At 45.3% G+C, this 72,089-nt stretch overlaps 1 protein-coding gene and 1 long non-coding RNA gene across 2 annotated transcripts; both read right to left on the bottom strand.

Annotated features, from left to right (window-relative positions):
* Positions 1 to 13,393: 13,393 nt before the first annotated feature.
* LOC146872016 (uncharacterized) lies at positions 13,394 to 54,269 on the bottom strand. Its single transcript, XR_014981320.1, has 2 exons — positions 53,657 to 54,269; positions 13,394 to 13,737 (listed from the first exon to the last, which is right to left on the bottom strand). It is a non-coding gene; the product is annotated as an uncharacterized LOC146872016 (long non-coding RNA).
* On the bottom strand, positions 19,448 to 22,727 carry LOC146872017 (RNA-binding protein 15-like). The gene has a single exon (XM_085653218.1). The coding sequence runs from the start codon at positions 22,620 to 22,622 to the stop codon at positions 20,178 to 20,180; it is 2,445 nt and encodes an 814-aa protein (XP_085509344.1). The 5' UTR covers positions 22,623 to 22,727; the 3' UTR covers positions 19,448 to 20,177.
* Positions 54,270 to 72,089: the final 17,820 nt, after the last annotated feature.

The raw sequence follows: 72,089 nt of genomic DNA, 5'->3' as shown, positions 1-72,089 counted from the left end.
GTGTGATGGGGTGGGGTGGTGTGTGTGTGATGGGGTGGTGTGTGTGTGTGGTGGGGTGGTGTGTGTGTGGTGGGGTGGTGTGTGTGTGGTGGGGTGGTGTGTGTGTGGTGGGGTGGTGTGTGTGTGGTGGGGTGGTGTGTGTGTGGTGGGGTGGTGTGTGTGTGGTGGGGTGTTGTGTGTGTGTGGTGGGGTGTTGTGTGTGTGTGGTGGGGTGTTGTGTGTGTGTGGTGGGGTGTTGTGTGTGTGTGGTGGGATGTTGTGTGTGTGTGGTGGGATGTTGTGTGTGTGTGGTGGGATGTTGTGTGTGTGTGGTGGGGGAGTGTGTGTGGTGGGGGAGTGTGTGTGGTGGGGGAGTGTGTGTGGTGGGGGAGTGTGTGTGGTGGGGGAGTGTGTGTGGTGGGGGAGTGTGTGTGGTGGGGGAGTGTGTGTGGTGGGGGAGTGTGTGTGGTGGGGGAGTGTGTGTGGTGGGGGAGTGTGTGTGGTGGGGGAGTGTGTGTGGTGGGGGAGTGTGTGTGGTGGGGGAGTGTGTGTGGTGGGGGAGTGTGTGTGGTGGGGGAGTGTGTGTGGTGGGGGAGTGTGTGTGGTGGGGGTGTGTGTGTGGTGGGGGTGTGTGTGTGGTGGGGGAGTGTGTGTGGTGGGGGAGTGTGTGTGGTGGGGGAGTGTGTGTGGTGGGGGAGTGTGTGTGGTGGGGGAGTGTGTGTGGTGGGGGAGTGTGTGTGGTGGGGGAGTGTGTGTGGTGGGGGTGTGTGTGTGGTGGGGGAGTGTGTGTGGTGGGGGAGTGTGTGTGGTGGGGGAGTGTGTGTGGTGGGGGAGTGTGTGTGGTGGGGGAGTGTGTGTGGTGGGGGAGTGTGTGTGGTGGGGGAGTGTGTGTGGTGTGTGGTGCGTGGTGGGGTGGGGGGCGTGTGTGGTGTGTGGTGCGTGGTGGGGTGGTGTGTGTGTGTGTGTGCACGCGCGCGTGGTGAGGTGTGTGGCGGGGTGAATGTGTGTGACAGTAATAATAAAAGCATCTCAAAATAAAGGAACACAAACATCGAGTTTGTGGAAAGAGAAAGCACATTGTAAGTCAAACGGGCGCAGCAAAGCATTAACACATGTTTGATGTTCTTTGAAGGAGAATATCAAAGGGGCGAGGCGAAACTGATCGCGGGCGCATGACCAGGTTTGCCAGCCTCTGCTTCTAAGCGCGCACCTGCACTGTAGCTCTAGGCTGGCCATGGTAGCATTTTTTGAGCCCTCACAAAGTCCCGCCAGACCAGCGCATGCGCTGATCAGGTGAGACCTTAAAAGCAATTGCTAGGAAATGATTAGCTACTCTAACACCTACAATGGTACTAGCTTGTGACAAACAGTAGTGAGTCTAGCATAACTTGTGACACTGTCAATCCTGAGTTTTGAAGCATACATATCGACAGGAGGCTACTTTAAAGCTGGAGTGACCAAGCACTGGCAAAGCCCGAGCTATTGGTGTTCTCAATGTGACCATCTTTTAACCGTGTTGTATAGCAGCACATCTGTTCAGCAAGGCTGAAAGTCCAGGAAAAAAGCGCTATGAAGCGGCAAGCACCAGCCACGACAGAACGCTTTTTTGGGCGTTAGGAGGGGGCGGGACAATAAACTCAGGGACCAAAAAGAAACTGCATGCGAGGTCTAGCAAAAACCTTAACTGAAGGCGTACTAGTGTAATGTATTTTTTTTGCAGTTTAATAAAGCACCAACTTAACCCCGAAGGTACTGGAGAGCTTTACATGAGCACCAGTTGCATTGAACAAGGACATTCATTTTTTAAGAATGGTGAACACATGGGCTTATTCTACTTAGGGTCTCAATTTTGCAGCACACCATTGGACCGCAGGTCATGGAGAAAAACAAGCATTTACAATGCAATGGTCTCGGCAATATTACAGGTAGAGCTCTTGGTATTGCTCATTATTTTTTTATCATTTTTGTATCCCTAAATAAATGGCATTGTCATTTCTATTGGCAGTTTTTTTTGTTGCATAGGTGATACCTATTGCATTAGCACAGAGAGTGAGGTATTGAAAGAGTGAGTGAGGTATTTTCTGACGTAGTGAGATAGAAACAGTGAGTGATGTGAGATAGCGAAAGATTGAGGTAGTGAAAGAGAGAGTGAGGTAGTGAGGGATGTTGTGAGGTATTAAGATAGAAACAGAGAGTGATGTAGTGAAGTAGTGAGATAGAGTGAGGTAGTGAAAGAGTGAGTGTAAGTGACTTAGTGTATTTGAGAGAGAGAGTGAGGTTGTGAGATAGAGTGAATTAGTGAGTTAGAAAGAGAGAGTGAATTTGCAAGGTAGTGAGAGAGTGATGTAGTGAAGTTTTAAGAGAGTGTGTTGTGATATAGTGAGGTAGTGAGAGTGAGATAGAAATAGATAGTGATGTAGTGATAGAGAGTGAGGTAGTGAGATAGAGAGAGAGTGAAGTTTTAAGTAGTGTGTTAGAGTGAGAGATAGTTACTGTGGTAAGGATATTGTGTTGCTGTGAGAAAGAGAGTTGAGTAGTGAGTTAGAGAGTGAGGTAGAGAGTTAGTGAGAGAGAGTGTAGTATAGTGAGAGATAGTGAGGTAGTGAGAGATAGCGAGGTAGTGAGAGAGAGTGTTAGGGAGAGAGAGTGACGTAGTGAGAGAGCCAACCCCACACACATACAGAACCACCCACACAGAGCCACACACATACAAAGTGTATCCCCCAGACATACATACAGAGCCACACCTACAGTCAGCCAGACACAGATAGAGAGCTATCCGCACAAATATTCAGAGCTACAGACATCCACATACAGAGCCACTGACTTACACATACAGAGCTAGCTAGAGACAGTCACCGAACACATACCGAGCTAGCCACATAAAGATACTGAGCCATCTATACACACACAGAGGCACCTATGCACTTATTGAGCTACACATACACTGAGCCACACACACACGCACAGCTACACACATAGAACCACACAGACATACACAGACTTACACATACTGAGCCACACATACAGAGCCACACACACACACACACACACACACACACACAGAGTGCCACAAACACAGTTCCACACACATATATCCAGCCTAAACTTAGGTACACACAGACAGAGCTACTTCTAAATAGCGACACTTATCCATAAAGCAATCTACACAGACATGTGTACACACAGATGTATATACATTCACATAGTGCAATATAGAGTGACAAATATAAAGCTACACACACAGAGCTATAGACTCACATACAGAGCATTTACAATGCAATGGTCTCGGCATTGTTAAAGTTAGAGCTATTGGCATTGCTCAAGACATTTTTGTTTTTAAAACATTTAAAGAAACGGCATTGTTATTTACAACGTCAATATCTTAATCTCTCTCAAATGCGAGACCTATTGCATTTGCACCCACACACAGAGCCACACACAAAGCCACCCACACACACAGCCACCCACACAGAGCTATTCACATAGAGCAACCAACACACGAATAGAGCCACCCACACAGAGCCACCTACACACACAGAGTTACCCACACACAGAGAGCCACTCACGCATAGAGCCACCTACAAAAAAAGCCACCCACACAGAGGCACACACATACACACCCACACACACAGAGACCTCTGCAGCAAACACATTAATCCACTGATCCGACGAACCAGGATTTGATTCTGTACCCTGTAAAATACACAGGGAACAACGCAGCAGGCTCACTATACTGTTTTAGAAGGAAAGGAAGCTGTGTATACACATTCGACTCTGCAGCAAATGCATGAACCTGCTGAGATACAGCTGTGTGAGTGTGACCAGGGTGCAATTATGTGACCCTGACACTCATCCCTGCCTGGGTGAGTTATTTTGCCCGCTTATCTTGTTAACAAGGACATTCCACACTGGCCTGTGTGAGGCAAAGGGAAAAGGTGACTAGGGCCAGTCCGGGAGCGTACACAGGTCACCCTTTCCAAATAATAACTCACACCGCGTGGCCTTGTTTGTCCCAGTCATATGACCGCAAAGAAGGAATAATGCGACAATCAGGGTGAGTCATAAGAAGCCGAGCACAGGCTGCCGAGTGACCAAAGGGCGGAAGTGAGGCTGCCGGAAGATTCTGGAACATCTTTAATACAGACTAAACGTATGGCTCGCCATGACCTGACCCCCACTGAACACCCGTCTGCTGAACACCACACCAATTTCGTTGTGGCAGAGTTTTACAACAAAAAGATGTATAAGTGTCTGCCAGGCTGGTTTTCATGACTCTCTTGCGACTTCTTAACGTTTTTGCAACACCTTGTGAACATGGGCTCTCGGAGTAAAGCTTTCCCTACATGGTGACGCTCATCCATCCTGTAGGACTCCTTGCTCCCTTGCCTCCTATTCCTCAGTGTAATGTATACATTACAGTAACAGAGCAGCATAGCGTATCAGATCCGAGCAGTACCATATGGCATCTAGTTATACGTCTCGGCCTATCATGGCATTATAACAAATCGTAGCCTAGTATCACCAACCAGCGCTGGCGTTGCCCAGGATCACACTGCGCGATCGAGCAAAACATCACGTGCCGTAAAACACTACTAGCACAACACAATTTGAAGTGGATTATGTCTCCGAGCCCTCTTCCCCCACACCCCAGAGTGAAGGGGGTGCATCCCCCCCTCTGTGTCCAAACCTTCCCAGTACATACCTTCTCTGTGGGGGTGGGGAATGCGGGGGAGAGCCGACACCGCTGGAAGTTAAAAGAGTGGGTCCCGAGAGAGAAAGAGGAGCGGTAGTGGAGGGGGCAGAGGGTGGTAATACGAGATAAGAGCAGGGAGAGAACGACACGCAGAAAGGGAGACTGAGGCGGAGTGCGAGGAAAGGGTATGAGAAGAGAGAAGATAAGAGAAAGTAAGATGAAGAGAGATTGGTGAGGGAAGTGTAACTGCTGGGGGCGGAAGGAGGGGGCAGGCACGAAAGAAGAGGAAGCGCACGTGAAAGATAGGAGGGAGTTTGAGGGAAAGAGTGACCCAAAGGAAGAGAGGAGATAGCTGGGTGGTGGAAGAGAAACGTGTGAGGTGAAGGGCAGCAGGAGGAAGTGAGGGGTCACAAGGAAGGAGGGAGGGAGTGACACAGAGGGAGGGAGTGACACAGCAGGACTGGAGGGGCAGAGATGAACTGATAAGGAGAGTGCAGAGCAAAGGAGATGAGAAAAGAAGAAATGTGGCACCAAGGAGGGAGCTCGAGAGATGAACAGAGAGGGCACGTGGCCGCGATGGGAGGGAAGTAAAGGGGGGTGGGGGGTGAGCACGTGAGGGAAGGGGAACAGAGTGGAGGGAGAGAGGAGCTCAGAGCGCGGATGCTACCAGTTTCAGCCGCCCCCCTCTCCTGCTCTGACCGTACAAATAACACACCCTGAAGAGCTAATAACCTTTTAACCCACGGAGCTGGACACAGGGCACCTCCGAGAAAGTGAGTAGTTGGCGGGGTGATCTTGACAACTCTGGGTCGCCGTACAAGCAGGAGAGCGTATGGGCAGGAACGGCTTAGCCCCGACCCCACCCAGGAGGATGAAGAGAGCAGCAGCACGGCACAGGTGAGAGGCGCTGCGCAAGTTCGGCTCTCAGAGCCTGCTGGGGGCTCTCAGCTCTCAACAACAAAGTAGGCAGCAGGGGGAGGGAGTTGCCATGAAAACCACCGCCTTTCTCCGAGGCAAAGCAGAAATGCCTCGGAGAAACGCAGTGGCGTTTTCGGATTCGGGGGAGTGTTTCATTTTCTCTCCTCTTGCCATTGGCTGGAGGAGAGAAAAACAAACCTAAAAAAGGGCGTGGCTAAAAAGTGGAAAGAAGAGCACGGAACACGCCCCCGAATCTGAAAAAGACAGAGCCTATTTGGAGGGACGGCTCTCTCCTCCAATGGCTGGCCTCCGTTTAGGAAGCCAGCCAATGGAGGAGAGGCAAAAAGAGAGGCGGGCTAAATAGCCACTCTAAGAAACATAAGATCTCCGGACTTCCGGTTCTGCCTTCAGCAGACCGGACGGTCCCTCAACCTAAAAAAATGAATGGCACGTAGGTGCTAGATAAAACGTCTTCATATGTTGAAACTGTACAAGGATCCCTTCGACAAATCTCTGGTCTGGTGAAAAGGCTTAGCATTCCTCCGATCTGAAGCATCGTACCACAACTCACTCACAAGCAAGTTAAGAAATAAAGAGCCTTGGTCACATACTACATGTTCAAAAGAAAACAGAAGAATGGTACACGCCAATGTGAAACAACTGGCAAAAGATGTGTTCAGATAATTATGCAGAGGGACTGTGGAAATCTGAATACCAGGGGGCAAAGTGGGAAGCGGCGTTTATGCATGTGTTAACCATGAACGCTACTATGTTTTTATTTAACCCATTTACTGCTAGGGCAAAAATAAATATTAAACTGCGCTATAGCCCGCCAACCAGTTTATAGCACAAGACCCCTTAAAACGTTTGCTCATCATTCCATTTGACGTGTGTGGGCCTCCAAGGAAGCTACAACCAACAATTCTGAACACTGCCACCAAAGAAGGCTTACACTTTACAGTAAAAAATACATATATATCCACATTTGACTGGGTGCATCACTTATGTCATTCCGGACCAATATTATTCGACGAGGTGGCAGTAGGACGCCCAAGAACGAATGCAATTTTGGAAACATCAGAATGCACTACCGGTCCAGATGCAATAAGACTACAATTCAGCATGTGTGGCTATGCATGCCTTAACGTTTGTGTTGCTACTGTAAAAATGCGCCCATAGCAGAGGATGCTCATACCCATATTAATAAAGAAAAGTAGAACCGATTGATGAACAGAGGGCGCAATAACGCTCTGAAGGAGAGCAACCTTTTTCCTAAATCAGAAATCCATTTACATTCCAAAAGAAATCCAGTTGATCTAACTCCCAAATATTTAAGGCTAACAAAGAAAAGTAGAGTAAAGGTGGAGATGCCAATCACAAAATGTTGGCCTAAACCAGACCAATAAATGCAAAACATTTAAAGCAACTAGGAAGTCGACTACAATTTCAATAGTGGAACCATACGAGCCAGAATAAAGCATGATAAAAAGCCATAAGCTTTCAAAACAATGCAACACTCCCTAGACCACCTCCGTGTGTGTACATCCTGTGTTCGATACAACGGTCGTCCCCTAAAGTACCCTACTGGCAATCAAAAGTGCGCAATATTTTAAGTATCATGAAAAGATACAGAAGTCCTGTCTGTATTTATCCCCCCCACACACACTTTTTTTTTTTAACCGCTGACAAAATAAAGGGATCACTGAGCCTTTGGGTCTCTAGCTCCGGAACTAGAACTTTAAAAGAATGATCGAGTGGGAGAAATGCAACCTTATTTACAAAACGTTTTAAAATACTAGGTTCCATATGTATTTATCTGGAAGAGATTAAACTTAATTTTGGATCAAGGTACATGAAAGTAACAATGTAGATTGTTTGCTAAATGTAAAATTTGGTTTCGGATGTACTCATGTATTTGAATGAAGGTAAGTGAAAGAGCCGAACACACCATTCACTCAAAAGATACAATTGAAATTATGGTTAAACTCATGAAAAAAGACTTTCAAAATAAGGTACAAAATACATACTCCATAAGTAGTAAAAAGTGATGGGTACAACCCTCACGATTTTTTTCATTTTATACTTGACCCTACGAATGGACTATGGAGATGTACTGTGTTAAAAACAGGACCGGCAAAAGGGTGATTACTGTATATAATTCTCATTTCAGAAAAAATATTGATGTTTCCATATGCGCATCGACGCTACTGGAAAGAAACAAAAAATATCAAGCGTAAAGTAGTCGATGGTGTCACTACAATCTCCTACCATTTGCAGCCAAAATTTCACAAACCGAAAAGCACAAACTGTAGTGTAGGACTACCTTGAGCGTTTGACACAATCTTTCTCCCCAAGTAAAGGGTTCACTTAGAAAGGGACAAAAAGTACTAAATGAAAAACAAAAGCCTCCGAGAATCATTATAACGTTATTCCAAGAAAAAACAAAATGACTAGTTAGACTGCACAGCATAAACCACGAAAGGTATCAAAAACAAAAACTGAAGAGGTAAGTCCTAGTGCGCTGTGAGAAAAGAGAGGAAAAAAATTACTAAATAGTAAGTATGAAACGCCTTAGAGCCCATGAATAACACGATTAAAAGCAAGGATGACCACTGATAATTAAGAAGTACAAATGTTTCAAGCCATTATGGAAATCGGGCACAAGATTAAATAATTATATATAATGGGTGCCTTTTCAATAAGGATGCATCTTCCAGTCACATCACCATTGATGTTTTCCGCTCGCATGCTTGATAATTTTCTGCCCCTTTTCACTTATATACCCCCCTAATACACTTGTTTTTCTCGGTCCTGCACCAGCCTGCATTTGCGGTTTTACGTGTGCTCAGCTTGTTCTTTTAACCGTTTCCACTTTACCTTTAATACAACCACCAGCCCAACCGACTTATTCTTTGCTTCCACATTTCCCACCCCATGTGCAGAATCGACCCTTCACACCATATGCAGATCACACGCTTCACTAATTCCTGTCATCACTTCGTCCTTTTCGGTCTAGCTCAGCGGTTCTTAGCCTGTGCTCTAAGGACCCCCGAGGGTCCGCAACACCTACTCAGGGATTCCGCGAGTTCATTAACATGTTAATAAGGTGCATATAAATGAAGCAAAATACCAAACTGAAATGTTTTAAATATTCTGTAAATGAGAAGGAATTTGAAAAGAGACTAAAAATTACGTTGGTATACTCAGATGAGAGCAGCCGAACAGAATATAATATAGACGACTGATGTCCTGAAATGTATTCAAAAAAAGGTCCAACCTGCCCATTTATTTTGTTTAACATTTATGAATCAATCGTTTTCTTCATTCGTGTATTTATTTGATGAATGATTGTTTCAGTATTTGTGCGCACTGTTTTGTGGTTCGAATCAATGACATTGCTTAGGCCTTGGTCTCCGGACTCCAATAACTCAGAATGACTATGGGGGTCCGTGGAGACTAGCAATGATCAATCGGGGGTGTCCAAAGAAGCCATCACCCCGCTCCACTTTAAGCCTGCAATGCTCTGCTCCAGTGAAGCAGTTGTTACAATACTGAAACTTAAGGGATCGTGGCAGGCCAGGAAAAGTGTTTAAGCCAGAACGGCAATTAAAGAGGACCACGAAATAGGTGTCACACCACCTAGGTTGACAATTTGAAAAACATAAAATTAAAGCACTACTTTGAAAGACATTCTGAGGATATCAATTTCATAACCATTTCAGGGAAAGTGAAAACTGAACTGATTAAGAGAGAGGGTCATCTTTGCAAAAGACTTCCAAACGTGTGTGCGGATTTAAAAGCAATCAAAAATATCTTACCAGAATATGTTGCTCATTGAGATACTGTGAATGCTTCTGCACTTTGCTCCATAAAGATAGAATTAAAAGTAGACCGTCGAGATGTCGGGAAGTAAGCTTTAAAATCTGAACTCCCAACATTTTTCTATTTGGGACATTACCGTGCAACAGCGAGTTCAGACTAGTAGACTAGTCATCATAAAGGTGTCTTGTATGGGGGGGGGGGGGGGGAGCGCGCGAGTGTAAGGGGCTGGAATAATCGGGGATATTCTTCAATACTCTGGCAAAGCTGAAAATAAAAAGTTAGCGACTGCAAATTACAAATTAAGTACATAATTACAATGTATGGATCCGGGTAGGATTGTGCGTGCGATCTGTGCACGCCTTGCATGAAGTACAATTCCAAATACAAGCCCTCCACATAATGTTCACACTGTTGAAGCGTTAGAAACAAAACAAGCATTGGCATAACCAATAGGTCTCGCTTTTGGGACCTTATAAGTATTTATTTATGCAACTGTTGCATGGCTAAACACTTATAAGGTCCCAAAGGCGAGACCTATTGGCTATGCCAATGCTTGTTAAAGGGTTAGTGTCAAGGGTTGAGCCAGCTGAGGCGGTGCGGGTTGCAGCACACCAGCTCGGCTCAGCGTTGCCGTGGCTCTAGCAGCCCAACTGAAATAATTTGATGCCCCTCTTTAATGATCACTGCATGCGAAGAAATCAGTTCCATATCACCTCTAGGCAGTGGAGTAGTAAAATGCCTCGGCACCAGCCATTCACACGGGCACAAAGTGAAAACTAGTGCACAAAAAAAAGTAGGCTCCGTGGGTCCTGCTTAAATAAGCCACTGACATCGTAATGGTCAAAACAGCTGTGCCTAATAAAGGCAGAAGTTGTGGTATAAACAAAGATGGAGAGTTAAACTGCGATGAAAATTATTGCTCCGCAACGCGAAGATTGCAACATTACACAACTCGCCGCTGGCAGCGGTACCTCAATGAATTAAATATCCATGCCCCTAGGAGGCAGGAGCTGTGGCTGAAATTAACTCCAGTTAAGGTGACTGGTGCTACAAAAGATATCGCAAACTGTAAAAATGTGCAGTTGCGGTGCGAGTGAAAGTCATTACCTTGTGAGTAAACACACCGCCTTCACAAACCCTCCAAACCACCAGAGGCTTGTGGGGTGAATTTGCGGGTCTCCTAACAGCGATGGGGCTTTCTTAAAGTCAAGAGCGATCTGTGCGGTCTCGGACGGCACAACCTGGAGGTGAAAGCAGCCTCTGTGGTCTCGGGGGCGCCTCCCGCACATGGGAGCTGCCCTGGATTGTGGTGAGCCTCGAACCCTCCCGCCTACGGGAGCTCTCGACTTAAGCTACCGCTATGAAGGCGCCTAGTATGGAGAGCAGGATATCGGCAGGGGGAGTAAGCCTGGGTGGTGGTAAAAATATAGATTGGCTGCATGGCGCTGGAAGGATAATCAAGGCCAGCCCCGGAAGCAGGCTTTTCCATCGACAGCTCGTGTTAAGCGAGGGATAAAAACAATATGAAAGTTGCAGCCAAACGCACCGAGGTCTAGCAGGAGAGAGACTGGAGTAACCTCCGGAGCTGCCGACTTTGAACGTTGGGAACGGGATTCGAGTCTCTGCATCGTTAACAGTTTTACTCTAGATGTCTGTGACAGTGACATGCATATTTTCATGTAAGAGAAGCTTTGACTGTTACCCTTTCTAAGTTTGTTCTGAGTTGGGAGAGGATTTTGCATCAGCTGGGCTGAAACTGTTCCGTTTGACTCTTGGCACAGCTGGGTGTATTGTACCTGTTCTGCCTCCAAACAAAGCGTGCACAACTCCTGCATGTGGTGTGCCTCATGTATGTGTGAAGAAAGCATGGGCTGCTGTTCCATACACTGTACCTGTGATGATGCTGCTGAGTGTCAGTTAGTGATCACAGACAATATGTTGTATTCAGTTTATATTCAGTCCAGGTGGTTAGTTTATTGCGACTGTTACTAAGACTAGATTATTGGTAAGTAGCAGTTTATAAACATATTTACCCTTCCACACAGCAGCAGTGGCCGCAGAAGGGATGGGTTGGGGGTACTTAGAGGGACAGAGCAGAGAAAAATATGCACGGGTACTAGAACAAGCCCGGGAGTTGTGGAAGACGCGCGGCCGCGAGTCGCACTCTGTGGTGCAGGAGGAACGTTGAAGCGCGTGCCAGGGATAGACAGCTCCTCGCGCTATAAGGAAGTGGGATAAGGGAGGGGGTAGGGGAGAGAGGCACGCAGGCTGGCAAATGGTGAGCACTTTCACGGCCGCTTTGATGTTCACAGTGGCCGCGCGGCTCACTGAGAACATCAAAGCGGCAGCGAAAGTGCTCACGCAGGCTGCCAAATGGTGCGCGCGCCTGGCGCACATGCACTGTATTTGGAGGCCTGAAATCACTAGTTTGCACTTCCAAATCCCCCCCCCCCCGTTTACTAAAGCGCTGGCTCAGGCGAGACCTAAAAATGAAGGGGAGGACTACAACTTTGACAACCGAGGATGTATGGCTTCTGTTAATTGTATGGAGTGAAATTGAAACCCAGCACATTTTGGATTTACCTGTAAATTAAAAGATTCTGAACCATCAGTTCATGGCACAAAGGTGGTGTGACGCTAGGGGTGAGAACGTCTGCGGCATTGTACCAGACTGAGATGCACAACGTGGATATGAGACGTGCCACTCCAACTGCATTCTGCAAGACCATAGGGCAATAGAGGATACAGATAAAGTTGTTCAGAAATGACTAACTATATAAAACAAGGCTGAAAAAGACCCACTTATCCCTCAATTGTCCTGTTAAGCACCGTCTTACCTGTTTCTAAAGAGTCTACCATGGGTGAGACCTGGCAGAACTGCATTGCATCCTTTGCTTGTAGTCTAACAGCCACCAGGCTGCAATGATCTGGGGGCAACTTGTCTTCGTCCGCAATAAGGCAAGCAGGAAGGAACTCAGCTCAGAGGAAAATCGCCGCGGCAAAGATGGTCGGGAAAACGGCTATGCGAGCCGGTTTCACATGGCAAACTGCACAGTAAGCTCCACTTAGTCTTCAGCTTGAGTGGTGTTTTGGTCCCAAGACGAGTCATGCTGCAAATACTCCTGTAACGAGGACGCTCTCATCCAAAACCCAAGAGTACAAAACTTGGTGCAGAATATGCAGCAACAGCAGCACAACCACACTTTTCAAAGGAGGATTCCAGATTTTTTAATTTATGTAAACAGAAGTACCTCGTGCTTTGTGGACCTAAGTAAAAAAAAAAATCACAGGGCGCATGCACTTCTGCAGTGTGGAACGGATCCCCTTCACATCTGGTCAAATAAGTAGAGCACAAAGACCAATGCAAAGGGTTACATTACAGCTGGTGCCCCTCTGGAACACTTCTTCCACTCAGAAACACCCAGAACTGGTCTCAGCTCCAGAGGTAGAGGGGCTTTCCGCTTTCGAGGTTTTATTACAATTTGTTTCCTAAGATCTGCAGCTGCTCTTTCATGAGGCAATTTCCTGCAACGGTTTTTAAGTGCAAGACCAAAGGAATTTCAAACTTTTTCTTCAAATTAAAATCAAATTATGGCCAAGGAAGACGGGCGAGTGAAATAAACCAAACTTAAAACGCAGCATGTTGGGCTGTTGAAAGCAGCGATGCCTTGGATAGGAGCTGGAGACTTTCTGCTTCCCCAGTCTACTGCATGCCAGTGACCAGACTCCAACTAAAGAGGAGGGCAGCAACAAATGGCACCTTTTCTGCAAACACAGGAGGGGCTGGAGCAGTACACTATGTATTCTTCACGTCTGGCATTTATGGGAAGTATTGGATGGCTTCCCTGCTTCTTGCACAAAGGATCACACCTCGTCTGCGCTACTGATAGCGCATTCAGCAGCAGTAGTAGTGCCCCTTGGATGCAACCAAAGGAGGGGATGAAAGGCTTGCTGTCAATTCACTTCCAGGCATAAAAACATGTTCCTCAAAGTACATTTATTTAGAATGAAACAAGATCAGCTCAAGTGTGTGCACGATTTCAGTGACAGCTACTTTAAGCTGCGTGGGCCAATAAATGGGAACTCCTTACTTTCCAGGCATCTCGAGTACACATCACAACGCAAGGGATCATCACGTTTCCACTTAAACACGGGAATCGGCAAAATAGCAGATACACAACTTATGCTGCCATGTCAGTAAAATGCAGAAAAACTAAACAGACACTGTCTTCCATGAAAAGGGCTTGTGCAAACTCCACACTAGCCTTTGATCCGCTGAAGAACTGTCCTTTACTTTAGAAACCGGTGTCTTCTTTTCCCCGCTTCACGTGCAAGAGGAAAAAACAGAAAAGCATTAAGTACAAGCATTTATATCATACTGTTGTGTGTGTGTATATATATATATATATATATATATATATATATATATATATATATATATATACACACATACACACACATATACGGAGTGTCAGTCTTTTACAGGGTTCATACAATCGGGCAGAATATCTGTAGCTATGGACGACCTAAACATTCTCCAGAGTTCACCATGGACTGTAGTGGGGATTGCTCTTCCCAGTCATGAATGTTTCTGTACATGCAAAAAGGGTGGTGCCCGAAACATCTACTCTCAGTATTAGCCAGTGACCCACGAAAATATATGGCTGTGTGCGACCCCCCCCCCCCCATCACCAGCTAGAGATGGGCATTGTCCAGCAAAGCAGCCTTTGGACGGCTTGTACTTTTGTCACCCCACTAAAGCATAATAAATAAGTGTGTGTGTATATATCCAATCACCAGCTAGAGATGGGCATTGTCCAGCAAAGCAGCCTTTGGACGGCTTGTACTTTTGTCACCCCACTAAAGCATAATAAATAAGTGTGTGTGTGTGTGTATATATCCAATCACCAGCTAGAGATGGGCATTGTCCAGCAAAGCAGCCTTTGGACAGCTTGTACTTTTGTCACCCCACTAAAGCATAATAAATAAGTGTGTGTGTGTGTATACATACATACATACATACATACACACACACACACTTTTTTAAAGAATGTCTCCCTAACCTGGAGGTAATGTACTGTTGATTGTAACTAACAGTGGGGAGTGAAACTGAATATTTTTAAATGTATTGCACCATGGTGGTCTCACAGTTAACAAATGAAAGTAACAAATGGGGCATTAACTGTGTGGCAACAATTGCAGTTCACCTATTCTAACTGGCTATGGCTGTCTGGAGTAAGATTACCATGCGGGACTCACAGAACGCCATGAACGATTAACAGAAGTGCATTGAGGCAATCTTGCCAATGGAGAATCCCTGGCAGCAAAGGGGAAAACACTCTAGACCTATTCTAGGACTGAACACACTGCTTCCCAACAAGTCATATTCAACCACTCCGAGCCCCTCATCTAACCTTCCTGCCCTTGCCCCCAAAACACCCAATCCTGTAACTTGGGGATCATGGCAAATCCTCCAGCGTCAAAGCCTGGTCTTGAATGACAACCCATCCTGGAAAGAAGAAAGTAGGCGAGGAGTTCAGGTGTACACTGCTTAATACCAGCTGCTACTCCTTAATGATGCTCCAATTATCACAGGAAACTTCCACAATTTACTAAGAGGACCAAAGCCAGTTCTCTACAACCCATCTTGGGTCCAATACAAACAATGTTCACGTTGTCATACTGTTATTTGAGGGAGGTGAACGGCCAAGACAAGAAGTTTCCCTGTCTTACTTTGACACATTGCTGAACTAGAGACAGGAGACAATACTACCACACTCCGAGGAAGTGGTAATGGGCGTGGTAGGACAAAGTCACAGTAGACCTTATCCTAGACCTGTGGGGCTCAATTCCCACTGCTATGTCATCCTTCCCTGTTCTAAAAATAAAAAAAAGTTGTCATGTTACAATTTAGCAAATTGTGGGAATTTGTTCCTTCGACCTACCGAGGGATCAAAGGTCCTTTTCCCGGCTCCCAATCATAAATCTGGAGGAGAATACTGCTTCCGTTAACCACCTCGTAGCAGTTAACACTGCTCGGATCTCCCATCTCTAAACTAGGAGTCCTTAAACTGTTCTCAGACACGAGCTACCAGAAGTTTAGTGCACACTGCGTCCAAGAAATCTACTCCTACAAACGTAATGAAAAGTAGAGCTAATGCCAAGTAGTACCTTCAGCCCTCTAAATCCCAACATTGTACCCCTTATTCAGAAATGTGTGGTGCCTAATTTTAACGAGGTACGACTGGTTTAAAATGAAGCTATGGTAACATTTCTACCCACAGCTGACAAGCTACCCTACACTGCATAAAAACAAATCTCTTTAGCTGTTACAAGAAAGTAATGTTCACTCCATTAGTCTAACAGGGTGGTGCTTAATGAGCGCATTGGAGGTGTAGTGCACTTTATTTCAAAGCGACAGACAGACTCCTAGCTTTATAAAGACAGGACACCTATTTTATTAACTATTTATCTTTTTTTTTTTTTTTTTTAAAGGTTATGTGCATTGGCTTAAACTTGGAAGCCCAAAACCCACATAAAGTTGGACCGTTACCCAAGACCTACCCACTAAACAAGTAGTATTAACATATTTTTTAAAAAAGGGGGGCGTGGGTAACGTGGTCTGTCGATTAACTCAGCCTTCGAAATAACAAACAAGTCATCGTAGACTGAAACCGCAGTGGGGTCAGCCTCGTGCTTTCTTCAAAGAGACATGGGCCACAAGATACTTTCAGTATCCTTCCAACACACAGACATTAAATATGGTAGATTCTCACCCCATCAGTGATGTTCTATAAACGTTTGCGCAGGAGTGGAGCAAGGCTTAATCTAACGCACCTCTTATTAAGGGCGATTGTGATAAGATGCTCTTTGATCATCCAAGGTCCACAGTGCAATGTGTTATACAGTATTTGAAATGTGCAAAATGTGTCTAAGATAAAGAACAGAAATGTTAACGTCCACTCCCTCTACTCAACGCAAAAAATGTTTGGTCCCTAAGGTTTCAAACAGTCTTATATGAAAATAAAGCATATAAACAAGCTTATGTCTTTATGTAATTTACTTTAGAATATTTTTTCATAATGAACTCAAATATTAGTGAGAAAAAAACAACGTTCAAACAGAAATTTGATCCATATACACATTTACATTATGTGCTGTATCAGCTGCATCACCAATGTTATCAGAATAATTATAATAAACCAATCGCAAATAGAAAAGACAGAAAATTAAGTTCGAAAAATGCCCAATGCATTTCGGGATGAATTCCTTCTTCAGGGGCTTTAGAATTCACAACATGTTCTGTTCTTCCGGTTTATGTGCATAACCAATTGCATGGTCATTCAACCCTTTGGGAATGATGGTATTCAAATATTTAATCCAAAATGTCTCTCTCTGAGCTAACTTCGTGGAGATACCTACATTTCCTGTTTGCATGATGTGTTCTAATATAGTAAATTTGAGTTGTGGAATACTATGCCTGGCTTCTACCCAATGTGTCGCTAGACAAAAGTGTTGATTAAGATCGCGTATTCTGCTCTTATGCTCAATGATTCGTGTTTTGATTTTGCGTGTTCTGCCTACGTAAACTAGTCCGCAGGGACATTGAATTGCGTATATTACACATTCCGTATTGCAATCCCCGTTGTGTTGTAATTTAATAGGCTTGCCTGTGTGCGGATGATGAAAAATATTACCCACTATGACATTGCCACACTGCCCACAATTAAAGCATTTTTTCATGTCTTTCATTGTTTGGGGCAATTGCTTTTTTCTGGGTTTCAGAATTACCCTGAGATTTTGCGATCGTGTCTGAGCAAACAGCGGTTGTCCCAAGAATACATTCTGGAAATCCGGTTCATGTGTGATAATTTCCCATCTTTTCCATATAAAACTTTTGAATTTAGCTGCTTGTGTTGAATGTTTTAAAACGAACACTTGTTTGCTGTCCTTGGTGAGTTATTCAATAAATCTCCCCGGCTTTTGTGATGTACTGTTTTTGCGTCGTCAAGAATTTGCAATGGATAACCTCGTTGATGGTATTTTTCCAACTGATCACAAATCAGCTCTTCAGATTCTTCCGCATTCAAAGCAATTCTTTTGATGCGAATCAATTGAGAGACGGGTAGATGTTTTTTCAATGTTAACGGGTGAAAGCTGAAGAAATGTAAAGCATTATTTTTGTCTGTGGGTTTACGATATACTGAAATTTCTAGTCCTTTGGTTGTATTCCTAATCTCTATATCTAGAAAATGAATTTTGTTGGCATCAATGTTAAGTGTGAATTGTATGCGTGGATTGCATAAGTTGAGCTCTGCAATGTTATTTTCCAATAGTGATTGATTGCCATTCCAAATAATCAAAATGTCATCAATGTATCTCATATACATGATGAGATGCTGTTTCCAAAGATGATTATGTAGAATATGTTTATCTTCAAATCTGCCATGAAGGTATTTGCATACGAGGGGGCCCGGGAAAGCACATGTATTGTATATAATGCTACTATACGGTTTGTATATTACCCACAGTGATCTTCATTGTTTACTATTCCAGCAATTGGTTATGCACATAAACCGGAAGAACAGACCATGTTGTGAATTCTAAAGCCCCTGAAGAATTCATCCCAAAATGCATTGGGCATTTTTTCGAACTTAATTTTCTGTCTTTTCTATTTGCGATTGGTTTATAATTATTCTGATAACATTGGTGATGCAACTGATACAGCACATAATGTAAATGTGTTTATGGATCGAATTTCTGTTTGAACGTTATGTTTTTTCTCACTAATATTTGAGTTCATCATGAAAAAATATGCTAAAATAAATGACAAAGACATAAGCTTGTTTATATGCTTTATTTTCATATAAGACTGTTTGAAACCATAGAGACCAAACATCTTTTGCGTTGAGTAGAGGGAATGGACGTTAACACGTCTGTTCTTTATCATAGTCTACACAAGTCTAGAGGCTGGACCGCAAGTACGACGGCACACACAGACTTCATATTTTCACAAAGTATAGGAGTGCGGTTGGCTCCATCATTTGTGGTTCTCAAAATGTGTCTAAGTCAGGTGTGGGCAAACTGACTAGCTCCGTTTCACCACATGGGGTCACATCTGTTTGCACATGCGTAATGTGCCAACATTTAGATAAATCAAAAATCAGTTTGTACAAATTTTAAATGACCAAAACCTAACAGGCATTTAATTAACACTGAAAGATCACCCACAAATTGCTAATGTTGTGTTTAAAGAGACACTGGTAACAAGATTTCAACCCAAGCCAGTTTCTTTTTTTTAAAAAATATCTAAGTTGAATAATTTAGCTGGGAGAATATCAGCTATGAACCTGCAACTAACTTGGTATTTCAGGGGGCTTCTCCTCTGGTGAATCGCCAAGTGCCTTATTGGCCCTCATGTGCATTTCGACACAAACTTTTTAAAGGATCAGTGTTCCAGATCATATTGTTCGTATTAACAGGTTCAGTTGATAACAATCTGACCATGCGAACCAGATGAACCCTCTCTATACCCCCTAACAGCCACCAATCGACCACTATGGCTCTGCAGAGCCGTTACTGGATTCCAGTGGAAGCAGCGCTTCTTTGGCTTAGCTTCACTTATTTTGTGCACGAGTTTCAGGATAAAGCACAGAATGCGCTCCCTCTAACAGGGAAGTAAAGTCGTTAGCTGCAGCCTTTTCCATAGCTCCCTCATCTGGGTAGAGTATGCGCTGTCCACTGCGGAGGTTTGTTACAGGATGGTCACTTTTTTAAAAAAATAATGGAAGGGCGGGTGGGGAAGGAGAGTTGGGGTTGTGTTCTCTGAACTTCATATAGCAAGATTTGGGTTAAAGAACCATGCGATGTCACTGCGCACAAAGTTGAGGATTGGGTGTGCGCACCTATAACCAGCGTCTCTTTAAATGGACACTTCCATCCAACATACCAACAAATGCTGCGCCTAACAAGCCCAGAAATTCAAGTAAGCCAACCCTTCATTTTCACACTAATAAATCCAGGTCACTGGAGTAAGTTTGTATACGTTTTAGTGTGACAGTACATTATGTTAACAGATTGGAGCTTTTCACTAGACCATCTCGAGCAGACTCTAAACATTCAGAGTTCAACTTGTCCGTAACTAGGTTTACCACCAAGGGTCATAGCTACAAGTCCCAAGTGCATTATGGGATACAGAGAAACGCCTCTGGCACAGATGTGTATTTCCTAAAACAGAAGCATTGAAATTTACGGTATGGGTTAACCTCCTTAAACGTACAAGTGAAATTCAGATTAGAATTGCCAACCATTTAGAAATCTCTCACCAAGAGTAATCGCTTCCAAGACAGCAAGTCTAGTCAATTTCAGGTGCCAAGAATTCAAATGTCTGCCGATTAATTTACAGATCACTGTGCTTCTTGCTGCAAGTTAGCAAGCTTTTAGTCAGGCCGCTCCGAACAGCACTGCTAGGCTGAAATATCTTGAATATAAAAAACAAAAGTGTAACCTTAGGAAAAGCCAAGAAAATGTATAAAAAGAAAAAGATGCTCAGTCATTGTGCAGGTCTAGCTTTCTGCTCCTGGCACAGATGCATACAAATAATGTATGATACCCACCTAGATGTGAATGCGTGGTGCGCTACTCAACACAATAAAGACTTCGAGTACAAAATAAACGGAGTACCTAAAAAACATATGTAAAATGAGAACGCTGTATCCCATAATACATAATGTTGTGAACCATCCAATAGAAACGAAGTGAATTAGGAGGCTCCACGTACAATAACCATAACAAGGTAGTCGTCTTCACACTTTGCCAAAGTCTTCGCTGACGAGTCGAGGAACTGCTTGGAGAAATCGCAGGGTGGGAAGGCATGAAGGACTCCGCTGTTCTTCTCCTTGTGACCCCCCACAGGCAGACTGATGACCCCAGCGGCCTGCTTTTGCTTGAGGTAGGATACCAAATTTCGAAGGGGGCGCTGGGTGGAGGCTGCCTGCTCTCCCGCTGAAATACTATCTGAAGTGTTTGGAACTGCCAACAGGATGGCGTAACCACTGGGTCCCGCCACCTTGATACGTCGGGACACTTCATCCAGCTTTGGCTGATCCAGACGAAGTCGTTGGGTGATCTTTAGTTGAGCCACTTTGCCCCCTGACGGGGCTTCCACGAGTAGGCTGCTGGCTACATTCATGTCTCCCTGTAGAAGATGCATGCTGGAAGGAAAATTGCTGTTCTTCAGTAGAAGCATCCCCTGCCAGGCAAGGCCGAGCTTTGGAGGGGGCTCTGCTTTTTGGGGGGATTTTACTTTACTCTCACGTTCTTCCTTAATTACGGGGCTCTTGCGTTCAAGTACATGATGCTTTCGCTCCCTTTCCACAGAGCTCGAGGTCTTTCGTTCTTTATCGCCTTGCCCTCTCTCCTGGCTACCCCGGCGAGTCCTGCTTGCAGACGACGCCCTTTCAACTCGGGGGGCCAGGCGCCCATATTCGTTGTAACGTGCACCATCGCGCCCCCCGCTAACCTCCGGGCTTCGGTCAGGGGTAACGCATGGCCGCTTCCGGGAACGTTCAGCCTCCGGGGATCTGTCCAAGTGACGCCCTTCATCAAGCAGTCTACGTTTTCTGGGCTGCTCTCTGTTAAGTAAGTCTCTCTCGCGGTCACGCTCCAGTGACCAGCCGTCTCTCCTACGCTCAATAGAGTCCAGAGGTTCGTATGGAGGCCGGTTTCTCTCCCTGACATGAGGGGGTGCCCAGTCAGTCTCTGGATACAGATTGCGCTCTCGATCTCTGTATAAAAGTGGGGGCGAGCGGTCTCTTGGTTTTAGGGGTTCAGGAGCCCTGTGTCCAAATGTCTCTCCGACCATATCGTAGTGAGGGAGCGGCAGGGGCTGCAGAAAGGGTGTCTGGAAGTGGTGTTCTGTGCTGTCTGCAAAGTCCACCCGGAGCCGGCGGTCGGGCCCGCCCAGGGGGAAGCCCCGCATGTGGGTGCAAGCAGCCGAGGCTGCATCCAAGCTCTCGTACTGGATGTAGGCCCAGCTGTCACCCTTGCGATAGTCTATTGTGCGAATAGTCCCAAAGCGGTCGAACTCACGGGCTAGTGCGGCCAGCGGAACCCAGTGGCCCAATCCCCCAACCCACAAGCGACTGCTGGGCGTAGCCTTTCCGTATCCGATCTTGATGGAGTTACCCATGATGAGCTTGCCAGCCATTGCAATCTTAGCGCGGTGCGCCATGTCTAGGTTTTCAAACTTGAGGAAGCCGTATGTGCTGTGCTGGCCAGGCGTGGGTCGCTTGATATCCACCTCAGTGATAGTACCAAAGCGCTGAAAGTGCCGTCTCAGTTCGGCCTCAGTTACCGACACGTCCAAGTTGCCTAGAAAGAGGGTGCGGTTGGCACGCTGGTCGTCCTCCGGTGACACGTCCTCGGGCTCGCGGAAACCCAGCCGTGGCTCTAGGGCAGTTGTGGCCACATAGGCTGGGCCCCGCACGCGTCCACTCTCGTAAAAGCCATAGTCTCGTTCAGGCTCTAGGTCGCTAGGCAATGGGGGAGGTGGCGGTAGGCGACCCAGTGCCAGCTGCTGCAGCCGATAGTCACGATAGCCGAGTCCAGCGGGGGAGAGTGCACGATGCCGGGGCAATGGTGGCGGGGCCGGCTCAGGCGGAGGAGTGCGGGAGCGGCGGGGCGGTGGGACAGGGGCTGCCTGAGGTGGGGCGGAAGGCGGGACGTACACCGCTTCGATCTTCAGCGGCCGATCATAGAGCACAAGGCGGCCTCTCGCATGTTTGGCCGCGCGCGCGTCTTCCGGACGTCGGAAGTTCACAAAAGCCACGCGCTCATCACCTGCATGGGACATTTTTACACTGACATCTCCAAAGCGCTTGAATTCGTGGAAGAGACCATCTTCTATGGCGCTTTCACTCAGAGCCAACCCCAACTCAGAGACCCGTAAAGTCTTGTATTCGGCCTCAGGAGCGACAGAAGACGAGCCACCCCGGTTGCCAGAACTCCCCTTTCCAGTGCTACTGTAGCGGCTCTCGTACTCACGGGAGCATGCGCGGGACTTATCCTGGTGCCCCCCGCGTCGTCCGCCATCTGACTTGGCAGACGAGCCGTTGCTGCCGCCGGTTTTATTGCGCCCTCCACGGTCCCTGTCCTCTCCGCCGCGGGACCGCTTTGCTTTGGCTGGGGAACGCTCCTTCCCCTTCATGTTGAAGTCGAACCTGTAGCTCGTCCGTTGAAGAAAATCTCCTCAATACAACCGTGTGCGAGCGTCTCCTCACACGGCCGCCATCTTACTGCTCAGTGTAGTAACTGCCCGCCCCTTCGCGCATTATTGGATGTCCACACAGATTTAACAATCTTATTGGCTTTTATGCCTGTCACTAAAGACATGTTCTCAAAGTTCAACTCGAATTGTTCTATTGGACGATGAGTTCTGATAACTGTCGTTTCATTGGAAGAAAGGGCATCAACGCGCGTCCTAACCTCACGTATCTACCCTTGTTCTATAGGATTGGCTCTTTAAATTCTTGGCCCAAAAACGATTCGTTAGATTTACTGTCAATGGAATAGTTGCGACAGGCGTCATCACGCCACAGAGCAGGGCCGACATTAACACATTTTTAGGTCTCGCCTGAGCTAGCGCTTTAGCGCTGCTCTGGCGAGAGCTATAGAAAGCTGTAAAGATGAGGCGTCAGAGGATTTACTTGTAAGAAGTTTATTACTTTACAGGACGACACACTCAACCGGAGGCCAAGTGCATAACTGACAAATCACTATCCTACCAACTGTCTAAACTGTCACCCTAGAACGTCCAGCTGTCAACATTCCAGTTGGTGACTTCCACGCGCAGGAGGGAGGGGCGCGCGGTGGGAGCAGGCAAGCCTGATGCAGTACTCCCGAGTAATCAACCTAACACATCTCCTTCTCTTGAGAGAAACAAAACTAATCAGAAGGAAAACATAAATAGCAGGTGTAATACATGTATAACTATTCACAAATAAAATCCTTGTATTTGCTGGGTTTAACCACGCTGCGCCCACATCTACTAGTGGTGGCCTCCTCTTCCAAATTGTTTTTGTCTAGTCCCAGTTCTTGGTTTGGATCCCGACTGTCACTAGCCTCCAAGGAACCACTTGTGGCACTGGTAACAGGATAACACATTTCTCCGCTATGTTCAACAGTCTCCTGTTCCTCCTCAATGCTTGTGTCACTACCATTTCCAATGGATGCCTCAGATGCGCTAGTACTCAGTTCTCTGTTTACTCCTAAAGTTTCGATGATCTCACATCTCTGTCTGTTACCACCATTTTGTTTTAGATGTTGTTGTATTATGTAATCACCATCTTCCTCCGAATCTGATGAATCTAGTTGTATCCAGTCCTGCTTGTCATGTCTACTGCGGACCACATCCGTACTCCTTTGTTCTTTTTCAGATATGTCTCTTTTTCCATTCTCCTTCCTTTTACAAACAGACAACGCGGATGCATGCCATACTCTTCCGTCACTGAGGAGCGCCGAGTTGCAAAACACTTTTTCCACAAGTAATGGATTAGAGAACCTACTTTGTCCTTTCACCACATTTCCGCTCCTTCTTACTCTTACTTTATCGCCTTCCTCCAGGTTGAATTCTTTGCAGTTATTTTTGCTGTCAAATTTTCTTTTACACTGGTCTTTTGCCTCTTGTATTCTCTTCCTCACTGTTTCTACAGACCACTCTGATTTCCTTGCACTTTTGAGCCACCCAATATTGTCTTTAGATACGGCAGTTCTGCCTCTCATAATCTCAAATGGGCTTACCATGGAGTTATCTTGTAACCCCCAAACCATTTTGTCCAATTCTTTCCTCCAGCACTTCCCATTGTTGTTGGCCAACTGTATGATGCCTTTTATTACTCTGTTAAATCTCTCTATGGCTCCATTGCCCGCAGGGTGGTATACGCTTGTAGTTTTGTGTTTAATGCCTTTTCTGTCCACAAACCTTTTGAATATGTCAGAAGTGAACTGACTTCCATTGTCACCGACAATAGTTTTTGGTATACCTTCTCTATTAAAAATTCTGTCCATGAATGTGACGATGTCAGTTGCATCCACCTTCCTACAAAACTTAATTTCTGGCCATTTTGAGAAGTGATCAACTAAGACCAATACATACACCTGTTCCTCTTGCCATCTTACTGGACCCATAATATCAATCCCCACTCTCTCCCACGCCATGTTTGGACACTTTAATGGCTGGAGTGGAGGTCTTAGGGTCGTTTGGCTTTTATCTGAATTCCCACATGGTATGCAGTCTCTTACTGCTCTTTCAATTTGAATGTCGCACCCAGGCCACCAATACCAGCTCTTAATTCTTTGTTTTGTTTTATGTATGCCTAGATGACCCTCGTGGCATAAGTCAATTAGTCTCTCTCTTAAAGTAGTTGGGGGTATTACTTTTCCCTGTCTTAAAACCAGTTCATTTTCCACGGATAGTTCATTCCTTAATTCCCAGAATGCTCGCAACTCCTTTCTCATGATCATCTTTTTGGGCCATCCTTCTACAATGAGTCTTCTAACCTCATCCAGGGTGTCATCCTTTTCGTATTCTTTTTTCCATACATCCATGGGTATGCTTGGGAACTCTTCACTGACGCTTGCAACACATAGTTCTTCTTCCTTAATTTCTTTTCCCACGTTCTGCAAGGGTAACCTGCTTAGGAAATCTGCAACGACATTCTTAGATCCCGGCAAGTATTGTACTTCGTAGTTGTAATCCAACAGTTTTACAGATAATCCTGCCAATCTAGGTGATGCATTAAATAATCCCTTCACAGTGAGGACTTTTGTCAATGGTTTGTGGTCACAACGCAAAATGATACTTTTCCCCCATATATACTGTCTGTAATGTTCCAAACCCCAGACGCATGCTAGAGCCTCACGCTCTATGACGGAGTACTTTCCTTCCGTTTCGGTCAAGGATCTTGAGGCAAAAGCGATAGTGACTTCCTTACCGTCGCATTCCACTTGTGTAAGGACTGCCCCTATACCTTTACCACTAGCATCTGTGGTAACCACACATTGTAGATCGTTGTCAAATCCTTTGAGGGGTGGTGCGTCACAGATCTCTTGTTTTTAGTTGTTTGAAACCGTCTTCACAGTCTTGTGACCATTCAAATTTGTTTTTGTTTTTTAGAAGGGTTCTGATACTGTAGGTTTTCATAGAAAAGTTTTTTTACAAACTTTGAATAGTATTCCACCAAACCTAAGAATGCTCTGAGTTCTTCTTTATTCTGTGGAACAGGTGCATCCTTGATAGCCTTAATTAACTCCTTCTTGGGTTTTATACCATCTTTAGAGATTTCATGCCCTAGGTAGGTGACGGAATCGTTGCTGAATCTGCACTTTTTGTATTCTGCTGTTAACCCATTTTTCTCTAAGATTTTTAGTACCTGTACTAGCCGTTTGTCATGATCCGTCTGTTCTTTTCCCATTATGAGAATGTCATCTTGGAAGATGAGTACGTTTTTTATCCCCTTGAATATTTCATGCATAAGTCTCTGAAACAGTGCAGCTGCAGATGCTAGTCCGAAAGGTACCCTTTTAAACCTGTAAAAACAAAAGGTGTTATAAAGGTGGTAAGGTGTCTGCTTTCAGTGTTTAAAGGTACCTGGTGGTAAGCAGCGGCTAAGTCTATTGTAGAAAAAACTTTCATGTCCTTTGTAAGAGACAACATCTCATTTATTCTTGGTAAGGGGAATTGGTCGATTAGAATGTTTTTATTGAGGTCGCGAAAATCTATGCATAATCTCAACTTTCCGTTGGCCCTCCTTGCGACCACCAGAGGTGCGACCCACTCTGATGATTCCGTTCTTTCAATTATTTCTGCCGCGAGTAACTTATTTATCTCGGATCTCACCTCCTCCCTTAGTGCCAATGGTATTTGTCTCACTTTATGCAAACAAGGTACTGCACCCTCCTTGAGTTTGATTACATGTTGGAACCCTTTAAGTTTACCTATTTTCCCATTAAATACTTTAGGGAACTTGTTTATTAATTCACATTCCTCCTGTTGTGTTATTAGAACGGGTTCAATACTGTTAGGGTTGAGTGTTATCCCAAGTTTGCCTTGGTCCTTCCAACCAAGCACAGATGGGCCTGTGACAGCTACATACAATTTGCTGCTAGTTTCCCTTTCCTTAAATGCAAATTTTAGTTCTTTGAAACCCATAAGTTCAATTGGTTCACCCGTGAATGTCTTAAGGGTGATATCAGGTTTTTCCAATTGTCTCCCTACTTTTCCTCTGAATCTCTCTTTCCAAACCTCTCGGTTAACTATCGTGCATGGTGAACCAGAGTCTGCGACTATATTGATACTCACACCTCCAATTTCCACCAAGCATGTTGGTTTCTTCTTTTTGCTCTTTTCCTCATCCTCCTTAGCCGTCTCCTCATTTACATTTAGCATACATAAGTTGTTCTCCGAGTCATCCGAGGATTCTTGTTCGAATTCCTCATCTTCGACGAATTTCACTTTCTCTTTTATTTTCCTTTTGCATGACCTCTGGAAATGACCAATTATCCCACACTGGGTGCATTTATTGTTCCTGGCTGGGCATTTCCAGTCATTGGCCAAATGTTGTCCGCTACCACATCTGTAACACCTCAACTGTTCATAGGATCCAGCATGTCCTTTGAATTTAGGTGTCTCCTTCCCTTTATTTTTTGAATATGTCTTTCTGCCACTTATTTTTGCCACTACATTAGTTTCCTCATTTTTACTTTTTCCTTCGTTGATAACCACCTTCGCACATCTACCAGTCAACTCCGCTTTCTTTACAATGTCAATAACCTGTTGAAGAGGTTTCTCCCCTTTAGCCCATAAGGCGTCTTGTATGTTTGAATTTGCGGCACACATCACAATCTGATCCCTTATGAAATCATCATGCATATTTTCAAACTTGCATGAAAGTGCCAAGTTCTTTAGTGCCGACACGTAATCATCAATACTTTCCTCTTTTCCTTGTTTCCTTCTGTAGAACGTATACCTGTGCACCGCTACACATACTGTCGGTTTATAGTATCCATCTAAGTCCTCCATTGCCTCATCATATACCTTCCTTTCTCCTTCTGCTCTCACTTTTTTAGTTATATTGTTGTACACCGTTAATCCACCTGCACCCAAACAATGTAACAATATTTTTTTCTTTTCCTCTTGTTTAAGTGGTTCATCCTCTTTGTCAAACGTGGAAATGTAATTGCAAAAATATTCCTTCCACTCTTCCCACTTCACAATAGGTACCCCCGTACCCTTCAAAAATGCTTCTGGTGGCTGTAAGTTATATAAATTGCCTGAAGCCATACTTCAACCTCTCTTATTATTTTTTTCTCAGTGTGTTTTCCTTTTATATGGTTGCTTTTTTTTCCCTAGTTAAATACAAAAAAAAATCCTTAATGTTTCATGTGTTTTACTCCAGAAGCTTTTACATTAAGGAGATAATTTTCTTCCTTTTTCCTACTTTAAATCAAAATATTTTTTTTTGTCTTAGTTACCTCCTTTATTCTCACCTGCCAATGTTTTATCCGACCGTAGAATTATAATTCTGCACGAGTTCCTTTTAAAGTTTATTGTTGTTCCCAATTGCCGTAGTGTTAACGAGCTCCTCCGTAGATACGAAGGTTCCGCTTTGTTTACACTTGCATTTCCTCAAAGATGGTGGGACGCAACTCGCTTACGTCACTACGCTAAATAAACTGGTGCGTATACTTCACTTCCTGGAACTCCAGCAGTTCTGCTCACGTCACGGCGTTCTAACATCAACGCCTTCGTTATGAGGTGAATTTCGCACAACGTCAATTTCCTCTGACTTTAATATTCCTTTCTCCTACCACACAGCGACGTACAATCCTTTGCGGGAGTCCTTTAGCTGCACAACCAGCGGTGAGTAAAAAGTCTTTTTTTCACTTTTCCTCGTTTCTCCTCGCACTTCCGTCGTCTTTGTATAATTTTTCTTCTTTCATGCGTGTCTCTATCCGCTGTAATTATGTTTCTTCCTTCGCTTGTGTGGCTGTGAATACTCCGTTGCCCCTTCGATCGTTCCTTCTTATAGTCACAATTTCCTTTTATTTTCTTGGCTCAATAATTTTCACACTTGCCAGCACTCAACGCGTATCTTGAAACGCTCAGCACAGGGTCCTTACTTACGTTTTTGTAAAGTTCCTTTACTGCTTAGAATAAATTTACTTGTCCTCCTTCAAATTATATTAATATTTGTTCCTTATTTTTTCTGAGTTCATCTTCTTGTGGGTTCACACGTGCGTCGTCCAGCCATAACTCGTCGCCAAATTGTAAAGATGAGGCGTCAGAGGATTTACTTGTAAGAAGTTTATTACTTTACAGGACAACACACTCAACCGGAGGCCAAGTGCATAACTGACAAATCACTATCCTACCGACTGTCTAAACTGTCACCCTAGAACGTCCAGCTGTCAACATTCCAGCTGGTGACTTCCGCGCGCAGGAGGGAGGGGCGCGCAGTGGGAGCAGGCAAGCCGGATGCAGTACTCCTGAGTAATCAACCTAACAAAAGCGGGATTTGGAAGTGCAAACGAGTGCTTTTCAGGCCGCCAACTACAGTGCATGTGCGCGGGGCGCGCGCACCATTTGGCAGCCTGCTGATCACTTTCGCGGCCGCTCTGATGTTCCCAGTGAGCTGCGTGGCCACTAAGAACATCAAAGCGGCTGCGAATGTGCTCACCATATGCCAGCCTTCCCTGTGTTGCTTTAGCACTCACCGACCCCCCCCCCCCCCCCCTTCCATGTTCTTTTGTATCTGCAGTTACTTTTGAAGCTGGAAGCGCTGTTGTGCCTATGCTTGCTAACGGAGCAGTGCTCTTCCACCCTTAGAATCTTCAACTGTGGTGCCTCTATAAACAAGCATTGGCATAGCCAATAGGTCTCGCTTTTGGGACCTTATAAGTATTTAGTTATGCAACTGTTGCATGGCTAAACACTTATAAGGTCCCAAAACCGAGACCTATTGGCTATGCCAATGCTTGTTTAGTGTGCGCCCCGAATGAGGAAAATGTCGAATGCCAGGCTTCTAAAATATCGTTCTGTGTAGAGCTACAATGAAAAATGTGTTAGCATTCCCCCCTAGAATTTTCAGTTCTATTAAGGACATCGAGGTGAGTATTATCCATCTCTTTCTTTTACTTCAAATATACAGTAGCCAATAAAAACATTTTAACAAAAACTACATTTCCCATGTGTGGTGTTGGGCCTCATGCACGCATAATGAGAGTTTTGTAAAGAAGTAAACTTCCAAAGGTAGAAATAAGAAGAGATAAGTGCTTTATTAGGAGCGCAGAGACAGCGTTGACAATCCCACTGAAGTCATCTTACAACTGGCACTTCCAGAGAGTGCAGCTATGTCATGGAACATAGCAACGCTGGAATCATAAAAGAACCTTACATTTAAAGCAGCAGAACACATGTTCTGTAATTTGACACCTTAAGATTACAACAGAGAGAAACTGACGCAGACACAGGTTAGTGAGGTACAGTAACTGGCCACAAGCACGTGCACCCGGGCCCTTTTATTGGCGGGGCCACGTCACTCGTGACACCTGTGATGGATGGGTGTGGGGGTGCAAGTGTGTCCAGCCCTCGAGGGAGTGGCTGGGAGTACAGCTTCCTGCTGAACACTAGAACGCGTCCTGCAGGACACTACATTCCTCCCCAACTTTATTGAAGGTCAACCAAAACGTTAGTCCAATCAGTGGGGACAAAACAAACAGTTAACTAAATACCACAGGGTCCATCAGTCTTCTGAGTCAGGTGGCAGGAAGACGTCAGACATGAGCTGGTGACTTTACTTGCAGCACGACCATCTCGGCAGGCACCCGTAGTTTAACCTGAGGGGTTCAGGACACGACCGCTGGCTTGGAGACGTCCGCTGCACATCGTCTGTTCACTGATGATGACATGTCTTGCATGGCTTCCACTTTGCTGATGTCGGTGATGGTCTGTGGTGAGTTCCAACAGTTCCTTATAGTGGGTTGCGTCATGAACATGGATGGACTCCCAGGTGAGAGTTCACGGAAGTGTTGCCTGATCAGTTGTCTCTGTTTAACCGTTTGGCTGTGACCGATAACCTGTCGGTGGGGCAATGTCTCTTCTCACTCTCCCGCCTGGGGAGGTCCGTTGTCGGGGTTGCTGCGGGACTGCAGGAGGGCTGCGCTGGGGCCTCTTGTGTGCCGACTGGAGGCAGCTGCAGGACCACCTAGGAGCCGTTACTTAGTCGCACACCCAACCCTCGAGGGTGGATGAGTCTTGGCCAAGACTTGCTCTTGCTGCCGCGGTTCAGGTGTAGGCCAGGTTCACAGGTAGCCTCTGGTTTCTTTTGTCGGCTGGTGTGGCAACGGTGTAGGACTCCAGTCCATCGGTACTCTGGGAGTGGTGTTTGACGCATGTGCTGAGAGCTAGTGTGATGGCGGTTGCCAGGCATGTGGTGAGTCGGATTGACAGGTGGTGGCGGTGACTTGCTGGGAGAGACACTCGGTGCTGATCTTCACCCATGGCATCTGCGGTCAGGAGCTGGAATGCTGTTGGACTTAGACTGCCGACGCTCGGGGATGGACGGTCGCCTGGGGAAGCGTTGGGGAGAGACGCGGTTTGCGCTTGCTGCAGCTTCTGTTTGGTTTACCCATGAGGCTGTATCCAGGGGCGCCGGTTGACGGTCACCTGGGGAAGCGTTGGGATGAGACGCGGTTTGCGCTTGCAGCGGCTTCTGTTTGGTTCTTCCGTGAGGCTGTATCCAGGGCCGTCAGTCCGCCTTGGTGGCTGTCTGGTGTGTCAGGGTGTGCTCTTGGCTTGCTGTGCGAGTCCTCGGTCTTCTCCCCTTGTTGGTCTGTTCAGCGCACCTGTGTTCATCCGGTTCTTCGGGGTGACAGGGCTGTCACTCTCTTCGAGGGCGTTGCACTGGGACTTCGAGGCGGCGCCGTCATGGCGCTTGCTTCTTTCTCCTTTCCAGTGTGCTTGTCCGGACTGGTCACTTTGTGTGACGTTCTCCTTGCTTGCTGGGTGACGTGACGTCCGGTCATTTGTCGCCGGTTGTCGGAGCACATGTTGCTGTGGTAGCCTGCCACGTGGAGTGTGCGACTCCTCTCTTGCCTGTCTTGGCTCACCGCCGACTCCATCTGGAGGCAGTGCGAGGGAGGACACTGTGTTGTCTTCGGCCCGCTGCGGGATTCGCTGGTGCACTGGTGCAGTAGAGATGTAGTTGCTCTCTGTGCTGCGTTCAGCAGTGCTTCTGTATGGAGATGTCTCTATCTCCTGGGCGCCTGCCCGTGCTGTCGGATTCGCTGGCGCAGCCTTATGCGCATCTCTCACTTAGTGCGCTCCGTCTTTTCCTTCGGCGTTCTCTTCCGGCAATTTGCGTGCCTGTGGTGTAGCTTGCGGTTGTGTTTGTTCGCCAGCAGGGGTGAGTAAAGCGATCCCCTCTCAGGCGGTGGCGTTGGGCAGCCACTGGTGGTGCACGCTCTGCACCAGTCTTTCTTGTGCTGTTGGTGGGGGCAGCGTCCTTGAGACGTTGCAGTCTGGTTGGTCTTCCACCCTTGTTGGTGGTGGCTGTCCGTGTATAACTCGTGATTTTCTTGCAGCTCCTTGTAGGGTTTGTCAGTCTCTCCCCGTACTTTGCAGAGGTGGCAGGTAGTGCTCTTGCCTATACGATGCTGGTCTGCGCTGGTGCAGCTTAGGGCACCTTGGGGGCTCTTCGGTGTGGCGTGGTAGTTTTCTTCCTTCCGACGGAGAGGCAGCCCATTGGGGGCATGTGGTTCACACAGCAGCATTTCTGGAGAGACTGCTGGAAACTCTTGGTTGCAGCCTAGCTGGACTGTGTCCGTTTAGAGGTTCTTGCTTTTCAGTGACCGTCTGCCAGAGTTGATGCCTGTACTGCAGGGTGTGGACGACTCTCGGCATTCCTCACTTTGGGCTAGGTGTGGATACCTTCTAGAACCTTGCAGTGAGCGCCACGTAGCTCAGCAGACATCCGGTTGCATCAGCTCTTCGTGGTGGCAGCGTGTCCGCGTGGCACCGGGCACTTGCTTCCTGAACTTCCTGCTATGCGATTTAGAGGGCGTGTGTGTGGAATGAGCGATCCCTGGATGGGGTCACTTCCGGCGCCGGCTGGCTACTTGCTGTGTAGGGTGTAGTACTGCTCACCATCCCTAGGAATGTTGTGGCTGCGTTCTGTGATGTGGCAATGTTGCCAAAACTGGATGCAACACTGGGGTGGAGATGCAACTTCAAGGTTGTTTTGTGGTGCTCCACCCTTAAACAGTTTCAAAAACCGTGTCCTCCTAAGTTAGGTATGTTTCCTACAATGGTGGGAAATACAGTGTTTTTAAATACCCCTCACACACCAAATGGACCCTTGGTGTCATGCTTCATAGACAGGTGTATTCGCGGGGAGGCCAGACATGGTGGGGCAGTGTCCCAGGAGCAGTTGCAATTATAGGCACCCCTCCCACCCGTTACAGGCTCATGGGGCACGTTTTCCTTTGAATCCAAATAATGGATTCAAGATACCTGCTAAGGTATTGTATATGTGCATTGGGAATCGACGTGCACATCATTATTATATATATTTTTTCACGAATACACCTGTCTATTGAAGATTAGTGTAAATTCACACACCACATAAAATAGTGAGTGTAGATAGGGATCTGTTAAGTCCTGAAGAAGAAGCCTTGGGGGCTTCGAAACATGTTGACTAACCCAGGAGGCATAGCTCATTGAGGCCTACACACCTCTGTCCCCACTTTTTTAACAATACCGGCTCACAGGTGTATTAAAAATAATTTTCTAACCGACGAGCCAGGTATTTTTTAACCTCACTTTCCCATCCATTCCTGACCCTCCCACTCACACTCCTACACGACACATAGTCGTCTCATAACAAAAGTGCTCCAGCGTATCCGTAAAGGTTGTAGCACGCCCCGTCCCGTAGGGGGGCGGGAAGACCCCCATGATCAAGCATGACACCAAGGGCCCCTTTGGTGTGTGAGGGGTATTTAAAAACACTGTGTGTATTTCCCACCATTGTAGGAAACATACCTAACTTGGGAGGACACGTTTTTTGAAACTGTTTACGGGTGGAGCTTCATGGTATATAGACTATAAAAGGTGGACGTATCCACCTCCACTACTTGTGATAAGTAGTACCTCTCTACTCCCCCCTTTGTTCTCTTCTGTTTTGTGGTGATAACACGTTCCCAGTCTTTTCCTGCTGCTATTTTGGGCTATGCTTCCTCCCACAAGTTTCTCTAGTAAGTGGCGCAGCACGGGAAGTCTATGGATCACCGCAGTCTGTCTCTCATTGCGGGCATTTCCCTGTAATGTGTTTAGTTGGTTTGGGTGCAGTACGACCGGTGGCCTCTAGATGGCAGTGCAGCGTTTCACCTCGCAGGCCGCGGCAGTCTTTCTTGGAACCACGGGGCTCTGCTGTCACAGGGATGCAGGTACTAGGCAGTGTGGTGCTTTGCTGATGCTGCCGGCTTTGTGTTTGAGTCTGGACATGCAGGAGCAGGGTGTCGCACTTTGGGGTAGCGGCCACCTATGCTTCAGCAGGTGAGCCACTATTGTATATCTGTACTTGAGCACAGTCCTGGGCACACATGGTGAGGATATTTCAAAGTTAGTACAAGTGTATCCACGTATTGACAATGCGGAGGTCGACACCAGTATACGTTTGTGAAAAAGTTATTTATCACAAGGCAACGACCGTATTATACCAAACAACCAGCAGACACATGTTTCGTCACAAGGAGTGATCCTGTGACTCTTCAGGGCTGTTCCGTGTTTGGAAACAATAGGAGAGTAGGCACCATGTGACCGGTGATATTTCCAACCCGGTACGGGGTGTATGCTGCGCAAGAGTAGATGAACGATGAAAGTGGTGCTAGTCTATGGAGACTGCTTGACGGTCCCGCGTCAGGATGAAGATGCGGGTGGACCGAGGGGGCCCCTGACTGGTATAAAAGCGTGGGCTGAGGTAACGGTGAGGTGAGCCGAGGCGTGAGCGAGGCGAAGGCGCAGTGACGGCAGAAGGGTGTCACGTACCCAAGGCTAAGTACCAGGCTACTCCATTTCCAGTGTCCTTCGACTGCTCCCATCTGAAGATTACAGGCGCACCCGCCTTTCCTACGCGAACTCCTAGTGGATCGCCATTATTTTGTTCCTGGCCATGCATAACCGCCAACACCCAGCGTCCTACCCTGCTTTCCGCTGTGACACTGGACTTCACACAGACTTAGTCGTGGGTACGTGACACCCTTCTGCCATCACAGCGCTCTCGCCTCGGCCCACCTTAATCTTACCTCAGCCCACGCTTCTATACCAGTCAGGGGCCCCCTCAGTCCATCCGCATCTTCATCCTGACGCAGGACCTTCAAGCAGTCTCCATAGACTAGCACCACTTTCATCGTTCATCTACTCTTGCGCAGCATACACCCCGTACCGGGTTGGAAATATCACCGGTCACATGGTGCCTGCTCTCCTATTGTTTCCAAACATGGAACAGCCCTGAAGAGTCGCAGGATCACTCCTTGTGACGAAACACGTGTCGGCTGGTTGTTTGGTATAATACAGTTGTTGCATTGTGATAAATAACTTTTTCAAAAACTTATACTGGTGTCGACCTCCGCATTGTCAATACGTGAATACACTTGTACTAACTTTGAAATATCCTCACCATGTGTGCCCAGGACTGTGCTCATTTTACAGTGTGGATCTTTCGGCTCACACGAATCCGGGGGTTATCGGGTAAATCCCACGACCTGGCAGCACCGTATTTACTTAGATACATATAAGACACTACGCGCAGTAGTCTGAACACCATTCTTCTTGTCCTCACTAAAAACCCTACCCCTAGCCTTCACTATATCTGTACTTGCTGGTTGCAGCAGGGAAGTGGCTGCTCGGGGCACGTACTTGTCTCAGTGCCCATCCATGCCTTTTCTCTGTGTTGGGGCCTAGGGGCGGCCTGCAGGTGCGTTGCTCTCTATCTGGCGGTGCTGGCTGACCTCGCAGGCCATGGCAGTCTGTCCTCCGACTGCAGTCTTCGATTATTGGTAGGGATGCTGGTGCAGTGTGCGACCAGCAGGTGGCGCTGAGGCAACTGTTTCCAATACGCCTCTCACTCGGTCCTCCGGGCCTTATAGCTCCCCCTATGCAGCAGCGCAGGGCATATTTCCTGTTCCGTCAGGTGGCACCGACGGGAGGGGGCACCCTCTGCATCGGGTGAGTCGGCACGGTGCCGCGCAGCCATCCTAGGACCTCGCGGCTCTCCTCTCTGTCACTGCGGAGGTCAGCGCTCTCACCGGACTCGGGAGGTCGCTGCGCCACATGGCCCGTGGTGAGTGTCCTGTCCTTTTAACGAGTGAACCAGCAGGCAGTACCGGATTAGGGCTGCCGGCCCCTCCTCGCAGCAGTAGGCACATGCACTGGGGCGGCGCTGGGTGGGTGCCGGCTGCACCGGCGAGAGGAAGTGAAACAGGGGTTTCATACGCGGGTCACTGGGTCCTGCAGACATACCGGTGAACGTGGCAGCGGGCAAATTGATGGCGTTGTGGGGTTCTCGCCTTCACCGGGATTGCCTGTTCACCCTTCCTCACTTCTGACATCAGGGTGGGGGTGTGGCACGGCTAGACTCCGGTCGTCGCTCCGTGGCTGCGGGGAGCAGTGTCGCGCCCGATCACCACTGCAGTCCCTGGTGGCCATGGACAGCGCTGTGGGGGTTACGCCTGTCAGGCTCATTTCCTCCCTCATGAGGGAGGATGAAGCAGAGCAGCAGGCATGCGGGGCTAGCTACCCGCCTCGTCGCCAATGTGGTGTTGGGCCTCAGGCCCACATGACGAGAATAACTGATGCAGACACAGGGTAGTGAGGTACAGTAACTGGCCACGAGCACGTGCACCCGGGCCCTTTTATTGGCAGGGCCACGTCACTCGTGACACCCGTGATGGATGGGGGTGCAAGTGTGTCCAGCCCTCGAGGGAGTGGCTGGGAGTACAGCTTCCTGCTGAACACTAGAACGTGTCCTGCAGGACACTACACCATAAAGCTCCACATTGTATTCCCCACTAATCATGATTAACCCCTCCCCTGAAATGTGTGAGCACCATATTGACTGCCTGTTTTTTTGCAGTTTTATATAGCATGAACTCAACCGAAGGTATCAGAGCACTTCACATGAGCACCAGTTGCATTACAGACTTCACAGGAGCACCAGTTGCATTACAGATGGGTGCATTGTATTTTTTTAAGGCACATGGTCATTAGGTGATTTGCCCAGAATCACAGGAAGCTTGAGCCTCCCACCATACACAAATCAGGATCCCCAGCTTCAACGTCAGCCACTCTGGCCATTAAGCCACCTCCTCATCTCATACCTGCCAACTAATAAAGAAATGTCACTATTTGAGGAGGGGGGGTTTAATGGGCGGGGCCTCATGCCACCGAAGCCCCTTCGGAGGCACCTTTGTCCATGCCCCGCCCCCAATCATTCTCCTCCAAAACTAGAGAAACAGCTTGCTGAGGCTGGTGCCGATGTCCTAGGGTGTTTTTGCACCCCTTAATGGACCCCAGGAGTTCAAAGCCTCTGATAATGAGCTGTAAATCTATGGTTCATAGTGGATTTCCAGTTCCTTTTCCCTGCCACTGTGTGTTATCGGTTCCTCACCCGGTGACCATGTGAAGGGAGCCGATATCGCGTGTCACACTGTGGCACCGTGTGAGTGGACAGGTATGTCATCAAACCATCAGTCCATAAAAAAATGAACTTTCACAACCGGAACTGAAAACTTCTGTAAAGCCAGCTCCCTCATGTCTCTCTGGTAACAACTTGATAGAATCTAACCCGGGCTGACAGCACAAAACATAGTTTCTCTGAAACTACTACACTCTCGTCTTCACTCCAGTTTCTATGCAGAACCTGTAACAAAACAAAGACATGTCAAATCTATAATTCCCATCAGGACAAGGGAGGGTGAACATTAATATTACCTTTTCATAATAAATACATTCTCAAAACAATGCCCATTGTAAGCCTTAAATCAAATTGACAATAAAAACCACTGATTGTAAATAATTCATACCATAATGGGGCTTATTTACAAGCCCCTTGCGTCACCTGTACGTAACTTTTTTTCCATGTTAAAAGTGACCCATCGGTCGCACAAGGGGCTTGTAAATAAGCGCGAATGTACACAAAAATCGGGTGGGATAATACTCACCTCCATGTCCTTAATAGAATTGAAAGTTTTTGTGCAAATGTTTCATTCTATGTCAGGACTGGATGCTCTGATTATGCTAGTTCAAAGCTGATTCACCACCACAGAAGCAACGTCAACAATAGGCGTATAGTAAAACTGCTTAAAGGTTTAATCTGATGAACAATCAGCCATTTTCATAATGTCTTGCACAGTGGATCCCAAAACAAAGGCCTTACAGGCAATAGCCCCTCAGATGGAATGAGCCCCACAACAAGTGTCAATACCAGCTTTCATCATTACATTCCTAAGCCACCTGGCTATAGTGGCGGCGGAGACTGGTTTAAAGGGTTTCTTCAAAGAGATCAATAACTGCCAATGTTGGTCCACTCTCAATAATCTGGTACAATCCTCATAAACTATCAAACACTTGACAACACACAACTGATCACTAAAAGGAAAATCAGAATATTCAATACTCCTGCTGAAAGACTTTGTTCTTGAACGAGGGATGACCAACCTAAACCCACATGTGTTACAACATATACTCCTTCTAACATTATCAAAAGAATCATCAACAAATGATGGCCTATATTGGGTAGCAGTGGATTGGCGATTGAGAGGCTTTTATTCGCCTTCAAACGAACCAGTAACCTCCGGAACCTTTTAGTCCATACCAGACAGATAAGGACTACACCCTCTGACAGTATCATGACAAGTTCGGGTCTCCCTCACATCACTGGACACTACCCATGCGGAAAGGGTAATATCTGCCCTCTGACAGAAACCATCAAAGAAGTGGATTTAAGATTAGAAGAAAGGTGAAAATTGATGAAACATACAAACTGTAAAACAAAAAACTGCATTAACCACATCCTATGCCCACGTGGCTTACGCCACATAAAGATAACCACGAGACCTATTAAACTCTGCATCAACGAGCATAGGAGCAACACTAGATGTCTGCACAGTACAACTAAAAGGAGTACCCACTACATTACAGCAACACATCCCCCCCAACGATTTGCAGTGGGTAATTTTATTGACACTTCCTACCGGGGATGCAACCCAAAGAAAATTATTTGAGAAAGAACATTGGGTGTTCCACCTGAAAACCAACACAGCTGGTCTTAACAACGAAATTCCTGGGCATAAATTTCAAGATTATGATTTTGGGGTTTCTATGACATCACACACTAGATCATGAGGTATAAAATCTGAGGACACATGAGAGGTTACTTCATGGCAGTGATTGGGTCCTCTATACTGTCTGTTCTCACTAGAGGACACAACTCCGCTACCATCTTTTACAAATCCTTCTCACAGATGGCGATGTGACCTTTATGAATGAAACCAACTGAAAAGCATCACAGTGATTCTTCAATCTCCCTTTATACAGTTCAGGAATCTGAACTTCACACCTTCCTCTTAGGGCATCCAGTAATTCCAGTGATGTTTCCTGTTAGAAATGGGGTCTCTAGTTGGTAGAGGTATACACGCTGTCCTAGTAGGGACCCCTATCCTAGTCAGGTTAAGCCAAAAGCACACCCTAAATTAACCTGAGCGCACCCTCTAGTAGCTTGCAACAGAGAAGGCAGGCTTAATTTAACAGGCAATTAATAAAGTATTTGTGCAACACTTAATACAGTAAAACAGTGAAACACCACACAAAAATAATCCACCCCGGTTATAAAAATAGAGCCTTATTTAAAGTACAAAACAAGATCAAAACGACAAAAGCGGAGTAATGAATGAAAAACAAAAATATCTTGAATTAGTCATGAAGCGCCAACCAGGCAATGTAGTCGCGCAGGGTCGGATCAAAGCTGTATTTTTATTTGAGATTTGTAGAGAACGTTATACCCAAGGATGTCAAAGCGCTAACCAAGAGCAAGAGAAACTTCATTGGAATGACCAGCCCTAAGCCTCCAGAAGTGAGAAAAGCCAGGTTTTCAAGTGCTTGCGAAAGGCCACATGGGAGGAAAGACTAGCAATATGAGAGGGGAGGGTGTTCTACAACCTGGCCACAGCAACCCTAAAGGACACCCCGCCCCAAACTTTGCTTTCTGAAATCTCTGTATTTTCACCTTCTTAAGAGAGGCACATCTTAGCTGTCTATAGGCAATAGGCAGTTCTCAAGTGCAACAGACCTAGCAGTGGAGGCCAGTGTGAACTAGACAGAGGACTTTGAAAGTCACTTTCTTCCTGATCGACAGCCAGTGTAGGGAGCGGATGCCCTCTCTGACAGGCAGACGTTTAGGAACATTCATGACAAGGCGGGTAGCCTCATTCTGAATTATCTGTAGTTTATTGAGTATGGTTTTATTAATGTTTAGGTACAGATCATTGCAGCTACCAAGACGAGACCTGATAAGTGCAATGACCACTGCAGCACTGAGCTCGGCAGGAATAAGGAGAAAATCTTTCCTAAAATTTTGATAATGTGGAAGCAGGAGCTAACAGTCCTCTTTGCCTGAATATCAAAGGAAAGAGAGGTGTCAAAAATACCCCTAAAATTTGGCCTTCGTAACCGGGAGAGGTAAGGGGCCGCAGAACTCTGGCCACCACAGTTACGACCATAAAGTTGTTTGTGCACCAAATATCAGAATCTCCATCTTATCGGTATTCAGTTTAAACCAATTCTCTTTCATCCAATTGTTTATGTTAGTCATACAGCATATAAACCTGTCAGCCACCTTCGGAATGTCGTTGGATACTGATACAATGATCTGAGTAGCAGCTGCGTAAAAAAGCACTAAGAAGTAAAAGGACCTGATCAGCTTGTCCAAGGGGGCCACATAAAGATTAAACAGTGTTGGGCTAAGCGGAGAGTCCTGTGGCACCCCGCAGGGGAATTCAAATGAACTTGCCCTAAAATGACCTCAACTCACTGTGTTGAGTTTTGTTGGTAATAAAGGGCCAGGGCAGTGTCCCTCAACCCTGCCTGGTCAGGTCTGTGAACCAGGCGTGAGGGAGATACCATGTCAAATGCTGCAGAAAGCTCCAGCAGCACCAAGATGGCAGATCCTCCCTGATCAACATGACAGCGTTGGCATCAGTAGCTGTCAGCAGAGCGGATTCCGTGTATGGCCACTCTGAAACCCGTTCTGCGAAGAATCCAAAAGGTCCTGAGAAGCCATAAATGCTACCAGTTCCTGATTTGGATATCTTTCTAATATCTTAGCTGGTGCAGGTAGAAGAAAAATAGGGCACAAGTTACTAAAATCGTAAGCCTTGTGAGGCTTTTTCTTAAGGGGTGACAACTGTAGCCTCCTTCCAGGATGGAGCAAAAAAATCACTGTAGAGAAAAGTACTTTTTCAGGAAAAAAGACAATCTAATCAGGTGCTAACTGCAAAAGAGTGGACACAGGTCTTTAGGAGACCCAGAAATTTAGTGTAGGAGAATTTGCTTAACTTTCATAGGCGAAATACGGGGAAATCCAGAAAGAGTAGCAGTGGGAGTAAAGTTAGTTGCCTCTTCATCTTTTCCTGAGGGGGGGAGCTCCTCTTTGAGATTAAAATAGGCGACAATCTTCAGGATCTTATGCTTAAAGTGCGCTGCCATACTATTAAAAATATCTTGGGAACTTTCAACCGCTTACTGGGATGGTGGGGTAGAAAGATTATTAATCACTTTAAAGAGTTCTTTGGGAGTGTTAGTGGCCGACTTGATTTTCAAAGTGAAATAGGAGGACGTAGCTGACAAGAAGCACATATATAACTATGCAACAGTACTTTGCGCTTATCTTTTTCTGAAATGGAGGGAATTAACCTTCACTTACATTCTTGACACCTGCATAGTGTCTCTGAAAACCAAGCTGCAAAAGCTCTGGTTCTAATCCCTGTCTTAGGCGCAAGAGGAGCAATTAGATCAATGGCGGTCCCCACCCATCCCCACCCATGAGTGAAAGTCATCTACAGTGAATTTCAGTTGACTATCATTCCTTTCTAAGGATTCACACAATGCCGTCTGTAGGCTTTCAGCTGAGATTCTATTCCACCTACGAAGCATGGTAATTTTGATTTGCAACTGACCTCTGGACTTTGAATCATAATTATGAGAAGTACCACATGATGAGAATGATGAGAATGATGAGAATGTCCCCCATTCCCAATGCCCCGTGATTAACAAAAATACCATTTAAGGTACGCCCTGCCATATGCGTCGGTGAGTTCACCAGATGCCTGAAAGCAAAAGCCTTCATGAGTTCCAAAAATCTAATAGAGTCCGTGCAATCAGTGTCTTCCAGATGGAAATTAAAGTCCCCTAAGGTCCAGAAGTGTACTGAGTTGGTAATGTCAGGGGTCCAGTACTTAGACCCAGTTGTGCCTTTGAAGTTGGGGAGACTTCAAAAGAGGCATTTGAAGTGCACAAGGTCCCCCGCCCTCCCTGCCCTGGCTCCAGACTCACTAGAGGGGCATATCCATATCCGGGTACAAGTGTCAGCTCCTCCCTCCCCTCCTGCACAGGATGGCCCATCAGGATATGCATGTCCCATCAGGCACACCTGGGCTCTCTTTGTGTGTGGCTGTTTAGAGAGAATGCACACAGCCCAACTGTCACCCACCCCAGAAGTGTATTCAGAGACAGACAGATGCACAAAATGGTTCTAAAAGTGTTTTTTCCAGACTTGATACTTAAAATCCAACTTTACCATAAGTTATGATTTTAAATTGTGAGTCCAGAGACACCAAACTCCAATATCTATCTTTTCCCAATTGGAAATTACAGGAATAAAATGTAAAAAGGTAATCATAATGTTAACCTAGGGGAGAGATATGCCTTGCAGTAGTGAAAAACAAATTAAAGAGTTTCTCACTACCTAGAAATGCAAAACTTAAAAGTACATGTCCAAATGTTTTAAATACACTGCCACCCTGCCCTTGGGGCTTTCCAGAGCCTACCTTAGGGGTGACTTATATGTATTAAAAAGGAAGGTTTGGGCCTAGCAAAAGAGTCAACTTGCCAGGACGGCATGGCAGCTTAAAACGGCACACTAGCTCTGTGGCAGGCCCAAGACATGTTTTAAAGAGCTATTGCCATGGGTGGCGCAATCAGTACTGCAGGCCTACTAGTAGCATTGAATTCTCTGGCCCTGGACACTTTACTAGACAATTATAAGTAAATTAAATATGCCAGCTGTGGATATGCCAAATTACCATTATTTAAGTAGAGAGCATATGCACTTTAGCAGTGTGAAAGTGCCCAGAATACTAAGGCCAGCAAAAATGAAGTCAGCAAAACAGGAGGCCAAAAGGCAAAAAAGTCAGGGGAAACCACTCCAAAGATGCCAGGTTTAACAATCACGATTTATCACTTGAGTGTATCATCTCTGAATAGATCACAGAATAGGGGAATAGCCACACCAACGGCCCTCTGGCTGTGAAGCCGGGTTTTCAGAACCATACCAGCATCAAACCCCATTGGGGAAGTCGAACCAGCTACTTTGACTGAGGCGGTCTCAGCTGCCCATTCCAGATTGAGGTTGATGGCCCTGCAGCTGATGAATTGAGCTCCCGGTTGGCGGCGACCCAGCACTAGCCTCCGCGGCGCCACAGCGACTGGGGCCACGGGTGAGCCAGGGTCCGAGGCTATTGAGCCTTGTTGGATCGCCCAACCAACCACCATGCTGCTGGATAAATGAGGGCTGTGGTGCTGCTGTGGTCTGCTACACAACAGAAGGAAAATTGGTTGGACCGTTGGCGCGGAGGTTGTGTGGAGTAACATGTTGTGGAGCAGGGCTGCTGCCGACGCTGGTCCTGCTGGTGGTATCAAGGTGCAGATGAGCGGGGACAAGGTGAGGGACGATCTGGCCATTCCATATCACTCCCCTGACTATGACACAATGCAGTGGATAAGCGGCTGGTCTGGCGGAGTCATAAGGGCCTGTGCCTTGTGATGGTAGATGAGCCTGGAGGTCTGCCCCGCTTTCAGTACTAATGACCATGCCAGGGCTGGTACTACAGCGGGGGAAGCAGCGTGGGCCTGAGTCTACCAAGAATTCCCCCCGTCCTTGTCCCACGGCCAGCTGTGCCCAGCCAGGTCTACTGCTCTGGAGGTGTTCACAGGGATGGGATGCATAACAGGACCTCATGTTAGGGGCCTCCCTGTCACACGCGTTCAGAATCCCCTCCCCATCCGTTATTTGTACTGTTGATCTGAAAGGCAAATTCATCCTGTGGACTCCCCCACACCCCTGACCCTATTTTCTATAACCGGCTGTGCCTCCTATCGTCACTGATACCCTGTCGCATTCCACGGCGCTACCGGGGGGATGGCCCTGGACAGCCTTTTACACAGCATCCTTTGAAATAGAGCAACTTGATGACCCCTGGTTGCCCCTGTCCCCTGCCTCCACATCCCCCTATGTCGCGTTGGGACGGGAGACCCTAAGCATCGCAAACGTCTCTTTGAACAGCCTAAAGCTCCTTGGCGCTAGAACCCCCTCTCTGACACGGAAGATGGTGCAACTGGGAATGTTGTATCAGGACCTTAGGCTGTCACTGCGGCCATAATGGTGGAACTTCGTGCTGGATTTCAGTCATTCGATGCCAGAGTGGGCACGCTCACCAACAGGTTGGACTGTATGCAATTCTTAGAAGACTTTGTGAAAGGCTCCTTTTAAAAAGGAATTGTACAATGACTCTTAACTATGGCATTTTAACTATGACTTTTATCTGTATATTCTACAATATGGGGTAGTGGAGGCATTTCTGACGAAAGTTTTTAGATATTTTAATTATTAGTTTTATATATATTGTAGCGTAGTTATTTGTGATTCATGTGAAACATCTGATTTCTAATATTAGAAATAGTACGTCAACCCGAGAAGGTTGACACTTCGTAATGTTTACATGAGCACTTTAGTAATGGCACTTTAAATTAGGAACTGGAGAAAAATACTCATAATGCGGGTAAAATATGGTGTGATCACTGTATTGAAACGTGGCGTATCTTCGATAATATTTTCCAAGTTACAGTGTTTTGTTGTGTCCATGCACAATCTAATGTATTTTTAAATACCTCCTGTTTGTAATGATTTTAATTAATCAACAATAAAGGCTATCTATCTAGGTTGGACTGTATGGGCAAACAACTGGACCGCCGTAACACCAGACTAGATGGTGCAGAGGAGCTCATCTCAGGGCTGGAAGATGAAGTTGCGTTGACCACGAAGCGCCTGGAAATGTTAGCATGGCTCCTCAATACTGTTGTGGCCAAAAATGAAAACCTAGAAGCACGATTGCACCGCAGTAATAGAAGCATCATGGAGGTGGTGGCATCCATGGGGCGTGGCTATGCAGTTGAAGATTGCAGACGTGCTCTGTTAGAGCTCCGCCGCACATCCTCCTATAATCCGTTTATACATCCTATCCTGTACACCCCGGGGCCACCAAGCAGCTCCGGATAAGAGTTGACGGGGCTGGATTCGATACTGGCTGCTCGCGGTCCCTGGCGCGCTGCTGAACGCCTGCGCTGTGGATGTTAAAGTTGCTGCCATGGGCGGCGTGGTGCAGCGGGCAACCGTGGTGAAGGCCTGAGATCCCTGCCGGGCCCACCGGAACTACCCCCTCCGGACTTGCAGAGGTGAGGTCTCCAGAATCCCTCTGCCCCTCTGGGGGCCTACGCGATGTGGCCGGCGGGCCCCCCGCTGCCACTAGACTAAGCTCTGGCCTCAGAGCGTTGGACCTTTAGGAAATGCTGGCGGCTGGTAGCCCATCCTGCGGCCGAAGTGGCTACCGGGGACCTGACTTGCAGGACCATCAAGAGCCCGCGGACCTGGTGCTCTGGTGGGAACTGCGACGGGGGGACATCTCGACGTCCACGCCCATAAGTAGCTGGGAAAGGCACTGACTGACGCCATTTTAATTATCTATTGCACCGGGAAGATACTTCATGGGGGAATAGTGAAGAAGTCAGCGCCGCCAAGCGAACACACATCCCGGACAGTTCTTAGGGCTGGCATGTAGTGGAACTACTTGTGCCACCCCCTCGCACTGGGTGGGGGGGCGCAGATTCTGCGCTACCCATTGAACGAAAGGGTGGCTCCCCTCAACTTCAAGGGGGAATAAAAGCAACCAGGGAGGAGTCGTTGGTGTGAGCCCCGCCTAATCGTGTGAATACTTCTTAAACATTGACCCAGCCGGTACACGTTCATTACAGGCACCCTTAAGAGGCCTCATTGAACCTTGGTTGGTTTAGCTGCTAACAGAGAGAAGAACGGGTCTAACAGTTGGAAAATAAGTGGCAGGCCGCTAATGGACAATACATCCCTGAGCACATGAGATATAACAGCCCAGCCACACACCCCACAGTCACTGGGCATCTGGATGGCGGTGTGAGTTATCACTGATCACCTGTCCCTCTGGCTTAAAACAGTTGGATCACCGAACAGTTGGTTGCGGAATCGCTGGTGCTACATTTGCGGTCCCCCTGCGGCCCTGTACTAAGACTCCAAAAAACACTAAATCTCGGGTCCTGATACTTGTGCACAGAAAATATCAGCAGGTTCATATACACTAAGTGACCAAACTCCCCGTGCCGCCCTCTCACGGTATATGTCCCACATGGGCCACCTCGGATCCGGTGCTGGAGAACTGTCAGGCTCGCGACCTCCGTCCCATACCCAGTCTGACAAGATGCCTAGCGAGTCCTCCACTGACGCTTTGTCGAATAATCTGGATGCGGTGCTGGCCGCAGTTGAAAAGCTGAGCACCACAATGGAACAGATACGGACCTCACTTTAAAGTACAATTGATAAGGTGGAATTAGACCTCAATCTTCTGCATACTGACCACCGGAAACTCACGGATAGAGCTTGCACACTCGAAGCAACGATTGCAGAGCTCTCTCCTCAGGCGTCGAATACTGAAAAGAAACTCGAAGACCTCATGGCACGAGTAAAGCACCATGAAAATCATGCCCTAGACTCTGAAGGCCACGCGAGGTGGAACAACATACTCGTTATAGGACTGCCAGAGGGTGAGGAAGGGCGAGACACAGCCACCTATACCGAAGACTGGATTTGAAACATGTTATGGGAGGGATCATTATCACAGCACTTTGTCATTGAACGTGCCCACCAGGTGCCAAACAAGTCCCCCCACCGGTATGGCCCTCGTCCATTTCTGTTCCGTGTCCTGAACTACAGGGATAGCGACACAATTCTCCAGGAGACCAGGAACAATGATACTCTTTCTTGGAGGTGAACTGGACCTCAAGTACTCCCTGCTATTTCCTGCCCGGCTGCGGGTAATCGTGAAGGGAAAGTCCTACTTCTTTGATTCTCCTTCTGCAGCATGGGAGTGGCTAGATGCTTTAAATCCCACTATGGACACGCCTCCCATCACAAAAACAGCGCACCCACACCAAAGTGAGAAGACAAGAAACCCCAGAGGGGAGAAAAGGTGTCGGAAACAATCTTTATCACAGAAGCTCGGCCCTAACCTGGAACAGATGAAGATGGACCAACACAGTGCACTTCAGGCGGCAGCAGTAATTGGCATCTCACAATCTGACTCGCTTTCTGAGAACAGCCTGCTGGGTGGAGTCTGCAACGCACGCGGACTCCACAGACGAAACCCTGAACTCAGAGACTTTGCCGGAGATTACACCTCAGACAGCTGACGGTATAATTTAATACAGTTATTGCTGTTCAATAGACTCAATTGTAACTGCTCCAGTGACATACATGCAAGTATGATGAGATGCTCATTTGATTTTTATGCATAACTGCCTCACTGATACAATGTGCACAATGTTTTATCTGCACCATAGGCAATGTGTAGTTATTTAGCAGAATGGAGGGTTGATATTTCGTAGTCCTATGTCACTTGGGGCCCCGGGGGTCGCATTCCAACAGTCAAATAGGGGGACTGCTAACTCCCCTTTCACACCCACTGAGATATATCGGCTGGGTAGCTTCACCCCCCTTGACCACCTATGACATGTTTTCCTATTACTTGGTTTGGACGACTTCCTGTTGAATTTTCACCATAATGGTAGTTTGTATTTTGGTTTCAGTTTGGTTTGTTATTCAATACACATCAAATTGTCACATCTCTCTGGTTGATTTGGAGGCCTTCTGCTATACACTGCCTCCCCGGACCCCCATTCGCCTGACACCAATTGTCCCCAAAGAATCCCCCACTTCTAATATATTTAAACTCCCACCTGTAACATGACGAACACTAAAGATATGTACTTGGAACAAGAGGGGGATACATACCCCCTTCATGAAGAAATCTGAGTTACTCCTACCTTAAACGTCATCAAGTCCACATCGCCCTTTTACAAGAGACACACTTAACGAGACCTGAGGTGACGAACTTACAGAGAAGATGCAGGGGTCATATTTTTGCTACGGGTTATTCTGCATTTGCAAGAGGTATACTGGTATGGGTAAGACCGGGCACTCCATTTAAAGCAGAGAAATCCCTCATTGATGCAGACAGTCGACATGTTTTGGTAAAGGGGCGTCTTAATGGCAAGCCAGTCATGGGCACATCAATTTACGCACCTAACACTGAACAAGGCCTTTTTTTTTAGATTCTCTATTGGGCAAATTGTCGACCTGGAATGGAACGCCGATGATCCTTGGGGGTGATTATAATAACGTACTTGATATATCTCTGGACCGCTCCTTTCCCCTCTTGCCTGGGGCACCAACAGTTACTGCCATGAACGCCTTAAATAACTGGTCAGTGCAATGGCACTTGGCAGATGCCTGGCGGCACAGACATCCTGCTGATCAGGCCTACTCCTTTTACTCAGGAGCACACGATCTACATGTTAGACTTGACCAGGTGTTGGTATCAGAGATCCTCTTGCCAACCATAACAGAGGCATTGTATCTTGGGAGGACTTACTCTGGCCATAACCCGCACATGATTTTATTATAATAGGGAACTGCCACATTACCAATCCCTAGTTGGCGCTTGCAACCTGACACACTAGAGGACGGACCATTTCGGGATTCCTTGAGGGAAGTGGTGTCAAATTGCCGAAAATTAAGATTCTGTGTCATCAGCACTGATTGAATGGGACGCATTCAAGACAGTAATTAGGGGCCACTGCCTGGGTAGTCAAGCTAGAATGCGCAAGACTCTTGAAAAGGAACTTACTAAGGTAGAGAATGGCTTAGCACACCTCGAAAAACGGCCTGCTGTTGACCCACGGACTAACTCTAGATTGCATGAGGCAAGGACTTAACATGTTGCCCTATTGGAAAGACTCTGTTGTCTTAATTACTCTGCTCATTCAGCTCACGCTCACAATACCAGGGACAAAGCAGGGAGGCTCCTTGCATGGCTTATTAACACGAGGACGTTAGGTCCCCTATCACATCTATTCGCTCCTCACAAGGTATAATGCTTTATTACCAACTGGAAATACATCGGGAATTCACATCACACTACACCGCATTGTAAAAGTCTATAGTTAATAAAACGGCAGAAGAGATTCACCAATACCTAGCTGACAATTCTCTCCCCAAACTAACCCCAGATCAGATATTAGAATTAGATGCCGACATTACCATTGAAGGGATACTGGCGAGTATGCGCTCCTTGGTGACAGGGAAAACTCCAGGCTCAGATGGGCTACCATCGGAATTCTATAAAACATACGCTGACATCTTGGCAACTCCGCAAAAAAGAATATTTGATACTTCACGTGCAGAATTCACACTCACGGCTACGCAGAGAGAAGCGCTGTTGGTCTCCCTCCCCAAGCCAGGTAGAGATACAGATTTATTGGGATCCTGTTGACCACTAGCTATACTCAACACTGATTATAAAATATTAGCATCCATTGTGGCTGCCAGACTAGCCCCACTGGTTAAAGGCCTGATACACCGGGACCAAAATGGCTTTGTTCCTACCCGAAATACCTCCCTGAACATACGGAGGTTCTTCAAAGTCCAGGAGTTTGCTACAGTTGCATGGCCCGACTCTGGCTGAATGGTCCTGGACCTGGAGAAGGCCTTCGACTCATTGGAATGGCCCTACCTCTTTGCTACATTGCGCTGTTATGGGTTTCGGGCCAGTTTCCTACAACTGGTTAGATTGCTCTACGCACATTCCACCTTCAGAATATGCACAGGTTGCACAGTATCTGAGTCCATATCTATTAATAGAGGCACCAAACAGGTCTGCCCCATACCCCCACTGCTCTCCTTGTTGGCAATGGAACTGTTAGCGATGAAATTACGCGCAGGGGGATGAGACTGGGGTATCCAGCCACGGGATTGTTTACATTTAGTTTTGCTCTATGCGGATGATCTCCTACTATACCTCAAGGATTTACACAATGTACCAGATTTAATAGCGGAAACATTGGTGCAATTTGAGACTATATCAGGGTTAAAGGTAAATTGGCCTAAATCATGCCTCTATCCCTTCAGTAGTTAAACTCGTAACCCAGAACCTCTCTTTAATAATTCACTCCTTAGTTGGCAGCCTTCCACCTTCTGGTATTTAGGAATTTTTATCTACCATAGTCCAGCTGACATATAGGAGGGCAATTTGAATCGAGCCATAACTTCCATCAGGACACAAGTTAAATTTTGGCTAACCTTGTCGTTAAGCATGATGGGCAGGATTGCCCTAACTAAGATGGTGATGTTACCTAGGCTCCTATATAATTTCTCCAACCTTCCCGTTTATGTCCCATCCAAAACCTTTCGTGATTTGGAGCAGATGATTAGGGGTTTTATCTGGGGCTCCAGACACCACCAGATAGCGCTTTGGAAATGATATGCAACCTCTGGTAGGGGCGGTCTGGCTGTCCCCAACATGGATCTCTATTATTTGGCATCTCAGCTTCAATGGGTGACAAAATGGCTTGCAGGAATCAATTTAGAAGACACAGCATCGACATCCCCACCATGGTCACACTCTCAGAGTTACCACCTCTTTCATCCAATGGCCCGGCTTCGCAATCCAGCACCGTCTTATTTGGCCTTAGCCCTTCGTTGTTATAAACGTAGCTTATATCTTACCAAGAGACAGATCCCATATGCCTCAGTATTGCCCCTCTTAGGGACCCCGAGACATAAAATGGGCGCCCTCAACAGTACACTTTCACACTGGCATACTCTTGGCGATCTTTACACGGACGGCACTCTGACTCCTTTTGATAATATAATCTCACAACTGCGACTTGCCGGCTGGACAATTTCTTTATATAATTCGATCATCCGTTCCCTTACATTGGCATGGGGAGACGGGAACACCGAACCCAAAATGCATTAGCTTATTCAATATTTACATGTAATGGGCAAGTCACATAATACATTGGCTGACCAAAGCTTTACTTACACACACCCTACAGCCTTTAACATCTTTTTGCAACCGGTGGGAGGGAGATAGGGGATCTCCGTGGACAAACATCGAATGGGACACAATCCTGGCTACTCCTACGCAAATACCACGGAACGCCAAATTCTGAGTTTATCAGACTATTTCATACATAAAGCATACCTGTCCCCAGACAAAATTAATAATTATTTTCAATTAAACAGCTCAGCTTGTCCGAGATGTAAGCAAATGGGAACCCCTTTATTACATATGCAGTGATACTGCCCCACACTACAATTATATTGGAAAGATGTGACGGCAGGTTTAGCTACATACACTGACTGGCCTCAAATGCACACATGGGAAGAATGTTTATTGGGTCTTTTCTCTAGATCCAAGAAACATAGAGTCACTTCCTGATTCCTGGACCTGAGCCTTATTGTAACCAAAAGACTAATTACCAAACGTTGGAAGAGCAAGCACCCCGCAGGCCTCACTGGCTGGAAAAACTCCCTGATGGTAGGGGCACAGGCAGAGAGCACAGCTTTACGTAACAACGAGATTACTAGCAGACTTAAATACCCGATTGCACAGTGCTGGGATGTGATACTGTCAGAACTAAAACAAATAGACCATGACCCGGACAATATTAATCAGCTAAATGGTGACAGGGGCGGAGATGACACATCTCCATAAAGTAACTTATGACTGAAGTAACATACATATCAATGCTGCACTGATAACCAAGGGGAGAATACGTTGGACGCATCTGGGGAAGGGGACGAAATTGACTTGACTTTCCATTTAATTTGGTGACTGGTCGGGTGGGGATCTGAGACATGCAAATTGCTACAATTACTTATAGCAATAACAAATAAAACTGATGTGTTAGTTTGTTTTTATAATGTTTATTTTCAAGTTAAAATACATTGCATTATGACGTGTTATACATTATGCGGACGTCATTTAACTGCACTGGTAAGATTGGGCTATATTTATATTGGGACATAACATTGGGTGGAATAATGTTAATTAGGAATTTTCTTATTGGGTACATATATATATTTGCGGTAATTATTGCAAAATGGTTTATTAAGAATCTGTTATGTACAAGACCCACCCAATTAGCCTCTTCCACCTGTAATTTGTTTATCTTTCTTCGCGTTAAAAATGTATTGAGTCAGCATGTCTGATCCCATTGTAATTTGTTTTTCAACTCACATCCCAGGTGAACATTATGTAATCTCTGTAATAACTGCAGATAATAACAAAAATGCAAACAAAGAAAAATAATGGGGGTGGTGGGGTCTACGGATATGGGCCGCCCGGACCTGTTTGTTGAAGGACTCCTTGTGGACCTTTTTGACCGACAAAGTTTTACAGACAGATTTGTAGTAGAACGAGCCCGAAGATGCCTTAGCCACACCCGCCACCCCCTCACCCTTTAATCGCTCACCTGCTTAATTATAGGGACAGAGACACAGCATTACGCCTGGCACAAGAATGCGTCTACAGCAATTTCGGGGCTTCCCCATATCCCAGTTCTCTGACTTCACCATGGCAGTGCTGGAGGCGAGGCGCAAGTTCACAGATTCTAAAAAAGTTCTGTGCAAACAAAGACTGAAGTAAGGCATGCTCTACACAGCTCGCCTGCGTATTGAGGTCATCGGCATGGTTCCGTATCTTCTTCACTCCAGCAGAGGTCATTGACTTTTGTAAACAACATGGTGTGGGGAAAGCATCCTCCCACCGGAATACTCAAGAGTGCTCTCCCTCTTCTGCCCCTGCAGACTCGGCCATTGACCGTTTCCCACCTGGCTGAACTAGGGTTCCCCCGATTATCCTTGTCCTGCTCTAATAGCTGGTCAAAGACTGCCTTTCATCGTAACTGTTATTGACTCTTTTGTTTCTTTACCGATGAGGTTCTAAATGATTAGTCAAGTTGAAACCTGCCTTAATGTTAATGTTCAGGTATCACCCTTCCAATGTTCCATGACTGTTGTGATGTTGCCCGCCCCCAGAGGTGTATACCATGTTACTGATAGTTGGGATAATTGTTTGTCTTTTTGTTTATTATGGGATTCACTCGATGTCTGGACATCTGGTGTGGGTGGGCAAGGAGTGTTGTACATATGTTTGGTTGCTGTTTTTTAAAAAATATTGTTTGTCTGGTGTGTATATTTTTCAATGACACCTGTGTAAGAGAGTTCATATGCACCTTTAGATGATGGTGGCTCCGGTCGTGGGGGAACGGCTGGCAGAACTCACCCTCTTGGCATGGAACATTAGGGGTTAAATAGGACACCCTGGTGCTTCCGGGGAGGGTTTGGTGTGGCAGTTGTACTACCTTGCAGCACAATGCAAATGTGCATACTGTTCGTATCATGCAGATGCCCACCTCCCTTATGCTAGACTGGAGAAAGACCAAGCCGGACATGTCCCACTGCCCTCTATACTCCTGAAGTTCTCCCAATGGACCCCTCTAATATACATATGCTGTCCACTATGAGCTGGGCATGGAGGAAACTGTTGTAATCTTGCCTGGTATTTCCACTTGTATTTTTATCCCTTTGATAGTCTGTAATCTCTCCTGCCTCCCTCCGTTCCCAACCGTTCCCCTGCCCGCTCCACCCCTCCTTTACTCCCACCATTTGGTACATCCCTGCTTTAGAATGTTTGAGTGAAGCTCACCTTGGAATATGATGCACCTCAGTTGCCAGCTGGTTCCTGAGGATCTGGTTTGAATAAACGGCTTCTCTTCGTCTTCTCGTGTCAGCAGTTTATTCTTAACAATTTGTTGACTAATTGCTGCGCTGGGGGCAGCTCCAGATCCTCCCCCTGCTTCTTCCACACCAGCTGAAGGTCCTGTTAATTCCTGAACTTCGTTGGACTCCCACGTTTATACAATTGGTTTCTCCGGTGAGTGGATGACTCGTGACATCTACTATTAATTTGAAACTGAGCGCTTTGGGACATTTTTCGCCTGCTTCATGTTAAATCTTTCGGGCGAGCCTTCTGCTTTTTGCCCCTAGTCTCATTCTGGGCACTTTTGGTGACTGTGTTTCTGTTTGGGGCAGTGTATCTACACTTGAACAGAGCAGTGTTTGATTCTAATTTGTATTCCCACTGTGTCGTCTCCGGCAGTGTGTGGTTTCCTCAGCTGTTTCCTGTCAGTGTTTCGAGGAGTGCCTTGACAGTTGGTTTCGTTCTCTGTGCTGAAGGTAGCACCATTCTGAGGAGAAGCTAATTTTCATTTCACCCCACGTAGCATATAGTTTTGTGAAGGGCGCCCTCCGCTTTGATTGGTGCTGTTTTCGTCAGCTACGCCCACGAGAGCTTGTGGTGATTTAAGGAGCCCCCGCGTCTCGACTGGTGCCGTTCCCGTCAGCTGTCTTCTGTGCAATGTGGTGAAGCCTCCTCGGCCGGAAATATCTTTCAACTTTCCAGAGGGAGTAGAATTCGTCATGCGCAGCAGTTAACAGCTTTCACCCCCGGTAAGTGCTCAGCTGTCTTTCCTCAGCGAGCGTTCGTTTCAGCTGTTACTTCCATCAGACCGACGGTGTCTATCTCGACACACCGCCTCAGCTCGCAGCGGGAACAAATTTACATACGCAGTGGGAGGTTGCCCTGCCTAGTTTCAAGCCTCCTCACCAGCCTTCCAGTAATCAATCAGTCAGAGGTGTCAGTGAGTATTACCTTCACTCCTCGCAGTGGGAGCGGGAGCGTTTTTACCCTGCGCAGCAGTGAGGATCGTTCTTTCTGTTTCTTCAAGAGTTTGTCAAACGTGGCAGTATTATTGATCCCCTGCCACAGATTTCTATGTCAATTTCTTCAGCTTGTTTTCCAAGTACACGTGTTTTGCCTGCCAGTCTTACACCGCTGACAGGCACAGCTTACTCCCTGTGTTCAAATACTTACCTAGTGAATTTATTCAGATTCTATTGTGTTTCACCTTTTAGCCTGTCCTTTTATCACTGACAGGCACAGCTTGGTATCTTTCCTTGACATTGACACTCCACTGTGATGCTATATTTGGACAAGTACCATATTTTTTTGCATAATTACAAGCTTTCCCAATAACAGTAATAATTTATATACTCCATGTATTATTGTTATTTAATTTTTCTACAGTATTCTCTGGCCAGCTCCTTTATTTCTTTCCTTCACTTGTCATTTTTCTCCTCTCTTATAATTCTTCTCTTTTCTACCTCTGTCTTTTCCTTTGTTAGTTTCCTATCTTTTCTCTCCTATAATTGTCGGCATTTGAAATGTCTCAACCTCCCTCGTTCATGAATGAAGCAGGTGAACCACTCATTCCTTGGAAAATATGGGTGAATATTTTTTAATCTTATCTAATCGCAATAGGGGGGGATAGATTTTCTTCTGTATGCAAACAGCATATTTTGTTACATAATTTCAGTACACATGCAAGAGAAATCTTTGATGATCTCCCTGACATTGTAATTGATGGTGAAGGGGGAAATGAGGATGCTCATGGAGATCCTAAACATGATGTATATCTAAAAACTCTTAAAAAATTGGAAATTCAATTTGGAGAAAATAGTAATGTGGTCCTAGAACTAAAACATACATTTTTCTCTAGATCACATGGGAAGAATGAAAAAGTAGTTAATTACATTGCGGTGTTAAGAGGATTAGCTTCTACCTGTGAGTTTGGTACATTAACGGAATCTCTTATTAGAGATCAATTGGTGAGGTGTACTTGTGACAAGAAAATCCAAGAGAAATTATTATCTGATGCTCCTGACTTAAAACAAGCAATAGATATTGCAAAAAGCATAGAGCATACTGCATTTTGTATGAATGAAATGAAATATGCTGTTGAGGTCAAACAAGTTAATGACAATAGTGTACTTCAGGTGTCTACAAAGGACGATAAGAACAAAGTATCCTCTTCTGAACATGTAAAACAAAGATCTGAAATTTCAAAATTCAAATGCTTCTGTTGCGGTAATCCCAATCATTTAGCCAACAATTTAAAATGTCCAGCTAGGAATGTTACATGCAGGAAAAGCAATAAACGTGGTCATTTCTCAAACGTTTGTAATGATATACGAAGAAATGTCATTCACATGGTTCATGATGGTACAGTTTCTAATGGTGACATCATATTCCTAGTAGCCGACCCTAAGGAGTTTTCTAACAGTAACTACCCTAAATGTGAAATTCTCCTTGATGATGTACCGTATATAGTTTTTGCTGACTCATGTTCCCCCTATATCCTTATCAATGAAGCTACATTCAAGGCTAGCTCAGGAGGCAGGGATTATGAGATGTAAATCCAGGTGGTTACAACCATGATCCTATACCTCTGGTAGGCATGCTTGTAATGCAGATCAATTTCAAAGATAGGGCTACAGTGGGGAAAGTCTATATTACAATAAACGGGTCGAATTTATTAGGGTGGATTTACCAAAAAGACTTAGGGATAAAATTAGATCCCAATGCTTCAGAACCTGTGTATTTGGTTGAGAGATATGGAATAGGGAAAGGCGTTTGTGAAGAATTTCCAGAAGTATTTTCAAACAAATTGGGTCTGCTGAAGGGTTTCTTACATAAAATTAAGTTGAAGAAACAACATAAACTAGCTGTCCACAAATCTAGATCTGTCCCCTTACTTATAAGAGACCCTCTCAGAAGAGAAATAGATAGATTAGAAACCTGCGGTGTGATTGAGGGAATTGAGAGCTCAGAGTGGTTAGCTCCCATAGTGATCGCATCTAAGGAAGAAGGGAAATGTATCCGCCTTTGTGTGGATCTTAGGGATCTTAACTCCAACATTTGGGTGGATAGACACCCTCTTCCTAACATCAACGAGATGCTTCGTTCAATACAAGGTGCCAAATACTTCAGCGTCCTAGACCTTTCCTCAGCGTACCATCAGGTAGCTCTCCACCCTGATTCTAAAGCCTTCACATCCTTTATAACACCCTTTGGAGCCTACCAATTTTGCAGAATGCCGTTCAGCTTGGAATCAGCTAAGGCAGTGTTCCAACACATAATGCAACACATTTTGAAGGGTTTGGACAAAGTGTTGTGTTTCCAGGATGACATCCTGATATATGGGGAGTCAGAAACGGAACACAACAAGATCCTGAGAGAGGTTATGGGTAAACTAAGCAAGGCAGGATTCACCACTCAAAGAGACAAATGTAAAATAGGTGTGATGTCTGTAGTGTACCTGGGCCACACCATCTCTGGTGAAGGAATCAGACCTAAAACCAGCTTAGTGGATTCGGTCAAACTTGCCCCAGCTACCACTAACAAGGATGAGCTTAAATCCTTCTTGGACCTTGTAGAGTAGATGTCTAAATTTTTTGGAAAATTTTGCGGGACATGTACACTCTATAAGAGGATTGTTAAAAAAAGGGTCCCCTTTTAAATGGAATTCGCAATGCCAAAGTGACTTCACGTATATCAAACAAGCCATAGTAAAAGCTCCCATTTTAGGAATGTTCGATCCCAATGCCAGGACAACCTTGACAACGGACGCAAGCATGAAAGGTCTAGGAGCTTCACTCACTCAAATGGTTAATGGTTAAGAGAGAGTGATAGCTTTTGCGTCTAGGTCATTGAAAGAGCCTGAATGTAACTTTTACACGATCAAGAAAGAGGCCCTTGCTTGCCATTGGGCGATAAACCACTTCAAATTTTTCTTGTGGGGAATTCCCTGTACTCTTCGTACAGACCACAAACCTCTACTTCCCACGTTCTCCACTAAAAGCATAGAAAGGGCCGCTCCCCGCATCTCTAAATGGAAGCTAGGCTTACAAGTTTCAATTATACCATATGTTACGTTTCAGGCGACAAGAGCCTAATTGCTGACTGTTTGTCGAGACTTCCATTTCCAATGAGGATTCACAATTTAACCCTCCTGATGAAACTATCCTAGCAATTGACATTCCAGCCATTAACAAGGAAGAATGGGAGAAAGGGTTACAAGAAGACACTGTTCTAAGGGATCTAAAAAACATGATCTGCAAAGGATGACCCAGATCTATTAAAGATCTTCCTGAGAATCTCAAGTCTTTCTGGGTGGTGAGAGATGAATGATCCATAATCGGGGATCAAGTCTACAGAGGCAACAGAATTGTCCCACCGACAAGCATGCGGGAATGCATCATAGAAGTGGCACATGAGGGACATCCAGGAAGGAGTATGACCAAAAGTAAAATCAGACCAAACTATTGGTTCCCCAACATGGATTACATGGTGGAGACAATAGTAAAATAATGCCTAGCCTGCGGATCATGTGACATATCCAAAGTTACTCGCAAAGCTCCCCTTATTTCAGTGTTTGTCCCTTCCAAACCTTGGGACAAAAACTGGACCTGGAAATTTTAGGTACTTTAAACCTACTAAATGTTTCTCAAAGATTCATGTTTGTACTCATTGATTATCATTCACATTGGATCTCTACCAAAATGGTGTCTTCTATCACCACATCATCCCTGACTGAATTTCTAAAAGATGTATTCTCGAAAGAAGGGATACCCAGTACCCTTGTCACAGACAACGGTGTTCAACTTACATCAGATGACATGACGCAGTTCTTATCCAAATTAGCCATCTCACATGTTAAAACTCCTCTATATTGTCCAAAAGCAAATGGACTGGTGGAAAGGGCCAATAGAATGACAAATAACACCATTCAAATGGCTCTTACATCACGTGAACCCATAGAAGAAGCAATGAGACGGATGCTATGGTCTTACCACTCCTCACCCAATGCCATTTCCGGACTTTCCCCATTTGTGTCTCTGAAAGGGAGAAATCCTCGGTCTAAACTCACTCCCAATTGGTTAAATGGTGGAAGTCCTGTCTGGGTAGATAGGGAATCTGTCATGGAGAAAGTTGGTCTGCAGCAAGGTGATTACAAAGCTAAATATGATCAGAAGTGGGGAACTACCAATAAAGAATGGTTTGAAGGCCAATGGGTAGTTATCAAAAGACCAAATGTAGGTCGTTCCAAAGTATCATCACTCTCCAAACCTCTTAGAATCCAACGTGTAAACAGTAATTCTGTGGTACTGGAAGATGGTAGCAGATGGAGCATGGACAATGTAGCTTGCTGTCCCAAAGTGTATATTACTATGGCTACTATTAAGGAAAGTCAGGACGAGTCGTTCACTGACATGCAACAACCTAAGGATGTCAGAACATGTTGTCCACCACGGTGGCATGAGGATGAAAATGAGATATAATTTCTCCAGTACTGTTCTTTATTGCTTTCATTGATTACAATCAACTATATTGCAATTGTCTTTTTCCCAATTCAATGGGAGGTGTGTTGTAATCTTGCCTGGTATTTCCACATGTATTTTTATCCCTTTGAAAGTCTGTAATCTCTCCTGCCTCCCTCCGTTCCCAACTGTTCCCCTGCCCGCTCTACCCCTCCTTAACCCTCCCACCATTTGGTACATCCTTGCTTTAGAATGTTAGAGTGAAGCTCACCGTGGAATGTGGTACACCTCAGTTGCCAGCTGGTGCCTGAGGATCTGGATTGAATAAACTGCTTTTCTTCATCTTCTTGTGTCAGCAGTTTATTCTTAACAGAAACTATGTTGCCGTCTTCGTAGGGGTATACTTTACCCAGAAGGCCACAAAACCGGAATGAGATGGGAGGATCAGGGTGACCCGGGAGTGTGACCTGAGTCATTCACTATTGAACAAGATCTGGCACTATTGCTGTACCCAAACAAAGCTTTTCTCTCCTAATCATAGGCATAAGCTATTACACTACAAGTTCCTTCACCGTGCCTACACCACACCTCATGACTGGCTAGGTTTGACTTCACACAATCGTCCCAATGTCTCAAGTGCCACGCAGAGGAGGCAGCTTTCATACATTTCTCCTGGACTTGCCCACACATACATGCATACTGGGCTAAAATGTTCTCCCTGATATCCACTATGACTAGGAATGTACTCACACTTAGCTCCTTACTGGCCCTCTTGGGGTATGTCAAAGAAGTCACAAAGGGCATGCGCAGGTTCACCACCATCACGCTTCTACTTGCAAAGTGAGGATTAGCACATTACTGTGGCAGCAACCGTTGTCCCATCGAAACTGCCTGGCTGAAAACCATGGTATACTGGGACATGACCAGTGAAGTCTATGCTACGTTACAACCTCCTACGTCCCGGCCCAAGGACATCTGGCAACCACTCCACGACTACCTGCTGACCCTAGACTTTGATATGCCTGATTGAGAGGTTGAAATGTATTTTTCATTGCAGTGCTTTATCCCCCCCAACACCCTTCTACCATTATTGGTGTCACTATTCATATATTACACCTGCTATAAAACCTGAGGCCCGAATAACTGGCCAGTCAGCCAACCACCGCCGCCTCTTGAAGGACCCGATACCTGCTCTATAAATCTGTTTGCACTGTTACTTACCATATATACTAGATTGCTGATACACTACTGATTTTTTACTTTTATATGCTCATTGAATGGGCCACTTTCTACTGCTTGTTTTTATAAAAATGAAAATGATAAATAAAGTTAAAAAACTGGAGAGCACAAAACACATTTAAGTGCACCAATATTCGCTTACTATGTGTATTGAAAATATTTTTCATAAACTACTTTGAATACATTTTATTCACCATTTAGTCTTTGCATCTAAAGTATTGTTACTAGGGACTGGTGTGTTCTTTTGTTATAACCATTCCTAGGAGGGACTTCGTGGTCCTGACTGTAAATTGTCGGTTGGATTGAAAAAGGGGCAGCAGTCCCTGAAATGCCAATACTTTCTGATGGTTGGGGTAGGTTTTCCGTGTGACTGTATTTAGGATGGACCCTAGAAAGTGTTGAAGCAGTCTGGTTCGAAGATGGGGCTTGGAGTCATTGCAGATTGCCGGCAATAAAGGTAGGGGAAGAAGTGAGTGCCATCCCTTTGTAAATAAGTACCCACCATTGCTAGGCACTTTGTGAATACCCTTGGAGCTGTGATGACCCTGAAAGGAAGTACTTGGAATTGGTAGTGCTGTCCACTTACCACAAAGCAAAGTTATCGTTGATGGGTCGTATGTATGAACGTAGGCATCCTTGAGGTCTAACGCATCATGTAACCAACTTAAGAGAGCACATAAATGGCATCTTGCAGAATATTCATGTGAAAATGCTTCAACAGAATGCATTTGTACAGATGAATGAGGTCCATGATTGGCCTGAGAAGCTGTCCATTTTGGGGATGAGGAAGTAAAGAGGAAGTTGTGGAGGCACTCTATTGCCCCTTTCTGAAGGAGCGCTTACACCTCTTCCTCTAGAAGGCAAAGATGTTCTCTCCTGTAAGTTGTGTGGGAGGAGATGTTGGGAGGTGTTGTGAGAAGTTCTAGGCAGTAGCCTTGGTGAACCACTGTCAAAACTCATTGTTCTTATGTGATTTCCTCCCAGCACAATAGAAAATCTGGTAGTCTTCCCCCAACAAGTGACACGTGATACAGGGGAGGAAAGGGCAAGTCACTGCCTGGAGGTGGAGGCCTCTTTACCTGAGCCACCTCTAGCCTTAACCTTGTTACCTGTATAAGCACCCCTGGTGTAACCTCTTCCAGCCTGCTGGTGAAAGGACTACTGCTATCTTCGGAAAGACTGCAGCTGATTGGGTGAAGTGAGCATGGCTCCTCCCCTAGACTGTTTCCAAAAGGAAAGCAGCTGCAGTTTGTAGGGCACCCTTATATTTTGCAATCTTGATGACCTTCTTGTTTTTTTCCAAAATCTCATCAACCTGCGGCCCAAAGACGTTTGCGCATCAAATGGGATGTTGAGGGGATGCTGGTGGACTTTTTGGTTCAAACCCCAGCACGGGAGATGGTCTTGCCTGAGACACTATTTCCTTCCCCTCTTCCCAAAAGCCTCAGGAAGGTACTTTACGAGCCCCTACGTCTCCTCCCACTGGGACCTATCATATTGGGCGAGGAGCCCAACAGAGTTGACTATAAGCCACAGGGTAACGGCCTCTACTACCACCCTCTTGCCTGTTGCATCTGTCTTCTTGCTCTCCTGGTCAGGCGGCACAGCATCACCTGTAGCCTAAGAGGAGGTCCTTTTGCAAGCAGTATGAACCACCAGTAAAGGGGGGGCGACATGGCCATTGATATGCAGAGGGTCACTGGCTAAGGGTCTGCACTTCTTCTCCACCTGGGTGTTACTACCTCCACCTTTCCGGGATCCTTAAAGGTCTCTGGGGTGGACTTAAACATCCCCTTGTGTATTGGTAGGAACTACACCGCCTGCTCTGATTTGGAAGGCGTCTCTACAAGGAAGTCCTCCCCGTGGAGGACAAGAATGTCTACCTAATGGAAGGCTGCGCCCCACTGAGTTACCTCATGGTAGGCTGTGTTTCATCAGGCAGGGATGCCCTAAGGTAAGAGGGGTCCAGATCTAGGTCACCGAAAGGGAAAACATTCTAATTGTCCCAGTCTTCTGTGGGTCCTGGAACCAAGGGCTGGGCATGAGGCTCAGTAGGATCAAAAGGACTGCTTGGATCAGAAAAGGTGCATGTGGACACCTAAGGTGACTCTAGTGGATGGAGAGGTGGTAGTGTGGCAGTGTAAGGGGTGGGGGTGGTGGAAGTGCTGCAGATCAGAGCATATAAATTCTCCCTACTTCCACAGATAGAGTAATTTCACAGATACACGCACATACACACATCATTCACTAGGGCCCACCACACCGACATTCACTCTATTACTCTATCCGCACTAAATCCTGAGAGGAAACTCCTTGAACACTCTACATCTACACCAAGGCCGATGCGACCAAATTGATATTGCTCTGAGTCATGATTTAAACAATAATAGTCACAATAAGAAATTCAATAACTGACAAAGAAATAACCACCCGACACTGTAATTCAAACATAAGGTAATTTTATCTAAATTAGTTCAAGTGAAAGTCAATCAATATTAAAATCGTTATTCTCATATTTACCTATTCTAGCTAAATGGGTCAGGACAGGTCTCTCAGTAAAGTCTTTCGAGTCACTGTCCTCACAGCATCGATCCTCACCAGCATGGGTTCAGGAAGAAGTGGCCTCAAAAATCCCGAATGCAAAAGACACGGACCCTCTCTAGTCTAGTATATTTATAATGAAACTTTCAAAATGATAGCAACAAATAAGTTCTGAATATCCGTTGAGCCGCTAAGCAGAGCGAGCAGGAAAGGATGTAGCATCGCTACATTTGGAAAACCTCCGCTCAAGAAAAATCACAAAAATAAAAAGACGGAAGAAGGAAACTCAATCTTGAAAATGTTGCATTAATAGAAGCTCTTCCTCGGAACCATAGCAAAAGTCATTACAATTGTGAATAGTTCATTGTGGCTTCATTCTCAACCAAGGACAACTCAGCGGATTGGCAGCACGCCTGGAATCGCTGTCATCATAGAAGTTTTCCAAATTGTGCAGAGGCTGTGATCAGGTGACTTTCAACCATGTTCAGCAAGGCCTTCCGTCACATCTCATTCACTCGAACGCAGGCTGTAAATGGCAGCCATTTTCATTTAGGCCAAAACGGACCATCTTAATTGAAAGAAACACAAACAACGTTACTACATCATCGCAATGATTAAACAGTGTTAATTCCCACTAATACCCTTATGTGTATGTAATTATCTAGCCATCTGCGACATATTTTAAGCATTAGTACACGTTTATTAAAAAGCATGAATATAAAACAAATAGCACTATAAATTAATAATTTTAGCTATGACACATAGACAAAACTGGAGCTTAAAACCCAATAAATTTTCAACAGAAAACCCTGCTCCAGCAATCCCCCCTTTGGTGATATTATCACCAAATCCAAATCAAAACCCCCCCAAAAAAAATTTGTGTCCAAATTTTAGGAGAAATTGAAATGTCTCTTTCTTTACACACCAGACTCCCTTTCATCATCCCTTTTTGTCTCCAAGTAAACACTCTCTCTCAATTTTTCTAATTCTATTTCTTGTGGGTCTCTTTTTGACCTCTTTTGTTTCTTTTCAATATTAGCTCTAATTCTTTTCTTTTTCCCTCCCCTGTTTTTACAACACAAACACACCAATCTTAGTATCAATAATGCAATAATCACACATGTCAAAGGAAACAACACCTTACCTATAATTGTACTACCTAATTTAGCAATAAAACTCTTAACAGCTATCATCTTATTAGCTAATTTAGTCCAGATACTTTCAGCTTCCAGTGGTACTAATTCCTCATGCAAATCAGTAATATTTTTGATATAGACCTTCAGGTCTTTACTTTCGTCAGGAATGTAAGTGCAACAATGTTGAACTTTCAGCATTCCACAGACTCCACCCTCCTTGGCCAATAGAATATCAAGGGCAAGTCGATTTTGCATAGACATGGCACGTACGGCAACCATTTCCGTATTTACCAAAAGAAACCCTCCAGCGGTACTTGTCGATAAGCGATCCACCACTGTTGACAGTTTCCGAATTCCATATGCATTTAGCGAAATTCCCACTGCTGGAATTAAAGCTCCAAAAATATCACCTACTATTTCTGACCAAGTCTCTCTCTTAAAACGTGTTAGTAAGTTCATATGTTCTACATCTTCTATCTTATCTATATGAAAAATCTTTGGGAAGACCAGACCAACATAACATGTGCCATACCAATGGTCAGGCAACCTGTAATAAGCCCTGTTCCCACAAATATAGTACACTCCCGGGAAAACTGGATCTTCTCCTCCTCTGAATCCCCATCCCGTTGCAATAAAGTATGTATCATGACACTCACTAGTCCCAACAAAATAATTATCATATTGGGATTTCGTCCTGGTAATGCATAGCTTACCCTTCTGTGGTGCATCTAAAGCCAAAGTTGGACTGGCCCCATTTTTCAATTCCCTTCCCATTTCAATCTCCCAAATTGTCTCACTCACTTTATATTTCCCTGCCTTCTCATGCATGCTCATTCTCCTTTCCTCTACCATGTCTAGGAAAGCTTTCTCCTCTTCTTTCAAACTGCAAGTTAAATTATTCTTTAAAATGTAATCTAATGTTAATTCTTCTTTCTCAATAAAAATCTCACCAAAAATGTTAGCTTCTTTAGCTGGATTCAGCTTTTTGTTCATAGGCAATTGCCCAAAAATGTTATCTTTATTAGACATCTCATAATCTATTTTTCTTAACAAATAAAAAACACTACTTAACACACTACATGAAATTCCATACGTAGCTGGTAAATGGTGATAAGTAACACCTTCTGAAACGGATGCAGGTAATTGCATACATACGTAGCAATCCCCAACTTCCATTGTCTTTACGTATTCATACAACAACTTTGAAAAAACATTGCTAGAAAAATCATTAATTGACCTATCTTTATGTATGTAAATGTTACTAATTCTAGTTGGAACTATTTTCTGTGAATTTTTCCCTACATTAGTCATATTCTCTGTATGTATTCCAAAAGTGTCTATTGTAACCCTAAAGGTAACTAATAAAGCAAGTACACACCATAATAGCACTAATAAACCAGTACAGCAGCAGCACATTCTACACCATCTTTTGAAAAAGGCACATCTACTTCGATTATTCTCTGTGTTAACCATTTTACTACTTTGGCAGTGTCTTTTGACTTAGCATCTTCTACTCCACTACTGAGTTTAGAACTCTAAATTATCTCCAAACAGCTCATTTCAAATTTTTTCTTTTCACTTTCTCCAAGTGACTCCTTCAGTTCACTCAATTTGGATGTTCATCACTTTTCACTTCTTCTTCAGCAACATCGAATTGTATCAAATCTTCAACAACATCCTGTGCATCCGACTCTTCTCCAATGTCAGTCAGGATTACTTTTAAGATTCCAACAGACTTTTCTTCTCCCTCAACCACTTTTCTCAAGATCCCCTCCGGATTGTCTCGATTCACTGCTTCTTCTTCTCCTTCAGACAGTGCCACATAAGACCATTCTGGTGATCTGTACTTTTGGTTGGGTTGTCTAATCCTCTTTATTCTTCCCTGTTCCTCTGATTCTTCTTGTTTTCCACCTTTTGTTTGGTTCTGACTCGACACTTCGTTCACCTGTTCAGCTTTTGACGAATCCACTCGTGTCAGTCTGTACCTCAGCCTCTTTATCTTGTTAGGCCAAATATCTCCTCGTACAACCTTTTTCGGTCTCACTTCTTTATTGTTTCTTTCTCCAATCCAAGTCCTTTTCCTCAGAACTCGACCCTCATGTTTCTCATTCTCACTTTCATCCGATTCTGTTTCATCTGCCTTTTGTCCCTCAGCAATTCTTTTTTGCTACACAGATTTCTTTTTCACCACTCGAGATTTCCCTATTCCTGTCCCTCCTCGGGTCTCCAACACGCAATCTTCTTGCTGTCTACTTGTCCCTTCACCTAGCTCATCAGAAATGTTCCCTACACCTCCTCGGGGGTCTTCCGCAATCTGTCCCTCTCTATCTTCTTCTGACCCTGCTTCTTCAGGTGTAATCTCAAGTGGAATTTCAACCTCCTCATCTGATTCAGGAGTATTCCCTGTGGAATTGCTCTTTTCTCTTCTTTCTTCTCCACTGCTCGTTGGAACTTCAGGCACTCTTACAGAATCTGATCTCTCCTCTGAAGCTCTCAATGTTTGCCTTGAAGCCTCCTTTGGAAGGAAAGAATCACCTGCCTCTCTTTCTCCTTCAGCTCTTTCAGGATTCTTTTCCCTTCTCACTGGCTCAATTTCTTCATCATCACTCGAGTCTGACTCTTCAAAATACTCTTTACCAGTCCCTTCTCTTGGATTTGGAACTCTCAGAGTATGACTTGCATGCACCCAGTTCTTCACACCGGCACACTTTACAGCAGTTGTCGTAGTCAGAATGACTTGCCTTGGTCTTCCCCACCTTGGAACCAAGCAATTTCTTCTCCTGTGCACTTTTATCCTCACCCAATCCCCTGGGCTCAGATCATGGGCTTGCTTCCTTTCAAGTGTAGTGGCGTCTTCTCCAACCTGGTAAAACACAGAATGAACTGCGTCAGCCAGGCCTTTACAGTAATCCAAAATCATGTCATCAGTTATTGTCATCAACTTGTTGACAGGCACAAATGCATGTCTCATCGCACGTCCCATTAGGATTTCATGCGGACTCAAACCAGTAGTTCTATCTGGAGTAGACCTAATAGTCATCAACACTAGAGGCAAGACATCAGGCCATTTCATTCCAGTAGCTAAACACATCTTACCAATTCTGTTCTTGATTGTGCCATTTATCTGTTCAACAACCCCAGAAGCCTCTGGTCTGTATGCACAATGTACCTTCTGCTGTATGCTTAGTGCTTCACAAATTAAACTCATGAGCTCATTATAGAAGTGTCCACCTCTATCAAACTCAATCGTTACTGGAAACCCATACCTAGGAATCAGTTCTCTTAACAGTAACTTTGCCACTGTTATTCCATCATTTCTCCTAGTTGGATAAGCCTCCACCCATCTCGAGAACAAACAGACTACCACTAGAACATACCTCAATCTGTTCACTTGGGGCATTTCAATGAAATCTATTTGCATTCTGGTAAAAGGACCTCCTTCTCTGCCTTTTGTTCCTAGACTCACCACTGTCTTCTTCCCAGTGTTGAATTGCTGACAAATCAAACATCTTTGACAGATACGTTCTGCAATCAACCTGAACTTTGCATTATACCAGGTCTGTTTAAAAGACCTAATCATGGCATCCCTCCCCAGGTGTCCCTGGCCATGATACATTCTTGCCATTGTCGACAGCATGCTATTTGGCATGACTGGTCTTCCATCTTTACAGACCCAAACATGATCTGATTCTCTTGGAGCACAACCTGCCTTAATCCAATCTTTCTTCTCTTCCTTTCCTGCCTCATCCTGCAACAGTTTCACTTCATCCCACGTTTCTAGGACATTAGTAAACATCACAGAACAAAAAGACATTTCCTTTTCTCGTTCCCGATTAATCGATTGGTTATTCCTTGCACAATATTGTGCTATGTCATTGGCGAATCTATTACCAAGGGTAACAAAATCATCTCCTTGTCCATGAGCAGCACATTTCACAACTGCTAGTTCTTTAGGCAGCTGTATTGCCTCAAGCAACTTCCCAATCACTTCAGCATTCTTTATTGGAGTTCCACTCGACGTCAAGAAACCTCTCTGTAGCCACAATTGGCCAAAATCATGCACAACTCCAAACCCATACTGACTATCAGTCATCACAGTCACTCTCAGATTCTTTCCAATCTTGCAAGCTCTCGTCAATGCCACCAATTCAGCAACTTGAGCAGATCTTACTCCTTTCAAAGAAGATGCTTCCATCACTTCTGAAACTTTACATACTGCATATGCTGCACTCAGTACACCATCATCAGTTCTCAGACAAGATCCATCCACAAACAATACATGATCACTCACATGTAGAGGAAGATCTCTAATATCTGGTCTTTGTTTCGTACAGTAGTCAAGTACATCCAAACAATCATGATCAACTTCATCCTTCACACCCACATTTTCAGCATCAGGCAACAATGTCGCTGGATTCACATTCACACATCTTTCAAGAGTCACATTTGATGCTCCCAGAATGATTTTCTCATATTTAGTCAGCCGACTATGTGACATATATTGAGTTCTGCTTCTTGTCAAAAGAATCGCCACGTTATGAGGTACGAATACCCTTACAGGATAACCCATGATAATACCCTCACTCTGTTCCAAACTTCTGCACGTAGCAGCTACTGATTTCAAGCAACCTGGTAAACCCACGGCTACAGGGTCAAGTGTCGATGAGAAGTACGCAATAGGCCTTCTCAGTTTTCCATGCTTTTGTATTAACACTGAAAGTGCACATCCATTTCTCTCACTGCAGTACAACTCAAACTCTTTCTCATAGTCAGGCATTCCCAAAGCAGGGGCTTCACACATTCTGCTCTTTAACTCTTCAAATGCTGCCATTTGTTCTCCATCCAGCTCCAATGGGTCTCTCACCTCACTTTTAGTCAGCTTAATCAATGGCCTTGCTATCAGGGAAAAGTTACTTATCCACTGACGACAATAACCCACCATTCCCAGAAACATCCTCACTTCTCTTTGGGTCCTCGGGGCTCTCATTCCTCTGATGATTCTGATTCTGTCATCAGTCACTTTTCTCAGACCCTTTTCAATATTGTGTCCTAGATAATGCACCTCTTTCTTGTAAAATTGTAATTTGGCTGGAGATACCTTTAACCCTCCATCTGCCAGATGATTCAGTAAAGCTATGGTATCTACTTCACAAGCTTCACGTGTCTTCGATGCCACAAGTAAGTCATCGATGTATTGCACTAGCACTGAGCTTTCAGGCATAATTAAACTCTCCAACGATTTCTTCAGCAACTGATTGAATATCGAAGGACTCTCTGTATACCCCTGTGGGATACGACACCATGCTAAAATACGCTGTCCAAACCTAAATGCAAAAATAGGCTGGCTGTCATGATGCAATGGAATTGAAAAGAAAGCAATGACACAAATCAATCACTGTGTACCATTCAGCATCATGTGGAATCTGATACAAAATCACTGACGGATTTGGCACAATGGGACAACATGCCACCACAATTTTGTTAACCTTTCTCAAATCCTGTACAATTCTGAACTTCCCATTAGGCTTCTTTAGCCCCATTATCGGTGAATTACACGGACTACTCAGTAATTCTCTCAAAACTCCTTGCTGGATCATTTTCTCAATTATAGGCGTTATTCCCTCAATTATTTCTGGTGTCATTTTGTACTGAGGAATATTAGGATAAGTAATTCCCTATTTCACTGAGATCTACATTATTCATCAATCCCACATCTTCTCCAGTAAAATCCCAAACTGCTGTTTTCACTGTGTCTCTTAATTCTTTAGGTAAGTCATCTGGATTAAAGACAGCATATGTACCAACAATTTCACTCTCTCTATTATCCAGAGTCATTCTGTACAAGACATCCTCATCCGGTGTCTCAAAAGCTACTCCATCCGGAGTACAGAAAATTGTACAATTCATCTTGCACAATAAATCCCTACCTAACAAGTTCACCGGACTGGTGTCACAGACCACAAATCTGTGCATGTCTGAAAATTTCCCTATTTTTACCCTTACTGGTTCAGTAAGACGAGTCTTAATCTGTGTGTTGGCTACACCCACTACTTGGATTGCTTCGTCCGAGAGAGGAAGATTTCTCACATCTGCTGACCTGACAGTTGATCTCGTTGCACCTGTATCTACTAAAAAAGTAACACTCTCTTCATTTATTTTCCCATCTACAAATGGTCCTGCCTGGTCTATTTCTAGAGTTGCACCAAGTATGCACTCTTCCTCCTCTCTTCGGCACCGTCAATAATCACCCTCAGACTCACTCCCTTCATTCTTTAACCAGTACTGCTGTACCGGGTTCGAACGTCTGTTTGTTTACCTGCTCATCATTGTAGAATCCCGAATCCTGGCTGTACTTTTGGGACCCTCTATTCTGCGGCAAGGGCGGTTTTGGCTCTTGACTCTGCTGCTTAACACCCTTCTGCTGTTGCTGCTGATGATTACACCCCTCGTTCTGCACCTGTTGATTTAAAGATTTATTCTCATTACTTACTAATGGTGGATTCGTACATTCGGATCTACAATGTCCCAGTTGACCACAATTGTGGCAAGGGAACTTTTTCTTGGCCTCGTCCAAGCTTCCCTTTCCTTTTCCTGCATATCTGGGCCTATTTCCTGGATTATTTGCCTGTTCCACCAACTGTGCTTCTTGTCTCTCTGCAACTTTCACCTGTGCCCACATTGCCTTCTCTTTCAGCTTCCTTTGTTTTGCTTCAATTTCATCACTGAAATACTTTGCATGTCTCAGGATTTCATCAATTTTCTTACTCTGCCAATCAACTGTATGCTCACGAATTCTCTCACTAATCTCAGGTCTCAGGCCATATACAAATCTGTATACAAAATGACTCAAATCTTTGTCACCCAGGTGTTCATCTCCACTGAACTGTTTAAAAGCTAGTATCAGCCTTTCATAGAAAGCATGAACTGATTCTTTTGCTTCCTGATGTGTTCGATCTATTTTAACCCAGTCTGTCTCTTTTGAAGGTACCTTGCTTTTCAGAAACACAATAACCTGATCGTATTTCCTCATAACTTCTGGATCTGGAGCTCCTGTCTTTGGATCTCTTGGGTATTCCTTATCAGGCCAACCTATGACTATTTTACACTCCGCCCACAAGTCTGCCGGAACAATTATATCAAACAGACTATTCAGGTCAATCCACAGCACTTTTGACAATTTCACAAACCTGTCTACCTGCCTATACCACTCGACGGGCTTTTCTCTCAGTCGAGGGAAATCATTTGTAAATGACAAAATATCCTGTCTAGTCCATGGAACATGTACATATCCTCCTCCGGGTATTTCTCTCATAGGATAAGCATCCACTGTTTTCTCCTTTTCCCTCACTGGAAATGCTGAATAAGTCCTGTCCACTGATTCTTGCCTTTCTTTGTACCACCTGTCCTTCCATCTTTCTACATCACCCCATTTCCGCAACAAGGAAATCATTTCCTTAATTTGCCCTGTTCTGCCAACATTATTCAAATTTTCTATGTCCTTTTCAGAAAAATCCACTCGATAAGGTTTCTGCAAAGCCTTCACTTTATCCATGTCAACTCCCAATTCACTCGCTATTCCTCTTAACCTATCATGTGTACTTTTAGCCCTCCAGGTGATACTCTTGCACATATATAACAATTCACCATCATGATGATCTCTCAGTATTTCCATAGAAACTGTTCCTGCAATCAGCTCCTCCAATTCTATGCGCAACCTGGCTACATCAATTGCTTGAGATTTTTTCTCCTTCTTTTGAAGAACTTTCAACCAATCATTCAAATCCTCAGCTGTTATTTCCGTAGACTTTTTCACTGTGTTCACTGGTTCTGCCATCCTCTGTGGTTTCAATATTGGCATTCCCACACAACTGGTATCCAATCCTGAATTAGACTGTACATTTAACTCATCATCACCTATGGTATGCCTCAACTGATTTTCTCTCGTCCTCATTCCTTACTCTCCCGAAGAACCAGCCAATCCATTCCCTATATATGGAACCGTTA

This window comes from Triturus cristatus, chromosome 1_1, assembly GCF_964204655.1.
Source record: "Triturus cristatus chromosome 1_1, aTriCri1.1, whole genome shotgun sequence".
NCBI lineage: Eukaryota > Metazoa > Chordata > Amphibia > Caudata > Salamandridae > Triturus > Triturus cristatus.
This window is presented reverse-complemented; position numbering and strand designations above follow the sequence as displayed.

Coding starts and splice junctions, on each gene's coding strand:
- LOC146872017 (XM_085653218.1), bottom strand. CDS start 22,622: ATGAAGGGGAAGGAGCGTTCCCCAGCCAAAGCAAAGCGGTCCCGCGGC.